At 39.4% G+C, this 72,089-nt stretch overlaps 3 protein-coding genes across 3 annotated transcripts; 1 reads left to right on the forward strand and 2 right to left on the reverse strand.

Moving 5' to 3' along the window:
* The first annotated feature begins 16,703 nt into the window (after positions 1-16,703).
* Positions 16,704-17,671, forward strand: LOC109412067 (trypsin-2-like). Its single transcript, XM_019685714.3, has 4 exons — positions 16,704-16,755; positions 16,814-17,000; positions 17,065-17,311; positions 17,378-17,671. The coding sequence occupies exons 1-4, from the start codon at positions 16,704-16,706 to the stop codon at positions 17,669-17,671; spliced, it is 780 nt and encodes a 259-aa protein (XP_019541259.3).
* An 11,313-nt stretch (positions 17,672-28,984) lies between these two features.
* On the reverse strand, positions 28,985-30,051 carry LOC109412071 (zinc metalloproteinase nas-14-like). The gene is made up of 4 exons (XM_019685718.3): positions 29,976-30,051; positions 29,748-29,909; positions 29,251-29,684; positions 28,985-29,191 (listed from the first exon to the last, which is right to left on the reverse strand). The coding sequence occupies exons 1-4, from the start codon at positions 30,049-30,051 to the stop codon at positions 29,102-29,104; spliced, it is 762 nt and encodes a 253-aa protein (XP_019541263.3). The 3' UTR covers positions 28,985-29,101.
* A 14,393-nt stretch (positions 30,052-44,444) lies between these two features.
* LOC109424633 (zinc metalloproteinase nas-14) lies at positions 44,445-45,629 on the reverse strand. The gene is made up of 4 exons (XM_019699797.3): positions 45,406-45,629; positions 45,180-45,341; positions 44,687-45,120; positions 44,445-44,630 (listed from the first exon to the last, which is right to left on the reverse strand). Exons 1-4 carry the CDS (start codon positions 45,470-45,472, stop codon positions 44,541-44,543), a joined length of 753 nt encoding a protein of 250 aa, XP_019555342.3. The 5' UTR covers positions 45,473-45,629; the 3' UTR covers positions 44,445-44,540.
* Positions 45,630-72,089: the final 26,460 nt, after the last annotated feature.

The raw sequence follows: 72,089 nt of genomic DNA on the forward strand, positions 1-72,089 counted from the left end.
CACAGTATTGCTCCGTTTTTTCTTCCGGAAATTTCTACAGGAACTCTACCGGGATTTTTTCCAGGAATTTCTCCTGGAATTTCTCTAGGAACTCCTCTGGAAATGTCTCCGGGAATTCTACCGGATTTTTTTTCAGGATTTCCTCTAGAACCCACATCAGGAACTACTGCGGAGATTCCTTCAGGGATTTTTCGGTGATTTCCCTAGGAATTCTTCTGGGAGTTTCTCCAGGAGTTCTCCAGGAATTCCTCCGGATTCCCTCAGAGAATTTTCCCAGGAATACTTCCATGAGCTTCTCCGGGAATCAGTCCATGAATTGATCCGGGATTTTGCTCAGGAATACTTTCAAGAATTTCTCCGGGATGGTCTCCGCGAATTCCTTCGGAAATTAATTCAGAAATTGTCCGGGAAATCCTCCAGAAATTCTTCCAGGAATTCCTCCGGGAATCCTCTCAGAAATTCCTCCCGGAATTTCTTTAGGAGAACTTCCGGTTTAAAAAAATCCACTTGGAATTTCTCCAGGAAGTCTTCCTTTAGGAAATCTCCGTGACTTTTTTTAAGCAAATCCTCTGAGAATTTCTCCAGGAATCCCTCTGGGAATTTCTTTAGGAAATCCAATTTTCTTCCTGGAATTCCACTAGGATTTTCTCTACGATTCCCTCCAGGAATTTCTCCGGGAATTCTTCTAACTCTAAGACTCCCTTCAGCAATTCCTCCGATGATTCGTTCAGTAATTTCTCCAGGACTTTTTCCGGGGTTATTTCCAGGAATTCGTTCGGGTATTTCTCCAGGAATTCTCCCGGGGATTCCCCAGGAATTCCCTTAGGGGATTCCCCTAGAGATACTTTCTGAAATTTCCTTCGGGAAAGGAGGATTCCATGAAGAATTTTCCGGAGGAATTGCTGGAGAATTTACCGGAGGAATTCCTGGAGGAAATCCTAGAGGGATTCTCTGAGGAATACTTGGTGGAATTCCCAGAGGATTTCCTAAGAAAATCCCCAAGATTTCATTTTAAAATTCCCGGAGGAATTTCAGGAGAGTCTCCAGAGGAATTCCTGAAAGAATTCCTGGAGGATTTTCTGGAAGATTTCCAGAAGAGATTCCCATAACAATACCTGGAGGATTTCCTGTAGAAATTCCCGGAGACATTCTCGGAGGAATTCCTGGAGAAATTCCCGGAGGAATTCGTAAAGGAAGTCCTAAAGGAATTTCGGGTAAAATTCTCGAGGGTTTTGTGAAAAAAAAAATCATGGAAGACTTCCTGAAGAGATTCCTGGAGAAATACCCAGAGGATTTTCTTGAAAAAAAAACCGACAGTTTTCCTTAGAAAATTACCAGTTATATTCCTGGAGAAACTCCTGGAAAAAATCCCGGAGAAATTCCTAGAGAAGTTCTTGGAGGAATTCCTATAGAGTTCATGGAGGAATTCCCGGAGGCACTCATGGACGCATTTCTGGGAAAAATCTCAGGGAATTTTCCGGAGAAAATCTTGGAAAAAAGTCCGGGGGAATACCTGGAAAAATTCCTAGAATTCATGCAGAAATTGCCGAAGGCATTCCTGAAGGAAATTCTGATGGGAATCCTACATGAAATCCTGGGGAAATTTCCGGAGGAATCCCCGGAGGAATTCCTGGAGGATTTTCTAAAGGATTTCCCGGAGAAACTTCTGGAGGATGTCCTAGTAGAATTCCCGGAAGATATTCCTGGAGAAATTCCTGGAGACAGTTCTTGAGGAATTCCCAGAGAAATTCTTGGATAAATTCCCGGTGGAATTCCCGTTAGAGTTCCTGCAGAAATTCCCGGAGACATTCCCGGAAGAAAAAAAAAACGGAACAAATAAAGTAATATTGTAGTGCAACAAAATTTGTCTGCAGGTTGTCCTGGAAGGTGTTAAAGTATTGCCGGATAGATCTCAACCTGCCGAACAAATTTACAAAAACGCCATGCTTTTAGCTTATTACAGTAAAGAGATACACGTGTTTAAATATTATACACAAGGTGCCATCTAGCGAATAAATCACTAATCAAAGACTCAACTATCAGACAGTTTTTAGCTTGCTGAAGAACTTTGTTGAAGACGGCATCATTCTATCTTAGCAGGGTTCTGAGATATGAAAGTTTGAAGATTTTTTACCCTGGCGCCACCTAGCGGACGATTCTCGAACCAAAGATGCCATTGCCAGATAGTTCTTAGCCTGCTGAACAATATTGCTGAAAACCGCATGATTGTACCTCATTTGGGTATCGAGATAAACGTGTTTAGATTTTTCAGACATAATGCGCCACCTAGCGGATAAATCCCAAACCAAAGACTTTACTATCAGCTAGTTCTGACCTTGCTGAAGAATTTTGCCGAAGAAAGCATCATTCTATCTTATCAGGTTTCTGAGATATGAGGGTTTGAACATTTTTGACACTGGCGCCGCCTAGCGGCCGAATCACGAACCAATGTCGCCGTTGCCAGTTAGTTCTTAACTTGCTGAACAAATTCGCCGAAGACACTATACTTCTATCTCATCGGGATCTTGAGATATACGTTGCGCAAAGTATGTGGCCAATTTTGGTACCCCAAGACAATCCGGAATAACTCCGGAACCATGTGGACCAGGCACCCATGTCCCGGGCATCATAAACTAGAAGAGTTTTTCGGGAAGTTGTGAAAATTTCATCAAAATTCATCGAAAAACAAAAAAGTTATGACCATTTTTATGCTTTTCCGAAGGTGGAAAAAGTACGTTGGCTGGATGAAGGTTAAGTCAGAGTGGACTACGCGATTTTTTGGGCAGGTTAAGATAAGCGCAGGAATTCGATAACTCTGAACTTCTCGACGTTTCTTTGATGCATATGGGTCATTACATAAAAGAACTACAGTTTTTCAGAAAATAATGCGCTCTAGTGCTTGCAGGACATTTCCCCAAAATCATTGAAAAACAGATGGTCTGATTTGACTGAACGCCGACCAGTTGTGGTGGAAAGAGTGAATGAAGTGAGTGAAAAGTCGATACAGGACCCGGCGCTATTGGTATGGAAATCATCAAATTTTAATCACCAGCCCCATGCAGTCCTAAAGCCCAAATCCGGCAGTATTTTGGTGACGTTGTTGGCCGAAGACCGATCAGCCAATACTGGTAGCTTAATAGTCCACATCTCACTTCTCTCTTCTTACTCCTCGCTTCTCTCTATATATACTCATCTCATCTTACTTTTCGCTGCACACTCCTTACTCAGTGAGAAATGATTTACACGCCTTATTGCTCATTCTTGACTAATGAGCCGTCACTGGGACATGGGTTATATGACAAAATAAAATAAAATATCTCGCTCTTGTTTACTTTTAGAGTTTGAGCCCCATATCAACTGTTCAAAATTTCAGATCTATCGGAAAAATAATATTTTAGCTCCCGTCATTCCAAATTTTCCTACGATTTACTATGGGAAAACTTGTTAAAAGAACGGCGAGGGTCACCCCTTGATTCCCAAAACTTAATCAATGAATTATTTCAGTAGGAAACTTTGTGAGGAATCAGATCTCCGAGAACCGCAAGTCGATGAGATATTGCTGGAAAAAAATATCAACCCATACCCGATCGATACAATAAAGGTTTTGTTTATCGTAAAATGTTCAACTGAAATCATTCATTGAATTATCTTTATGATTAAGGGGTAATCTGTCACGATTTTTCTTAGCAAAAGTAATTTTACCCATGGTAAATCGATAAAAAACTAAGAACAGATGGCACCAAAATAAAAATTTTATGATCGATTTGAAATTTCGCACATTTGATATGGGCGCAAAATGGAACCCAGAAAGTGTACAGCAATAACAAATTTTCTGTCCCAGGCTTCTATTCACTTTTTATTCCTCTCTCTACGATGCTTACTTCTCAATCCTCCCTTCCACTGCCTATTCCTCACTACTCATTTCTCATTTAACTGCCCCCTTTCCTGTTCGCCATGCTCAGTTTTTCACTTCTTTATCGCCTTGCTTCACTGCCGACTTCTCACTCCACACACCTTAATATTCACTTCTCAATACTCAGTAATCACTCCTCACTGCTTCTCACTCTTTACTCATTTACTTCTAAACTCTATACTTCTCACTCCTCACTTTCTCACTTTTTTCACTGTTAGTCTCCATAGCTTACTTGAACTTCTCACGCTACACTGCTTTCTTCACATTGAGTGTAGTGAGCAGTATAGGCTTCTTATTTTCCATTACTCACTCCTTACTCTGAACTGATCACTTCACACTTCCCACTCTTCATCATTTGCTAGGCACATTTTTATGCACTCCCATGTTAGTAATTGAGCATGGGACAGCTTTTGAGAGAAGAAAAATGATCAAGGGACAGCTTTTGCTGAAAAATCGAACATTGGACAAATTGACCTGATGCTATTTACATAGATTTCTGAAACAAAGTATACATAGGGTCTTGTACCTTTTGAGCAGGTGTACCTATTTTGGGCACTTGCCGCTATAACTAAGTCAACTTCAAACCGATTGATTTGAATTTTTGTATAGAGTTAGATACTGTACGTGCCTAACTCTATACAAAAATTCAAATTAATCGGTTTGAAATTGACTTGGCCACAGAGAACAGACATCCAAGTCCGGTTCCGAAACTGTGTAAGGAATTTAACGGTCATTTGAAATCAGCAACACAAGTGGCAATAGCGTGGCGCTGCAATCGGTTATTTTCCCATACTAATTGAATTCACCACTTGAAATGTTTCAATTCACCACTGACTGTGGCAATATGGTGTTTGGCGGCGTTGGTGATGTCATCTTGTATTGGTTTGCAACCTTGCTCAAGTGAAGATGCATATCCTTACACAACTTTCTGAATGAAATTTGTTCTAGCCTGGATGTCTGTTCTCTGTGACTTGGCTATAGCGGCAATCTTGAAAATCTTGAGTTGTATATCGGTACAGTCAATCGTAATAAGATCATACATAATCGTATATTTGGACGAAGAAAATCGGCACAATCGTAGAAATTTTGCGAGAAATCGTAAATCATGTTGGATGCGATCGCAATAATCGGATATATGTTTCGGAATGGCCTCCACTTTAGTATGTACAGGGTGCGGCAGGAAAAAATGCGAAAAGTTCAAGGCACTAATTGGATGAGAGTTCGACTGTTCTATTATAGCTGTTTTGATTATCGGCAACGCAGTTTTTTTTAATTTGTAAAACGAGTTTTATTTTTTAACCTGACGTTTCGGCGCAGGTATGGCGCCTTCTTCAGGGGAAAAATAGAGTATTCGTTTTTGGTTTGGGGTTATGGTAAACTGTAACTGTCGGGGTTTTATAATGTGGGTACATGACAAACTGCGGTGAAAACTAAAATTTAAAATTGGTTCCTATACTATTTTTGCGCGCTTTTAGTCTTCTGTTGGTTGGACCTATTGCACTATTACACGCTAAATATGGGATATATATGACTATTTTTTCATGACAGTGTATTAGTCAATGTCTATATTCTAGCACTGAAAAATAAAAATAAACATATTTGATGTTAAACATGTGATAATGTAGGCCTAATAAGCGGATATCAATAAACTGCGCGCCCAATGGTCATTAAACAAAATGACTATAACAGTAACAAAATTAGCTTAAATTCGATGAACAACCAGACCACACTGATCCAGAGCCAAGTAGTTTCACATACTAGATGAAATAAGTACATATATTTGATGATATTGTAGAGAAAATAAAAAGTTTTGTTTTATCAGATACGAAATTTAGCGACCTGTGTACTTTTCTGCGGTTTAAAAATTCTGATTGTCTTCAGCTTCAACCGCCGCCCTGTAAAGGTTAGTGGTCAAAATGGGAAAATTTTTAATCAACTTTTCAGAAAACTAGCCTATTATAGATCATGGAACGTTGAAACATAGATTGGTTAACGTCAAATGGACGAAAACGAGGTTTGAAGTTGGAAAACACTTTCGCATTTTTTCCTGCCGCATACTGTATATGCAAATATACTATATTAACAATATAGGTCACTTCGTGTTTTCACATACAACGTCATGGAGACGCCGTTTACGAATGATTACAGCACCACCTGCTGTCAGAAAAAGTCAATAATTGTATTTTGATCAATTTTTGTTTACCGTGCAAGGTGACATTTCTGAAAAAAGATGTTAGGGGTGTCAAAGTTTTTTGTTTCAAAATAATCGAATAATAAATAATCGATTTACAATATACACAAGCAAAATAATATTGCGCATTTAGTTCACCACTGGACTGCGCACTCGGTCTTTATAAGTGCGAAAACGTCAATAAAAGTGGGCGATTGCATCAAATCCAGTTGATGTCTGCAGCGCACTATTTCTTTGATTTATGCTGAATAAGTGCTCTGAACTAGAGATGGGAAAACTGATTCAATTTTGAGAGCGAGTCGCTCCCGATTCACTCTCAAAAAAGAATCGACTCTTTTGATCGATTCAATAACTCATTTCCGGAATTTGATCGAAAATTTCGTTTTTCGAAACGAGTCCTTTCTTATATGTTCAGTTTTTGAGAAAATTCGTCCTCTTGGTACGGACGTCGACGTCGAATTAACAATCTTAGAATGACGTGATAAAATGCAAGATAAAACCTATTTTCGTTCCTGCCGCTAAAGAATCGAATCACTGGTGCGAGTTAGCCACCCAATAAACTAACAAAAAAAAATATCTAATGGCAAAGATTGCGGTGTTCTGCGTCTAATTATTATGAAAGTGCGTAATCAGCCAACTCTTTTCGGCAGATTGTTGGACTCGTTATGAATTTCACTGAATCGTAACTCTTTTGAAAAGAATCATGGTTCACTCACTCGGTTTCGCGAGTCGATTCTTTGAGTCGATTCGCGAGTGAGTTGCCCATGTCTACTCTGAACACACCAAGTTGATTTGTTGCAATCGTGCACTTTATTTACGTTTTCGCACTCATGAAAACTCGTGCGATAGTCCAGTGGTGAACTAAATGCGCTATATTTCATTAGATGACATCTACGAATACATCGGTAAAAGAATTTGAATGCTCCCTCATTGTAACGTCACCGAAATCGTTTCACTTCGAAATTTAAAATTTTCACCCTCAAAATTAACTTATATTTTGCCCTGGTGGTTGCTATTTTCCTTTGACAATGGCTTTTAATATCATCTTTCTAAATGTCCACGCTGACATACATACATCGGATTGGATAGCTTACAAAAATCCGAAAGATCACCAAGCAAATGCACGTCAAATTTCTCGTAGCAGAGTGCAAGACATTGAATCCAAGGGTGCACAAGCTAATGGACAGATGCACGAAATTTTAACGTTTGAGCGTTCCTTGCTTACAAAAAATGAGCTCCGGGACCGGACCTGAGAATAGAACCCGTCAAATTTAATTTCGATTAATTTCGTTGTTTTTCCGAAGTGAACTGTGAGTTTATTCGAATACTGGTTGTTTAATTTCGGACTAATCGGTTTCCTTTGTTGTTGGATGTGTGCAAGGTTGTTAATCGATAAATTATCGCCGATAATTTATCGCCAACTTTGACCTTGTTGACAGTTTTTCGATAATCCGTCGATAACGATAAACAGTGCGTTACATTATCGTTATCGTTATCGTAACTTCGATAATTTATCGAAAATTATCGAGTTAACTGTTTAATGTAAAAAAAAACACGTTAGCTTGGAATTTTTCTACTCCAGTCAGTAAATATTCCCGTCCTTGGCTGTACAGTTGCAGCATGTTGAGTCATATATTCGTCAAACCATAAATTCGAGAAAGATATTTTCAATTTAATTGAAAACCGTAGTTTTCGACTGGCGAAGTTGGATTTTTCTCCACATCCATACGTCGGACCTAACGTTGGAAGTGATGCGCTGTATAGTAAAACTGGTCCGCTATACAGCGCACCACTTCCGAAGTTAGATCCGACGCACGGATTTGGAGAAAAATCCTACTTCGCTAGTCGAAAATTCCGGGTTTCAACTGCTCGGAGAACATTACCCATCGCAATCTGCTACGTATCAAAATGTTACCGTCCGGAAGAAACAGTTTATGCTCAATACTGTGATGAACAGGAGTCGGTGGAATCGTCAAATGAATGAAAAGAATGGTTAGGGGAATTCCAGATGAAACCTCTGGTGAAACTTCCAATGGAATCGTTGGAGAAATCTTTAGATTCCCTGGTGGAACTTCCGATGAAAGTCGATGAATTAATGAAGGATTCCGTTGCAAACTGCGAGATGGTATCTCTCACGAAACTCGAAAGAAGCCCTGGTGGGGTTTGCGTATGATTGCCTTGTGCAATTTCTGTTGGAATGATGGCACATTGTCGAATAAACCCCTGGCATGATCTCCTTTGAAATTGCAAGGAATTGCTGGTGCTGGTACTTCAGAGATTCCCGAAAGAACTACACGAACTGCCCAAAAGATTGCCTGGTAGAATGTCTGATTGAATTCCTTAAACGTCCTAGCTTTGAACCCATGAAGGTGTCAAACATTTTCAACCAAGATTGCTATGATTGAAACTTCTAAAGTTAACTACAGTTAACTTGCGTTGAATTATCGAACGCCGATAAATCTTGCGATAATTTATCATCATCGCAGTGAGCGATAACGTTGAATACAATTATCGTTATCGGCGATAACGATAATTTATCGATTAACAACCTTGGATGTGTGAACATTGTGCTGTCAAAGATTGAACATTTACACGATCATCGCGAAATCCTTGCAAAGCTCATTATTTTTAAATATACAGTCATGGGCTAGGTCATGGGCTTCTGGGTGAACTTCAGTTAGTAAAAATAGCCTTCATATTCTTGAACTTCAGTTAGTAAAATTATTCTGATTTTCCAACGGAAGTTCCTTCTCAGTTTTCTCTTTTCCTTTGCTAACCGGAAAAATCCGTTGTTTGGTTATCCGTTGCTAACCATCGTTAATCGCGTCTAACAACACCTGCGGCTCGGTTAGCAACGGTTGGGAACGGATATATGCGGATTTTCCGATTAGAAAAGGATATGTCATTCCCCTTGGTTTCCTTCTAGTTTTTTTCTGAGATTCATTCAGGAGCTCTTTTTGAAATTCCTCCAGGAGTGCCTTGAGAGATTGATTTAAAGTTTTTGATTCTTAAATTTCTCCAGAGGTTCCTTCGAGGAACCCCTAGGAGTTCCTACTGAAATTACTCCAGCAATTTCTTCTGATGTTCCTTCAAGAATTAATTCTAGGAATCCTCAAGAATTCTCTTCAAGTGTTCGTCAAGAAGTTCCTTATAGGATTCCCTTATAGGAGTTTCTTGGAGTTTTTCTTGGATTCCTGCAGAAGCTCAGCTCCTTCAACAATTCTCTCAGGATTTTTTTTTTACGAATACCTCCCGGAGTTCCTTCTGGAATTCCTCCAAAATTTTCCAAGAACGACCAGGAGTTGTTTCATGGATTTATCCAAGAGTTCCTTCAAAAATTCCTCCTTCTGGGAATTTTAACCGGGATTTCTACCAGTATTTTCCTCCAAAAGTTCCTTCTGGAATTCACTCCGCCCTTTAAGGATTTCCACAGAGTTTTCTGGGAATTTACAAGGAATTTCTTTTGAAATTTCGGAGAAATTCCAAAGTGACTATGTAAATCACCAACGCGATTTTATATGAACAATTTAATTAATATTTTTCGAGGGATCTTTCCAGGATTCCTTCAGAAGTTCCCTCTTTGAAGTATCAGAAATCCTCCAGGAATTATTTTTGTAATTCCTTCCGAGATTTCTATAAATTTGGAATGTCTTCAGAAGTACTTTTTTCCGGGATTCCCAGAAGGAATAAGTGAATACTAGATTTGTAGTAATGAGTTGGTTTTTTGTATGGTGAGATGCTAAACTCTCCGTTTCTGCATTGAAACGGCGCAAACTCATGGGTATTATGATTCTTAGCCTAGTTTTATGCTACTTGAGCAAAACTTTGGGGAAATATGTTGTTGAAGTTGCATTAAATGAGAATACAACAACACAGTTACCCAAAGTTTTGCTCAAACAGCATTAAATTACACAAGCAGTCATAAACCCTTGCTTTTTTGTTACCATTATTGCAGTTACCATTTTATTGCAGTAACGGAGAATTTAATTTCTCATTATACAAATCATTATACTACAAATCTAGTACTTCACTGATTGCGTTTTATTCATGGAGAAATGTAATCCCAGATAAAAAAAAAATGTTGAAGGATGGAGGAGGAACGCTGGAACGCTTTCCCTGAGCAATCCCGAAAGGAGTTCCTAAAATAATTCCAGAATAATTTCTAGGAGGAATCCCCCAAGAGATTCAGGAGGAATCTTGGAGAAAAAAAATCCAAGGTGCAATTCTTAAAGGGATTCCACAATGAAATTCTTGTTTAATTTCCGGAGAAAATACCGTTCATCACTCGCTAACGGAAAGTTCGATTTGGGTCGTCTGTGCACTGAAAATATATTTTGTTTCATTGTACGAAATCGCTCGTCATGTTTACAAATGCCATTCGTTGTTTTCTGCAACGAAAAGCTTCGTAATGTGCATGAGTTCGTTTTGTACAAAATTGCTCCGACAAGTTTTTTTGTCTCTTTTTTTTGTCGGAATGACATAAAACATGCTTTAAAAAATACCACACGTTCGTCCACTTAGATATCACACGCTTCGTTTCACGTATCTTCTGATTGATACCTACCAGTGCTAGCCACCCATCTGTGGGCGCTTGTTGAAGCCGTCCGAAAACAACCAGAACGCTTTCCACTTTGGTTCTGTTTATAAATAACTTTTACTTTGAACCGAGAGCATGTTTCCTTTCCTCTTCTCGCACACGCACCGTCATATGCTCATGAAAACATGTTGCCTTATTTTCTCTGCGATCCAATCAATCGCCAGTGATGACCGCAAAGCTTAGTTGCATTCTACGAAGCGAAATTTTCTTTTTACGCATGGTTAGTAAAAAACGTTTGACATTTGTTTATTTTGTTTCATTTTACAAAGTAGGAGCTAAAATCTACGAATGAACAAGTTTAGCGCCTGTCGGATTCGTGATTTCGTATATGATACAACTCCATTTGTACTGTTTCAGCATGGTGGTACGAATGGACCGTACATTATACGCAAATTGCTTTCAATTTACGAAAACTGGTTTTACGAAGCATATTCGTTGAGGTTTAACGAAAGAATATTCTGAGTGTGTTTTAGTCTGTTATGAACGTTTATCGGTTCAAATTGACTTCTCATCTGCAACTTCGCATTGCGCACGAGTCGCAACTTCGATTTGGTGCTGCGACAATAATATACGCCAGAAATTGTTCAAGAAGAGATTTATTCTAATTTGAGTGGTTGAAAAAATCGATCTATGTTTAATCGATTATTTCAGAAGAAATGGGCATCCCCACCATGCAATGACAGTTCGACAGAATAAATGTCATTCGGATAGCACATGCATTTAGTGTGTAGTAGTACCTCTTCTGACGCTTGGTGGCGCCACATTCACTAAAAAGGTGCCGCCAAAAAATCGTAAGAGTGACCTATATTGTTAATATAGTATATTTGGTATATGCCTGTTTCGTGCATTGAATACGATTTCCTTAGTGTTATATATGTGTGACTATTTCAGTTGCAATTTCGATATAGCAACCAAATTACTGGCTGGGAAGTCAACATCGATAAAAAGTTAACATCGTCCAAGCGTGACGTGAGAGCTTCCAAAAGATTCAGGAAGTTCAAGAAAAATTCTGATACCAAAACGGTCTTCTAACACCAAGATGAGGAGCAGGCACAGTTCCAATGGCACGGTGCTCCCCAGACCGTTATTATAAAATAAAAATCTCCATCAAATCGGTGCCCACCATTCGTTTTCTATGGCTATCCTGCATATCTGGACAAAATTTGAAAAAAATCGTAGGGCCCATTTTTGAGTTACGCCCCTTTAAAGGGCGTAAAGTCGAATATTCAAAGAAAAAATCGAAATATTTAGTACTCAACCATTTTTTAACGATTTTGATGAAATATTTTCTTGAAAAATTGTATTGCATTGGGTATTAGATTTGTTTAGCATAGTTTTTGTTGAAAAAACTGAAGAAAATATGACGTTTTGTGAGTTGCGAATAATAAAAGTGTATTTATATGAAAATATTTCAATTATATTTGTAACTTCTCAGGTTCAAATACGGTAAAAAAAACGTGAATGTATATATACAAAAAAATAAAGTAAATGAAAGAAAAGCTCTTAAACAGAGAAATTTAGCATAACATGTGAAAAGGGCCTCAGTGCTTTTTGTCAACAAACACGTCGTTGTAGGGCCCAATCTGCACCCTTTACCGATAGCCCTAAGATTGCACTTTCTGAAACATGTTTGTTTACAAAAATCACTTAGGCCCTTTTCACATGTTATGCTAGAAACGATATTATGTATGTTTGAATAAATCAAGAGCTGTTGTTTGAGGCCCTTTACATACTAGTTTTATTCGCACAAGACAAAAAAACGTAACAATTCTGTATAAAATCATGAACACCTATATGTGATGATTTATAAATTTCCAATGACAATACATCTAATCAGATAGGTATTGCATTGTATTTGAAAACGTAATATTTTAAATAAGAATGAAGTGTATTATAAATAATAATACCTACTCTGAATGCCGCTTTACGGTGATAAAGACCACAAAAATGTGTTTAAATTTACTATCGGTGCCGAACCCAATCGCGCGCTATTCGTACGGGCGGTTACACAGGTGCTGCGGTGAAGAGAGACTTTTCGCTCACTGTTGAAAACGACTCAAGGCTACTCGCCTATGTTTTCACAAAATAGCAAGGTTGGTTTTAAGTACTATGAAAAAGGTAGCATTTATGCATTTTAAGGGAACTAATACCTTACGTAGATTATGGACAGCGCCTAAGTTGAAATGAGCCGCGCAAATATATAGATATTTCTTTAAAAAAGAATGAGATATAAACAGACTTGCTTCGGCATTATCGTTTTTCTAAATCTCTTCAATTGTATCTCATGTCCACATAGCTTTTAAAAGATAAGACAACACGCCGCCAGGAGGCGTTTGTGGTTTGATAATCATGTGTTTCAATAGTAAATTTAAACACATTTTTGTAGTCTTTATCACCGTAAAGCGGCATCCAGTGTAGGTATTATTATTTATAATACACTACATTCTTATTCAAAATATTACGTTTCCAAATACAATACATATCTGATTAGATGTAATTATCACTAAAAATTTAGAAATCATCACATATTGGTGTTCATAATTTCATACAGAATTGATTCGTTTTTTTTTTGTCTTGTGCGAATAAAACTAGTATGTAAAGGGCATAAAACAACAGCTCTTCTTCCATTTATTCAAACACACATAATATCGTTTCTAGCATAACATGTGAAAAGGGCCTAAGTGCTTTTTGTAAACAAACATGTTTCAGAAAGTGCAATCTTCGGGCTATCGGTAAAGGGTGCAGAATGAGCCCTACAGCGATCGCAACGTGTTTGTTTACTAAAAGCACTGAGGCCCTTTTCACATGTTATACTATTTTTCTTTTTTTTTAAGAGCTTTTTTTTATTTGCATTATTTTTTTATTATATACATTCACGTTTTTCTTACCGTATTTGAACCTGAGAAATTACAAATATTATAGAAATATTTTCATATAAATACACTTCAGGGTTGTTAACGTTAATCAACGATTAACGCCGTTAACGTTAATTTTCGTCCGAATCAACGTCAACGGCGTTGCGTTAATTTTCTAGCCAGTTAACGTTAACGTCAACGGAATGCGTTAAATTAACGTCAACGAATGCCGTTAATTTTGGCGTTAATTGATGTGATATGCTTTGTGATCTGTGTGACACTTGTGGTTTTTTTTTTAAATTTTTGGGTAGATTATTATTTGTGTTTGACAAGATTTTTTTTTTCATTACTCACTAGCATGAAATTTTATTTTGAGGAACTTGTGCGCCGGCATTTGACCAACAGTGTCAAAATTGAATCTATATCGTCCACGTCAAGATCCTGCAAAATGCTTTGCCGACTTACTCAGGAAGCGTGAGTTTATGCTTCGGAAGTAATGGTGTTGGTGCATTATGCACCTTCAGCTGTGAAACTGAGCCCGCTTGTTATGCAATACACCCAGCGCGCTCGTCTTTGGGACTGGAAGTGCCCAAAGCGCTCTAATTTCGTTCATGACTATCCCCCGGTGTTTTTAGGCTATCCACATGTTGTTTGTGGACAATTATAAAACGTGACTCATCTTAAGTAGCTATTGAGTTGATCACAGTAGCCATCCATGCAAATGTCAAAAATTTCCCCAGCAAAATATAATTGTCAGTATTTCATCTGCTTGTCCAAGATATCACATAAATCACACATTTCAATCTCATATATCTCATGATCCTGATTACTTAGAGAGTTGGTGTCTTCGGCAAAGTTGTATGGCTGGTCAAGGACTAACCGATAATAAGACTTACGTTTCCAAATTGCACCGCTAGGCGGTGCTAGTGAGCTAACAAATTTAGTTTTTCATATATATCAGGAAAATTTGCAAAAAATTGCAACTAGCGCCGCCTAGCTGCAGAAACTCGAACCAAACGATAATTATTCTGAAAGCCCTTGATCTACCAAACAATATTGCCGAAGACACCATCTTTCTATAAAATCAGGATGCTGAGATATGCAAATTTTAATTTTTTTTTGCTCTCTAGCGCCGCCTAGCGGTGGAATTTTGAATCTTAAGTCTTATTATCGGTTAGTCCTTGACCAGCCCAACAACTTTGCCGAAGACACCAACTCTCTAAGTAATCAGGATCATAAGATAGATGAGATTGAGATTTCGTTTGTGTCACATCTATTTGTCTGTGATTTATGTGATATCTTAGACAAGCAGATGCAACACTGACAAAATTTCCATCTCATATATCTCAGGATCCTGATTACTTAGAGAGTTGGTTTCTTCGGCAAAGTTGTTCAGTTGGTCAAGGGCTTTCAGAATATGGGCCGAATGATTCGTGATTTCACTGCTAGGCGGCGCTAGAGAGCGTACAAATTTTACATTTCACATATCTCAGCATTCTGATTTTTTAGAAAGATGGTGTCTTCGGCAAAATTGTTTGGTAGAACAAGGGCTTTCAGAATAATTATCGTTTGGTTCGAGTTTCTGCAGCTAGGCGGCGCTAGTTGCAATTTTTTGCAAATTTTCCTGATATATATGAAAAATTAAACTTGTTAGCTCACTAGCACCGCCTAACAGTGGAATTTGGAAACATAAGTCTTATTATCGGTTAGTCCTTGACCAGCCATACAACTTTGCCGAAGACACCAACTCTCTAAGTAATCTGGATCATGAGATATATGAGATTGAAATTTCGATAGTGTCACATCTATTGGTCTGTGATTTATGTGATATCTTAGACAAGTAGATGAAACACTGACAAAATTTCCATCCCATATATCTCAGGATCCTGATTACTTAGAGAATTGAATTGAGAACAACCTGAATTATTCGATTTTGCACACCTTTCCGACAAATTTACCGAAATATTTGGTTGGACCCAAGTAGATTCACTTAAATGTACGGTCTAGTATCAATTAAATATCAATTAAATATGTATGTATGTACTACAATTAACGTAAAATTAACGGAGTCGTTAACATTAAATCAACGCTCCGCGTTAACGTTAACGTTGATCAACGCTTCCAAAAAATCAACGGAAGAATCGTTGATCGTTACAATTAACGTTAACGAATTAACGAAACGGCGTTAATCGTTGATTAACGTTAACAACCCTGATACACTTTTATTTATGTCAACTCACAAAAACGTCATATTTTCTTCAATTTTTTCAACAAAAACTATGCTTAACAAATCTAAAACTGAATGCAATACAATTCTTCAAGAAAATATTTCATCAAAATCATTAAAAAATGGTTGAGTACTAAATATTTCGATTTTTCCTTGAATATTGGGCTTTACGCCCTTTAAAAGGGCGTAACTCAAAAATGGGCCCTGCGATTTTTTTCAAATTTTGCCCAGACATGCAGGATAGCCATAGAAAACGAACGGTGGGCACCGATTTGATGGAGATTTTTATTTTATAATAACGGTCTGGGGAGCACCGTGAATGGCGATGTTACCCCTACAAAAAAGCATAAATGATAGTGATGACAAGGCAATTCTCAAGACCATCATCAGTCTACCTACGCAATTGGGAAACCCCAACCTTGAGAGGTAAACAACACTCTCGTTTTAGCTAGATCTTCGGTAGAAGATTAGATATCAATTCGCCACAAAAGCATTCCGGACATACCTTCCTGTCAAAGGTGTATGGAAAATTAAAAGATGGCTCTCCGGTTCCAGACGGTTTGTCTCTACTTATTGCATTTCGCGTTATCATTCTCCGGTTTCTCGCCGGTAGGTCGGACGGTCGGACGTTTGACATATGTGCATATGATCTTATCGTCCGTTAGCGCATCCGTGTCTCACACAACTAGGTCAGTGACAAGGGCGAATGGGGCATAAAGCTTGATAATGGATAAGGTCAGAGCATTGAAACATACATGAGCATAATTAATTGCATGTGCTTTATCATCAAAATTTTTGGATTGGATACAACTGAAGGATGCTGGAAATAGTATATAAGCTTGGAAACTTGCGGATATTTGGTACTTCAAAGTCTAGTGCTTACTAGTTCCCCAAAGGCTAGAGGATTCAGAATAATCAAGATGAAGATCGGTACAGTGTTGGTTGTAGTTTTTGGCCTTGCGTTCACCGAAGGTAGTATTTTGATGAAACCTAACAAAATAAGGCAAATCTAAACAAAACATCGTTCTAGGTTTCGCACTAAGTCCCAAAAGTGATGAAGACAGTATTAAAATTGTTGGAGGTCACCCGATTGGGATTGAGCAAGCCCCCTACCAGGTATCGGTACAGGTCAAAACCAGAACGTCCCATCGACACATTTGCGGCGGAGCCATTCTAAGCGCCGACAAAGTTCTAACCGCAGCTCACTGCATCGAAGAGTTAGTATTCTATGAAGGTTTTACTTATTCCCAAGCTATCCAAAGAACACCTTTCCTACTCCAGTGGCACAAAGTACGCCGTTCGCGCCGGGTCCAACAACCACGGTCACGGAGGTCAGCTGGTGAACGTTCTGGATGTTCGAGTCCACCCGGAGTTCAGCGATTACTATCTGACCAATGACGTTGCCATGTTGCGGCTCGAGAGGCATCTCTTCTTCAGCAGGTCGGTCGCACTGATCGGGATGGCCTTTTCGGAGTTCTTCTACAAGGAACCGAAAGAGGTGTTCGTTTCCGGTTGGGGATCCATTCTGGTAAATAGCGATTTCATATGCCGTTCTGTAACTACTGAGTGAAAATAAACATCTCCTAATCCACAGTATGATTCATCGCTATCCGATCGGCTTCAAGGAGTTTCCATCCCGTTGGTGAACCATGATCAATGTTCGGAGCTGTACGCGGAGTTCAACAACGTTACGGATTCGATGTTCTGCGCAGGCCAAGTGGAGAAGGGTGGCAAGGACTCCTGCCAGGGTGATTCCGGTGGTCCTGTGGTTATGAACGGGTACCTTATTGGGGTTGTATCTTGGGGCTATGGGTGCGCAGAACCAAAGTATCCAGGAGTGTACTCGAAGGTGTACTCATTCCGGGAATGGATTCAGTCATTGCTGTGAGATGTGACTCATGTGTAATATTACTATCAATAAATCGATTATCAACAAACCAAATCTTGTTTTTTTATTAATGCTCATGTAAGGCTAAAGGGTTTCAGATTCTCGTGAAACTTTTTCCAGAATCAGATTTTATAGTTTAGCTTTGTTTTTTCACTCTTCTAAACCATAATCAACTCAACAGACACCTGCACAGGATGCCCGGGGCGTGTGGGGTTAAGGACCGTCTTCTACAACAGAAGTAAAAGCCAAGACTACTCTGTCCTCGGCCTGTTTAGTGTTAACATTCCCATGGCTGCCAAACCCTTCGTCTCTCCGGAACCACTAAGAAGGCATTGCTTCAGAGAGGGGCTAGTGCACATCGCATCCTCAAGATTAGCTGCGCAGCATGCAGCAACGAACATCTAGGTCACGCATTGTGCGAAAACGCGGGTACACGAACAAAACTTGTTCTGCCGTTTCCTCTAAACCGGTACAAAAAGGGCATTCGGGAGTACCCGCATGTCCGAAACGGTGTAGATACTGTCGGAAGCAACCATGGCCTGAAAGGACCTGTGTCAGGTGGAATGTTGCTTCCACATGGCGCCTATTGATCAAATTAAATATCTACCCTCGGTATCAACCTATGGGTCAACCTTTCTTTGGTGGAACTGTCCCACGCGAGGTGATATTTGACCATGGAGGCCATCCCGGCAGTCCTGCGTATGCCTCTTCTGCCGCGCATTTCGAAGCACTCTATGTCCTCACTGATAGGATGCCGATAGGCACCATACCAGTCAGTGATGACGCAGAGAGCGTCGTGTGACACGGTACGGTATGCACTCGCAACCCTCAGGCACATAAGCCTGTAAGTACTTGTCCGCTTACGACAGTAGGACTCAGTACGCAGCGCAGTGGACGTAGCGACACTAGCCAGAAGCTTGCTTGTACTAGCGTACACCGCATAGCTATTGGACATCATCCGGGACAGTGCCACTATAGCTGTGGAGGCTCTTTCACAGGCGTAATCGACGCAAAAGTAAGCTACCGAAGGTGAGCTTATCGTCGATCATCACGCCCAAGTGTTTGACGGAGCACTTCAAAGTGATGATGCAATCGCCTCCATTGATCACTGCTCCGACTTCCGATTGTTCACAACCACTACCTTAGTTCTGTGGAGAGGCAACTCCAGTTCCTTGGACCCCATCCACGCCTCCACAATCTTGATCGAGTGGGCAGTAGTCAACTCCACTGCTTCGATCGACACACCGTAGCCTTCTAGCGTAGTGTCGCCAGTGAAGCCGACGATCTCCATACCCACCGGGAACTCTAACCTCAACACCTCGTCGTACATGATATTCCATAACACCGGACCCAGAAAGGAACCTTGTGGGTACCGCGAATCTTGTACAGGTACCCGGGTATCCCCAGACGCAGGAGCGCATCGGCAACAGCCGCCCAACTGACGCAATTGAACGCGATCCCTACATCCAGAGTCCTACTGTACAGTAGCGAGTCCCCCTTCTCTTAAGCTGAAGCGCTATCTCGGCGGTCTTTGTAACCGACAGCTTACTTACTTACCGATCAGGCTAAGGCCGGGGTGGCCTCTGCTGTACATAGTAGCCTCCTCCATTCCACTCGGTCCATGGCTGTTTGCCTCCAGTTCCGCACTCTGCGTAGGGTCCGCAGATCGTCCTCCACTTGGTCGACCCACCTAGCTCACGTCTTCTTGTACCGGTCGGATGACTCTCGAGAACCATTTTAGTCGGGTTGCTATCCGACATCCTGATGACGTGACCCACCCACCGTAGCCTCCCGATTTTCGCGGTATGGACGATGGTTGGTTCTCTCAGCAGCTGCTGCAGCTCGTGGTTCATTCGCCTTCTCCAAGTCCCGTCTTCCATCTGCACTCCGCCGTAGATGGTACGCAACACCTTCCGTTCGAAAACTCGTTACGTCTTGGCCATCACGATCCTGTAGGCATCACCCCACGGATTTGCATTGGCAAAGACAGAGACCTTCAGAGCAGGACTTTTTGCTTGCCCTTATCGCGGTCTTTAGCGCGGCTTTTGCAGCGGCGAACACCACCCGCTGTTCGTTTCGCTCATCCTCAGTTCGTGTTCGCTGCACCCGCCACCTAGCTCGTAGGCAGGCACGGCGCAGGTCCGCAATCGCTTAAGTCCACCAGTAAGCCGGTGGTCTGCCATTTCTAGGGTGCACTTGCCTAGGCCTATGGTCGCATCGCACGCATGTCTCCGCTTAAACCGAATAGGTTTCACTCGTAGCGAACCACCAGGTGATCGCTGTGAGTGTAGCCAACGTCTACTCTCCAGTTTGAACTACTTGTTAGGCCAGAACTACAAAAGGTAACGTCGATAATCGACTACGTTCTGTTCCGACTAAAAGTACTTTTGGTACCGACATTAGCCATGTCAACATCTAACATGGCCATTGTCTATAACAGGAACTGGCCCGCTGATTCGTAAACCGGCATCTCCATTTCACGGCCTAGGCATTGAAATCACTCGTTATTTATATCGGTCTTTGCCCTGTCAGCACGGTTGTCATATAGTCCAACATCTGCGTAAACTACACGATCGATCACCGTGGAGGCGCATAAAGGCTCCCCCAAACCGACGCAACTGTCGCCGGCGACAACAATTTTTCAGGAGAGTGTACATTGAGGCCGTGCATCGCATTTTCAGAAGCACATGTTGGAAAAACCGAACAACGCTTTGCGCTGAAATTTTTAACAATTGATTACTCACTAGTGATAATTTATCGATAGAATTTTCAGAAAGCTTCGATGTTTGATTTTTCCCACTTGTGCTTTTAAAAATGCGAGGTTCGGCTTCAGTGAACCTTTGCCTGAAAAATCGCTGTCGCGGGCGAAAATCGCGTTGGTTTGGGGGAGCATTAACAGCTACAAAGGTAGACTCCGTTTACCTAGACGACCACGAAGCCCTCGTAAGTCGTAGACTCCATTTCCTGAACTAGCCATCCATATTGCCGCCATTTTTCCGGTTCCATCCGCAACCCTGTTGCCATTACACTAGTTTACAAAATAAAACGAAAGTCATGAACTTGGGTCAACGATCAAAATTTTTGAAGTACAATTTAGCACTGATTTCGAAACCGTGCTTCAAAAAATTTTAAGTAGAGCAGTTTTTAAGTTTTAGCTCAATATCGAGTTTTACAACTTTTAAAAATTTGGAATTTACTAAAATTCAAATATCTTGCATTTTGTGCAACCAATTTCAAATCTTTTTCCATAAATTGAAAGCTGAATACAATACCATTCGATCATCTGAATGCAGGTTTTGCGTCAGATTGATGAAATTCAAGATATTGACGAGTTTTATGGACGATCTCCTTAAATTTTAGCTAAATTTCCAAAAATATATGAAGAAATGTATTTTTTTCAATGAGAAAATAACAATTTAAAAAATCTTTCTAAACATTTATTTGACATATCATATGTAGGCGAGTTACAGTAAAAAATTCAGCTCAATCGGAGCATTGATTACGGAGAATTAAATGTGTGAAGTGAACGACGTTGCTTAAAAATAGAACAAAAATCGATTTTAAATCATCAACCTTGTATGGAAAGTCGAAAAAATTTCCGCTCTACTGTAATTTTTTTCCTTCGCGTTTTTGAATTCAGGGCATGATTCTACACCAAAAATGATTATCAGCTTACCGAGTTCAAAAATGCTGTAAACTAGTGTTATCGGTGGGTACTCAGTATGGGTCCGCCATGATGGCGATATCCGTTCTCCGTTCCACAACTTCGGGGTCATCCATAAAGTACGTCACGCTTAGAGGGGGGAGGGGGGGTTCTGAGAAGTGTGACAAGCAATGTATTAAGTATAGGAAAAACCCGTACGAAGGGGGGAGGGGGGTTGAAAATTCTCATTTTTAGCGTGACGTACTAAATGGCTGCCCCCTTCCTGACACAGCACTGGCTGAGCTACGCCACAGTGGTTCAGGTTCAGCTGCGTTACCTGCACTGTGGCTTGTCAGCTGTAACGCTTCTGAAGGCCGGGCACCTTGGACCTCCTGTTGGGTGCTTGCTGTTCGTGGATTTCCCGGAACAAATCCAACACTTGGGAGGATTAGTGCAGCCTTGTGCAGCTTGCTCCTGTCAGGGCCACTGTGAGAACACACGTGACAAACTATGTTCGCTCTGCGCGCGGACAGATATCTAGGGGGTTTTTGAAAGGTATAATAGAGCCAAACTTTGTTTGCATACCTTTTGTTTCCGGGGGTCTAAGGGATTTTTAGAGGATTTTCGACGAGTTTTGAAGGCGTTACAGGCTTTACTACGTTTCCGGAAGATCTCAGGTGCGTTACAAGGAGTCCGAGGTCTTGAAGGTTTCCGAGGCATTCAGGGAGGCTCAGAGCATTTTCGGCGAGTTTCTGAGGCGTTATGGAGCCTTTTCCGGGGGTTTTGGAGGGTCTATAATGCATTACATGGGGTCAGTTTCAGAACAGTTTCGGCTGGATTCAGAGGCTTTACCGAGGCATGTTCGGCGGTTTCGGAGGATCTCAGGTGAGTTACATGGGGTCCGAGGGGGTTTTAGGAGGATTTTGCAGGCATTTCAGGAAGTTGCAGAACATTTTCGGCGGGATTAAGAGGCGTTAGAGAGACATTATCGAGGCATTTTTGGGGGTTTCGGAGGGTCTCATGTACGTCATGGCATGGGGTCTGAGACTTAGGAGGAATTTTTGGAGGTTTTGGAGCATTTTCGGTGGGATTCAGAGGCGTTACGGAGGCGTTTTCGGAAGTTTCTGAGTATCTCAGGTGCGTTACACGGAGTTTGTGTATGCTTTAGGGGGATTTCGGAGGCATTTCAGGAAGTTTCAGAGACCCCATGGGGCCTCACTTTTGAAACACATCAGAAAATCTCTTTGGTTTTTGATACATAAATTATTATAAACAATTAAAAATAGCATGAATAGGCTCCAGAAACCCCCTGAAACGCCCCTGAAATGCCATCAAATGCTCCTAAAACCCCTATGAACGCACTTAAAATGTTCCTGAAACTCCTTCAAATGATTCTGAAATGCCTTGATACGCCCCTGAAACCCCGTTTTATTGGACTCTCTGGGAACTTTCTGGAAACCCCGTAAGCCACACCTCCAATGCTCTAACCTAATTTATGCATAAATTCTCTCATTTTATACCTTTTTTTTATTTTCTGCACATTTTTAATATGCAACAAGAAAAGAGTTTCCAGTGTATAAAATGGAAGCTTCCTCTGCCAATGACTATTTTGCTCAAGTATATCGTGTGGCTGCAAAACGGTGAGTCGATAAGGAGAGCGTCCAATATAGCTCTGGTCCTCACAAGTTCCTACCTCATGCTTCCACGGGTCAAGCGATGACAAAGACCGCCAGCTAAGAGTTGTGTGCTTAGCTGGTAGTGCAGCCTGGGCACTGTTGTCCTTCTGACTTCAGCTAGATTGAGGAGGTACGATTCGAGCGTTTGTTCACCAAGGAGGTGCGGCTCAAACAGCGTCTGTTCTGGCATCCAGCGGCTGAGAATGAAATGCTGTATCGCGTCAGCTATACCTAAGAAGGCAGAAGGCAGCCCCTTCAACGCAATGTAGGCAGCGCGGCCCCGGTAAGGTAGCCAGAAAAGCAAGAGAACTTTAAGAACTTTGAATGAACCCTTACGTGTTGGGCTCCTGGCTCGTGAACTGCAAACTGTTGGCGTTGACATGCATTATGAGTTCTATGAGAGCCTTGATAAGGCCTACTGGGAGTGCCCAAAACAAGATGTCAAAATAAATAGTCATCGGAGATGCAAATGCGCAGATTGGCCTATCATTGGAACGGAAAGCCTTCATTCTGTTACCAACGATGATGGTCTGCGCCTTGTGACATTCGCTGCTGCTAGAGGGATGACAATCAGCAGTTCTAACTTCGCACGTAAGAATATCCAAAAACAAACCTGGCAACACCCAGATAGACCACGTGATGGTCGACGGGCGACATTTTTCGGATGTCATAGGTGTGAGGTCCTACAGAGGCCCGAACATTGACTCGGATCATTATCTTGTAGCCGTAAAAATTCAGGTGCGATTACACAGCGCAACATTTTTTTGTCTCAAGAGCAAACTTATGTGTCTCCGAAGGATTTTGGGTCGCTGAATCCGAATCCGGGCTCAGATTTGCTCTAACACGTCACAATTTTGAGTTATACCTCAATTTATAGGGCAAAATATGCGATTTTGGGCTTTTCTGACTGCAAGCCATTAAGCTTGGAAATATTTTTTTTTTTTTTCAGCAATCAAAAGGTTAATTGGTCAATTAACATCTAAATTAACGACTCATGCAAAATATTTCGTTTTACCTAATCAAATTTAATAGATTTAAGCATTTTATGTTAGTATGAAAACTTGCATGCAACTTTTGGAGGGTGACTTGTATGGGAAATATCCTACCTAACATAAATCGCTTAAAACTATCAAATTCGATTTGGTAAAACGCAATATTTTGCATGAGTTGTTGATTAGATGTTAATTGACCAATTAACCTTTTGATTGCTTAAAAAAATATTTCCTTGCTTAATGGCTTACAGTTAAAAAACCCAAAATCGCATATTTTGCCCTATAAATTGAGGTATAGCTCAAAATTGTGACGTGTTAGAGCAAATCTGAGCCCGGATTCGGATTTAGCGGCCCAAAATCCTTCGGAGACACATAAGTTTGCTCTTGAGACAAACAAAAAGTTATTTTTCGTTACGCTGTGTTATCCAGCGTCACGAGTTCAAGAAACAACAGGACGATGCGTGTTCGGTATCATCGTAAATGAACTATTGCTACCTGAATTAGTTTTGTACATAATGTAAATAATGCTTATTTAAGTCTATAGAATTAACGTAATTGAACTAACTTTACAAGAATATGAATTAGCCTAATGTATAAGTACTCTCTCAACAAAACTCTCTTGAGAGACAACATCATCCACAATGACTCAGCTGACCACTGTGCACAGCACAAGAATTTGTAGTAAGCAGTATGAAATAAATCCCCATAGAGACAACAGTGCGGTCGGTCGTCTATTGTATGGTCATTCCAATCACTCGGTGTGTTGCAATAAAGTGGTGGCAAAGCAGAACAAGATCAGATTTCGATAACATCCGAAAACGTGTGGGATACCCGGTAGGGAGCAATCGGTTATAAGCAATAAAACCACATCCGTCGGTCGGTCAGTAGTGCGTGCGTGAAACTCACAGCTGTGTATGAATTGATCACAGTGAAAGGCGTGTTAAGTGATCAGCAGCGAGATCGTTCTGCCTTCGGTGAAGAAGGAGAAGATTAAGTGACCGTGATTTGTGCCAATCTGTGCTCAGTAGTGGTTCCTGTGCGCCGTTCGTTGCACGAACGGGAAGAAATCCCTTCAGTCCCGGCAAATTACGAGTCCCGGCTCGTTCATTGGTCCTTCGAGCCGGATTGGAGGACAACCCGAGCCAGGAATCAGCGACGGAGGCAAGTTGGCGCCATAGCGGTGGTAAGTGGTCATAGCGGAGACCACACAAAAGGTAGGCCATTCAATCTATCTAAACCTTTGTGTAGAAGTTTGGGCCTTTTACACACGGCCGTGCCAATATTTCGCGCCGATCACGGAGGCAAGGAATAGCGATATAATTGCATGCGAATTTGGGAGATCACACATAGGGTAGGTAATCAAAATTTGAACCAAATTGCGGCTTTCTGAAGCAGTGCAAATTTTAAGTGATTTTTTCTCCCACATGGAAATAATTTACTACGGCAAAATCGTATGTACATGAAAGCCACGGGTATAAGCTTTCTGTTAAATGATAAAAAGTTCGTATTTGCACCGAATTTCATTGAAATATTCGATTTTTCATCAACAATGATTTTAATCTTAATTTGAACCATCGTAATCATAATTTGAACCAATTTTAATCTTAATTTGAACTACTGGCGGCAGCAGCTCGAGCAACTCACAAAACAGCCAATTCCATGCTAAACAATTAAAAATCACATGAATCTGCTAATTCTCATACCTATTTTTCATTATTCAGTGGATTCTCAACTCAGAATGTTTGAAATTCTTCAGGAAATTGGAAACTAAATTTGGAATTTTTCATCCCCCAAGAGTAAACAAAGAAACCACTAGCGCAATCTACAGGCCAACACTAGAAGCTCACCCCCGTTTACTAGTTCAAATTTAGATTACAAATGGTTCAACTTAAGATAACATTCTCCAAGTAAGAATCACTTAAATTTGATAATTTTATGACAAATAATGCGGAATATTATTCGATTGGTCGATTCTACGATAAATAAGCTTTCATTTGACGTATTCACTTATTGCGTGTGATGCAATGCATGAGCTGTATGGGTGCACTGAAAATGGGCTTTCTCTGGGGGACAATAGGTGAAATCACAGTGATTTTTCAATTGCTTATTTTCGATGGCAAAAACACTTTTTTCAATGCTTTTAAAGCTTATGTTATCAAATTTTATTACGGAAAACTGTTTAACATTTTTTTCGGGACAATATTTGCCCAAAAAGTACGTCATTTCAATGAAATTCAGAATAGTTCAAATTAAGATTACATTTTGACTAGTTCAAATTTTGATTTCTTACCCTATAGTACGGTGGAACTGCCGAGAAGCGACGGCACAATCAAAGCATTTTTGCATTTTTTGTTGACTGGTGGCAAGTCAGGCAAATTAATTGCTCTTTTTCATCATTTACTTCTGCGCCTGTGAAGTCGCAAATTGAAATTAGTACACCGTGCTGGGGGTGGAAGGCAATAAATTAGGGCTCAGTCAATCCAAGGCAATCGTGATAGTGGTGGCGTTTAAGCGGACACGCGTTGCGCAAAAGGGTACTACGCGTCGGGAAGGAGTAATCGTATCGTAATTTTAGTGCTCTTTTCGGTCGATCGCGTTCGCGTAGTGGTATCACGACGTGACGGGAAGGAGCATATCGTTCGATTGCGTGGTACTGCCGTCGTTTGTATCGCGTTTGAGTGGTGCATCGCGACGGGAAGGAGCAAAACGTTCGATCATCACTCACGTCCGTGCGCGTAGAAACGGCACACCGCGTCGGGAAGGAGCATTTCGTATCGATTTGTGTCGTTTTCCGTTTTTCGCGCGTGGTTTGAGTGGTGTGAAAGATGTCGAGTAAACAGCGTAAGAAGCTAGAAGAGGATCTTCTAAAGCTAAAGCGAGTGATAGCGGTCCGAGGCGTGGTGGAAAAGTTCGTGGAGGAGTACGATCACCAGACGGATGCGAATCAAGTGTCGGTCCGGCTGGAAACTTTGGACAAGATCTACAAGGAGTTCCAGCATGTGCAAAGTGAAGTGGAGATGTTGGATAGCAATAGTTCATTTACGATGATACCGAACAATGCGCTTGTCAGAGGTTGCTGCACAGTACCATCAGAAGCTAGACGAGAGGATCTGGAGATGTCAACAGCTAATGGGGAGTTATCCACAAAGCAGTGACATCAACAGAGCAAGAGGTGATAGGTACCGCTCAGCGACGCCAACGTAACGGTTGGTTTGACGAGGACTGCCAAAGAGTGACGAACAAAAAAAAGAATGCCTGATAACTGACACTGAAAAAGAATGCCGCCAGAAGTCGAATGCTAGTGGCCGGTACCCGGGAGAACTGGGAGCGGTACAGGGTGGCAAGAGTAGAAAAGAAACGAATCCACTGCAGAAAAAAAACGGCAACACGAGGAGAGTGTTATTGCTGAAGCGTAGGAAAGTATGAACAAGAACGATATGCGGAGGTTTTATGCAACTGTCAATGGCGCGCGGCACAAGACTGAGCTTGTGCCCGCCATGTGCGATGACCGGGAAGGAAATTTGCTAACAGACAAAAAAAGGAGCACTTCGAAGATTTGTTGGATGGTGGCAGCGAAGGAGCACCCAGGAACAGGACTAACATAATGGATGACGGTCAAGCAGTAGAACCACCAACACTGGATAAGGTTTAAAAGGCCCAGGAGGTGAAAAACAGCAAGGCTGCTGGGAAGGACGAGATCCCGGTCGAACTTCTTAAGCACGGAAGCGGGCAGCTACATCAATCAACCCACCAGATCCTTCGTCGGCGAATACCAGGCTGGTTTTCATGAGGGCCGATCAACGACGGATCAAATGTTTATCCTGTGGATGATCCTAGATAAATTTCGGGAATATAACGTGCACACTCACCATCTGTTCATTGATTTTAAAGCAGCGTACGATTCAGTGAAAAGAAATGAGCTTCTGCAGATAATGTCAGAACATGGTTTTCCAGCGAAACTAATTAGGCTGATACGCGCAACGCAGGATAGATCAAAATCAAGTATTCGGATCGCGGACGAAGTGTCTACGTCGTTTGTGACCTTGGATGGATTGAAACAAGGGGATGCTCTTTCAAATTTATTGTTCAACATTTCACTCAAAGGAGGAGGTCAGGCGTGCAGAGGAATGGCTCTATCATCACACGGTCGCACATGCTCCTCGGTGTTGCGGACGATATTGATCTCTTCGGCATCGATCGTAGGGCAGTGAAGGAAGCTTATGCTCCTCTGAAAAGAGAGACAGCGAGGATAGGCTTGACGATTAACTCTAACAAGACGAATTTTTTATGATTGATGAAGAATTTGTTTATCTTGGTACACTTGTGACATGTGACAATGACGTTTCCCGTGAAGTGAAAAGGCGTATTGCGGCTGCGAATAGGGCCTTTTACGGATTGCGTAGCCAGCTTAGGTCCCGTAACTTGCAAACGCAAACGAAATTCGCTCTGTATAAGACGCTGATTCTTCCGGTTGCCCTCTACGGTCACGAAGCGTGAACGTTAAAGGAGGTAGACTAAAAAGCTTTTGGAGTTTTTGAGAGCAAAGTGCTGCGGACAATTCTTGGTGGGAAACAAGAAACTGGAGTGTGGCGCAGACGCATGAATCACGAGTTGTACCAAATGTATGAAGATGCGAATATTGTGATCCGTATAAAATACAGCAGACTTCAGTGGGCTGGACACGTAGTGCGAATGTCGGAACGTTCGGGGAAACTGGAGGAACATCGCCCAAGACCGTCGAAGATGGTGCTCTACTATACGCTCGGCGTTGGAGTAAAGTTACTTTGCAGCCAACGAGGTATCAAGGTAAGGTAAGGTATATCGTGTGGCAGACACGAAGATATTCTATGCCAAAGAAAGTCAAGGAAATTTCCTTTAGGCGAAATTCCCGGACTGACTAGCCAGAAATCGAACCCGTAACCCTTAGTATTGTCATGCTGAATACCCACACCTTAACAGCTGTGGCTATAGGGATCAATCACAGCTAAAACTATTATTTTCATTTTAATTTATTTGTTCTAAACCTGTTTATTTATATTATGTACTAACATTGTCAACGTCTATACTTACAACTTTAAAAAGTCATTATTGCTCATAGCGATACTACAGCTTAACTATCCTAGCAGTACCCACAAGGGTACATTATATTCAGCTTCCTGATGTCCTTCAGACTCATCGCTTCCCTCTGTCCGATAGTGTGTTCCTTATTCTGCAGAAATGAAATAACATGAATTGAAAATGTTACCCTGAAAAGCGCAGAAATCATACCTTCAGAACGATCGTGTCCGATCCATCTCGGCTGAAGTGCTTCGATCCAAAGTGCATAATGCTTTCCTCGTCGAACGGAATGCCATGGTTCGGCAGAACACGCCCTCCGTGAATCTGCAAACTCCGGGCATGCTCCGGTCGAACGTGATCCCAATTGATGTCCAGATAATGGTCTCGGTCCTGTTGATTAGTCACGTGTCCCAAACCGAGTACATGGAACAACTGGTGAACGATGGCTCCCTCGAACATGCACTCGCTTGGGGAAATGTTCATGCGATTCAGACCCCTGTTGCGCCCAAGCGTTGACCAACATCCGGTTGATTCGCCGGAAATTACAAGATAGTCGCGCTCTTGCTTCTTCGGGACAAATCTGATCGTGCTGACATCTTCGATTTTAGCCATGGCTTCTCGAATTAGTTTGGCATACTCAAGAGCTGAAATTATATAAACAGGTATTATTCGTATTGGACTGATGCCCATTGAATGATGGATCTTACTCAAACTGTCGGCTTCAATCACAAACGGCACTAGATTGTTGGTCCACTTATCCACTTCCGTCACCACGGGATCACGTCCAGAAATGACCGTTTCCTGTTGCCGCTCCGTTAGCATTATATCGCCCTCAAAGTTACCGCTTCTAGTTTCACAGTCATAATTATCTATCGGAGACGGGAGTAAAATCTATTGATTGCGACAAAATGAGTCATCTCACAGCCCAAACTTACATTGTTGTCTGTCGACTGAAAATGCTACGGCAGTAGTCACCGCCGACAACAAGGCAATCAAACCGATTAGCTCCATTCTGTTCTGATTCTGTTGCACGTTTCAAGGTTTTTGATGATCTGTTTGAGAATCTTCAGGTTGTTTTATACTTTATAGCTGTCACAGGCCAAGCTATATTTTCCTAGAAGCCGGATCGTTGGATTCGTCGGAAATTTGATCTTGAGAGCGATCGTGTGACTAGTGATGGTGGCTCGTGTCTAGCTGTTCGGGTTACCAGACACTTTTTTATGCGTTTAATGATATAACAGACCCGTGGAATTGGTTATTTATGAAAATGTTTGACAAACTTTTTTGAATTCTCATGCAACTCCTACGAACACAAAGAATCTTGCATTTTGGTCACTCTAATTCACCAAGACAAGATCTTCTTTATCTGCCCATCAGAAACAGAGGAGATTATCGGATGTGCTTATCTTAAGTGAAATATTTGGCCGCGTACATAATTGCTTGCAACTGTTTCATTTCCTTTGAAAGATAAATAAAAACAATTTTGCATCAACTGGTTCCATGAACAAAGATATCCAGAACAATCTGCTTTGCGGTGTTGCTGGGGAAACATTCGATAGAACTCAATATCCTGAATTTTTGGAAATATATGCAATTGGCTATTCAACATGCATGTATACGGAATTCATCTACATCGGATCCTTACTGATGGCTGATAACAATGCTGACCGTGAAATACGTAGGAACATCATCAGTTGAAGTCGTAACTATTAAGGGCTCCAGAAGAAGCTGCGGTCTAAAACGATTCATCCGGTGTTCCTGTACGGACACGAGACATGGACTATGCTCGAGGAGGACCTACGAACATTCGGAGTTTTCAAGCGATGCGTGCTAAGGACTATCTTTGGCAGTGTGCAGGAGAATGATGGAGACGGAGAAAGATGAACCACCCCAAGTAACAATGGTAGCTGAACAGTGAGAATCATAGCTTAAGAATCGTTGGTTAATGGTACCAATAGCGGAATAAGCTGGAAGCTGAATATCAAGTTGAATAGAAGCTTGTTTAGTGTATAACATATCTCTTGTACGCGGATTTCGCGTAAGTGTCTCTACTTACGGGTCCGCCACACCCTTTTTTGGCCCTTCACACAGCGGCATGTTGAATTCAGAGAGGTAATGTAATTCAATCTTTACTGTTCAGTAGAACTGCATGCTGAGCAAGACTCAAGCTAGGATGGTGGCTACCTACGTACATACATACATACATACATACATACAACATATCTCTTGTACAGCCTATCATATGCTGATTATGTTTAACAATATGTTTAGCATCTATATTTCTCATGGTTCGCTTGGCATCATACAGCGTAGCACAAATGATGTACTAATTCACACAAAACAGCAAACTTTGAACGCTATTTAAAAAAAATCATCAAAAATCGTGTCTGTGAAAAAAATAACATGAAAGCTTATGTATTTTTTGGGTGATCGCCGATGATAAAAATTGCCCGAACTTGCCCGACTGCAAGAACGTCCTACATACATTTTCAAGAACTTTCTATAAAAAAAACAATGCATATTTTGTTTTTTTTTTCAAATAATTTCTTTAATACCGTAATCCAGGGTCAAATTGATCACTTTGAAACAACTTTTGCGGATAACATCAAATATTGCCAAAAGAATTTCGGTAAAATCAGTACCCAGTGGATCTCCATGAAACCATGTGATAGAATTTTGTTCAACAAATTTTAACTTTTGGTTAAATTACTTCAAAAATAAAAAAATTGAAGATGCCACTTTGGGGCGAAATTGATCAGTGTACAATTAATTCTCTAATACCCAAATGTTTGATTTTGATCTAAATATCATTTTTCGTCATCTAAAGTCGATTTAAACATGTCTTGGAAGATGATTCTTTTTAATTCTCGATTTCGTGAATTTCAGTTTTTGATTTTTCTAATTTTTATTTTTGATCATCCCCACACTTTTATATTTTTCCTGGGAGCCTATTTGGGATACGATTTTTTTGAGATGAAAACTTTTTGAGATTTTATGATTATTGTTGAAATATTTTTATTTTTATTTTTTTTCATTGGAAATTTTATTTTCCGTGTAATTTGAGGGAAAATAATTTTAGAGTGTATTCGATTCCCTTAAACTATTAAACTTGGATAGTATGAATTGGGAAAAATTTAAAATATGTTAATTGTGGCGATTCAATACAAATTAAACGTTGATTTCTAAAAGGTGACATCAATTTTTCAATGATTATTAAAAAAATGTAAATACGCTTAAAAATACACCAAAAATCATTTTGAGATAGACAAAACAGTCCTAAATATCAGCCAAAAATATAAAAAAAAAATGTTTTTCCACGAAGCAAAAATTACAAAAAATCTCAAACTATACCCAGTCTAAAGGCGGGGTTGGGTATTAGAGGGTTTAAGCATCGGTTAAAAAGAAAAATTTCCGTATCCACTTAATTTTGCTCTTCTAAACCCGAACAACGCGTCAAAACTCTTACAACTAGTGGATTTGGCACTTAAAATTTCAAATTAAATTTTGATATTTTATTCTTAACGCCTAAAGGTAGGCAATTTCCTTTGAAATTATGTGAATTATGTTAGAATAAATGACTGTTTCGTCAAATAAGATTTTTTTTAAACTTATTCATATTCAGAAACATTTTAACCAAGGCTCCACAAAAATGTTAGAACAAACAAATTTCGGGAAGTCCTAGTGGCAATCGATTGTTACGAAGCAATGATTTCAGCTAAGTGAGAAATACATTGCAAATTCTTAAAAAAAATAACGCAAAACTAACTTTTTTCTGAAAAAAATAATAGATTAAACTCATCCCTAGACATCTATGAACTAGGTAAAGTAAGAAGTTTGAAATCATTGCGACGCTTAGAAGTTCCTGGTATGTAATTGCAATGTAGTACCCAAGTGATCAATTTCACCCCGCTGATCAATTTGACCCCGGTTTACGGTATATGTTTTATTTTAGTATTTTTCATTATTTTGACTCGAAAACTGACACTAAATTTGTTCACAAACGTAATTTTATGAAAAATCTCTATATTAAGTAGGTACAGGGGATAGACAAAATGATCGGGACAGGCAAAATTTTCACTTTTCTCAAAATGTTCAACTGGCTGTAACTTTTCGAAAAGTGCATCAAATATTCTAAAATTTTTACTGTAAGTTATCAACTAGTTGTGTATCAGTGGTTTAAATATGGGAAAGATTCCACAAAGTTATAAATATTCTTGGAAAGAATAAAGTCAAATGTTTCTAAGAGTTCATTATTATAAGAGTTCATTATATGAATATGAATATGAATATGAAGTCATGAATAGTCAAAATTTCATTGCAATCGGTTCATTAAATCCGGAGATATAATAGCTCAAAGTTGGCTATCGGATAATTTTACCCTTTTCAAGAATCTTTATAACTTCGTGGAAAATGGCCCAATCATTCCCAATTTGGACCACTGATACACAACTAATTGATCAACTTACAGTAAAAATTTGAGAATGTTCGATACACTTTTGGAAAAGTTACAGCTAGTTGAACATTTTTTGAAATAGCATAAATAGCCGAACAACTTTGCCGAATACACCATATCGCTAAAATGAAAGATGGCAAAAATGACTTATAGGACTTTTAAGCGAATAACGTAAGAAAAATATACTACCTTTCAGAATATCGACCTTGTTCATAGAAATATTTTCTCTGAAGGCACCAAGTGTGGATCTCGACATCTCGACGAGCTATAGGTTTTTTCCGTGTATTTTCAGTCCTGCTCCAGTGTGGAACGGCTGCCATGAATCATGTTTTATGGAGAAATATTGTTGATTCAGTTTTATCTTGAATTTTATGTAATACTAAATAAATGGAACGAATAGAGTGTACCAATTACAGAGGGATTACCCTTTTAAACTCGGCTAATTAGATACTGTTGCGTGTCCTGTTCATCAGACTGAGACATCCTGAGGAGTCCATCGTCGGTGAATACCAGGCTGGTTTCCGAGAGGGCCGATCAGAGACGAACCATATATTAAACTTAGGGATGATCCGAGATAAATTTCAGCAATATAACTTGCAGACTCATTATCTGTTCATTGTTTTCAAAGTAGTGTACGATCCCTTGAAAAGAAATAAGCTTCGGCAGATAAGGCCAGTATATGGTTTTCCGGTGAAACTGATTAGGCTGATACGCACTACGTTTGATGGATCGAAAGCAAGTATTCCGATCGTACCGGCAGTGTCTACCTCGTGGGGATTTATTTTAATCGTACATATTGGTACACTCAAACCTCCATTTAGGTCGAATCCATTTAGGTAAAATCTATTTAGGTCCTTTCATTTAGGTAACGTTACCTGAATGGAATCTGATTGTGTTCAGAGCAGTTGGAGTGTTGTAGATTAGGGATAAGGTTGCTTTATGGAAATTAGGCTGCAAGTGGAGTTATGGGGAGTTCAGGGCATGCTCAGGGGGAGCAATGAGGGGGATGGGGTTGGTTTGGGACTGTTTAAGGTTTCCTGAGAATTTTCTTGAGCATAAGTCATCAAATCTACATGCATAACTTGTGTGCTTAATGATTGAATAAAAATCATGCTTACACACCCTCATGCAACTTTGTGCTGACAAGTGGTAAGTTCAATATTTGTTTAAGAATATCTAAGAGTTCCCTTGAGTATAGGTCATCGGATCTACAATTGTAAACAGTCTGGAACGTCTTGAATCTCTTCTGTAACCACCAGAATCGTTTAAGGACAGACTTGTTAGAATCCCAAAATGGCCGCCACATTGGCCGACTTTGGCACCTACTTACGATTTCGAGGGCACAAATCTCTTCGTAAACAAAACCAGCGCACCTGATCTCCTTATTTTAAGCTTATTATAAGTGAGCAAGAACAGAATAATAAAATACACTGTTGTTTAAAGCTTGCTTCTTGAGATTTGTGCGTCTGAAGTTCTGAAGCGTTTTTGAAGCGGGATTTCAAGACGTTTGTCCTTAAGAAACGATTTAAAGCGCCGCTGAAATCTCCCTGAAGCTTACCTAAGAACTGTGATCCAAAATGTATTTTCAGAAACTGCAGGCCCCCTTAACCCCCCCTCAAAATTTCCTGTAACACCCCTAAGACCCTCAAAAACCCCGAAAACGCCTGTAAAAAGCCTCTGAAACCCGTCAAAAATCCTCTGAAGCTTCCTAAATCGCCCTCGTAATCCCCCTAAAATACCCTCGGACCCCATGTAACGCACCTGGGACCCTCAGAAATCCCCAAAAACGCGTACGTAACGCATGAGGAACGCCTCTGAAAATCGCCAAAAATCATCTTTAGCTGTCTGAAATGCATTCGAAATCCCCCTAAAGCCCCCTCGGACCTCATGTAACGCATCTGAGACCCTTCGAAACTCCTCGAAAATACCCCTGAAAGCCCCCCACCCCCGGTACAACTCCTCTGACAACCACCTCCCCTCCTCATGAAACTCCTATGGAATCTGTCTGAAACACTGCATGGCCCCCTTTAAATCTCCAGGTCACTCCTCCTCCTTAAACTTTTTTGCAATCTTCAAATCCATTTAGGTAACAAACTGAATATTTAGGTAATGAATTCATTTAGGTAAAAATTCTATTTAGGCAGTCCCGACTCGTTATCTAAATGGAGGTTTTGGTGTACGAAGGTTCTCAGAAATCGATGATTTTTTTCATAGGTTGGGTTCATACGTAGATATAAGTTTTATTTGCAAGAATAACCATATACATTCTTTGGGATAGTTTTAGATCCATCAATTTTGTGCAAGTTTGCTGAAGACACTTTTTATGTAGCTTTAAAGTTGACCGATCTAGAGGTAGTTTTCTGAATAAGCTTAGGGTGGTTCAAGGCAAACCGGTTTTCTGGCGTTAACTTTTTGATATTCGATTTTTCATCAAAGTCGCCCAAGAAACACTTGTAGAGCATTTGAAGACGCGTCGTTTCGTGCGCTGAGATGGTCGTTATCTCTTTTGGTTCAAAAATTACAGGCATTTTTCTTAAAAATCATAGTTTTTAAAAAGGTGTTATGACGGGTTGGGGCAAACATAAAAAATATCTTTTGCCCGCATTCAAAAGAAGAAATGTTGTTATAAAACATATAAAAAATTAGAGGGGTGTTATTTTTGTAACTCAAGTGGAAAATAAACAAAAAAGATAAAGCGATTAAACTGGTTTGACCAAATTTGGAGCATTTTCCCATAGTTTTCATAGGGTGACGCTAGAACAAATCGTTTTATTGCTTTATCTTTTTTGTTTTAAATTTCTCGTCAAAGTCACCTAAGAACCACTTTTAAAGCTTCCAAAAACGCGCATTTTCGTGCGCTGAGAATGTTGCTACGTCATTCCGTTCAAAAGATATTGATGATTTTCAAGAAAAAATAGGCACTTTCCAAGTATTTTTCACTTGAGTTACAAAAATAACACCCCTCTTATTTTTTGATATGTTTTATAGCAGCATTTCTTCTTTTGAATGCGGGCAAAAGATATTTTTATGTTTACCCCAACCCATCATAAACCCATTTGAAAAAACTATGATTTTTAAAGAAAAACGCCTGTAAATTCTGAACTAAAAGAGATAACGACCATCTCAGCGCACGAAACGACGCGTCTTTAAATGCTCTACAAGTGTTTCTTGGGGGACTTTGATGAAAAATCGATCCTGAAAAAGTTAACGTCAGAAAACCGTTTTTTTTTTCAGAAGAATACCTCTAGATCGGTAAATTTTAAGACTACAAAAAAGGGTCTTCAGCAAAGTTGCTCAAAATTAACAGATCTACAACTTTCCCGAAGAATGTATACATTTATTCTTGCAAATAAAAAAGTTTGGTTACCAATTTCTTTGAAAATATGAACCACTCTCATTTTCATGCACATTTTAAAAAGGGCCTAATTATTAGGGACAACTTTGTTGAAGACCATATTTGCCTAAAAACTCATTTGAAGGCGTTGAATGCATCTTTCCTCGTAAATCTGGTTCGTGGACCACTGTGCATTGGTCACACAATATGGTCGCGCATGCCCCTCGGCTGTCGCTGTATGGATGCGCTCAAAACTTTCGACAGTTATCACCACGCGTCGAAGTCGAACGCCGCGGCTCAACATCGAGCAACTTCGTAACGTGGCTCAAGACTACGCGCAACAGCTAGCAGTGGCCCTACCAACGGAAGAGCAGCTTGGCGCAGCTACACTAGAAGATGGCTGGAGGGACATCCGATCCGCCATAGGTAGTACTTCGGCTACAGCTCTAGGCTTCACGACTCCGAATCACAGAAACGACTGGTACGACGGCGAATGTGAACAGTTAAAAAACGGGAAGAATGCAGCATGGGCGAGAATGCTGCAATTCCGTACGAGAGCGAACGAGGCGCGTTACAGATAGGCGCGGGACAGGCAGAACTCAGTCTTCCGGATGAAGAAGCGCTAGCAGGAAGAACGAGACCGCGAAGCGATGGAAGAGCTGTACCGCGCTAAGGACACACGAAAGTTCTACGAGAAGTTGCACCGCTCGCGCAGAGGCTTTGTGCCACAAGCCGACATGTGCCGAGGGAATATTCTCACGAGCGAGCGTGTGGTGGTCGAGAGGTGACGGCAGCATTACGATGAGCACCTCAATGGCGACGTTGCAAGTACCGAAGGTGGCGTGGTATCAGATCTAGGAGTATGTGCACAGGACGAAAGACTTCCGGCCTCTGACCTCCAAGAGATTGAGGAGGAGGTTGGCCGGTTGAAAAACAACAAAGCCGCTGCAGCAGACCAACTACCAAGCGAGATTCTAAAATACGGTGAAGAAGCACTAAACTGGGTCATTACCGAGATTTGGGAGGAGGAAGTATTACCGGAGGGGTGGATGGAAGTGGATCTACAAAAAGGGCGACAAGTTGGATTGCGGGAACTATCGTGCGATCACACTACTGAGCACTGCCTACAAGGTACTCTCAAATTTTATGCCGGCCGCGTCTATCACCGATTGCAAGAGAGTTCGTGGGGCAATATCAGGCTGGATTCATGGGTGAACGCGCTACAATGGATCAGATGTTCGCCATCTGCCAGGTGTTGCAGAAATGCCGCGAATACAACGTGCCCACACATCACTTGTTCATCGATTTCAAATCGGCGTATGATACAATCGATCGAGAACAGCTATGGCAGATTATGCACGAATACGGATTCCCGGATAAACTGACACGGTTGATCAAGGCGACGATGGATCGAGTGATGTGCGTAGTTCGAGTATCAGGGACACTCTCGAGTCCCTTCGAATCTCGCAGAGGGTTACGGCAAGGTGATGGTCCTTCGTGCTTGCTGTTCAACATTGCTTTAAAGAGTGTAATTAGGATAGCGGGGATAAACACGAGTGGAACGATTTTCACGAAGTCCGTTCAGCTGCTTGGTTTCGCTGATGTTATTGATATTATTGCTCGTAAATTTGAGACGATGGCGGAAACATACATCCGACTAATACAAACGTAACATCATTAATGTGTCGAAGACAAAGTACATGATGGAAAAGGGCTCCAGGGAATCACCGCGCCCGCCACCCCGAATTTATATCGACGGTGATGAAATCGAAGCGGTTGAAGAATTCGTGTACTTGGGCTCACTGGTGACCGCCGACAACGACACCAGCAGAGAAATTCAGAGGCGCATTGTGGCAGGAAATCGTTCTTACTTTGGACTCCGCAGAACTCTACGATCGAATAGAGTTCGCCGTAACACGAAGTTACCTAGCTACAAAACGCTGATTAGACCGGTCGTCCTCTATGGGCACGAAACATGGACCCTACGTGCAGGGGACCAACGCGCTCTTGGAGTTTTCGAACAGAAGGTGTTGCGTACCGTAAACCGGGGTTAAATTGATCTCTGGGTCGAAATTGATCAGACGTTTTTCGGTTAGATCAAGCACTTTTTACATAGTTTACTTCCAAGTATCGTAATGTAGGAATCCTATGCTTAATGATATATGTTAGGAAACTATTTAAAAGATACTTTATCTACCGGAAAAACGACTGATCAATTTCAACCCGGAGATCAATTTGACCCCGGTTTACGGTACCATCTACGGCGAAGTGCAGATGGAAGACGGGACTTGGAGAAGGCGAATGAACCACGAGCTGCATCAGCTGCTGAGAGAACCAACCATCGTCCATACTGCGAAAATCGGGAGGCTGCGGTGGGCGGGTCAAGTCATCAGGATGTCGGATAGCAACCCGACTAGAATGGTTCTCGAGAGTCATCCGACCGGTACAAGAAGACGTGGAGCGCAGCGAGCTAGGTGGGTCGACCAAGTGGAGGACGATCTGCGGACCCTACGCAGAGTGCAGAACTGGAGACAAACAGCCATGGACCGAGTGGAATGGAGACGGCTACTATGTACAGCAGAGGCCACCCCGGCCTTAGCCTGATCGGTAAGGTAAGCACATGAAAAAGACATGATATAGACATGAAATGACACTTTAAGCTAATTCAGGATTACATCCCGACCAGAAGCTCCTAACAAGATTATAACAAAATTATTACAACCGTTGTTAGAAATAACACAATTTGATGTTATTTTATTGTAAGGATTCGTATATGTGAATAGCCATAACAAAATTGTAACAAGATTTGTTATTATTTTTAAAACAAAATTATAACAGAACTTGTATTTTTTATTCAAACAGATGTATAACAGTATTTGTTACATTATGCTGATTAAAATAATTGCCCATAACAACATTTCGTAACACATTTTAGTAACAAATTAATTTCAAAATGTGTTTGGCTTTTTGTATTGACGCAAAATAGTTTGATCATTTCTGTAATATTGACCACTCGAGTCAAAAACCATAAAACAAAACTTATAGCATTCATTTAGAACACAACGCTAAAATCGTCATATTTCAACAACCCCTCCCCTTCCGTTACGCTTGTTTGTATGAGCGACGCGTATTTTGGGGTTGGCATCATATTTGTTTAAAAAATGCATCAGAGTTATCATTTAGTTATAATCTGCCAAAATCTTCCCAAACTAGCAGTGCTTTGAAGCTACTATCGTTATGTGAATTCATTGCCGTTGGGATATCACCATGGCTTTTCGAATGTAAATATTATTATCAATACAAACTGTAAGCTGGAATATAGCTGGAAATCAAATATTTCACAGCTATTCTTTTTCTTTATTTTAGTTTCTTTTATTGTACTCTTATCCAAAACCGGAATAGTTCCCGGATGATGTGCCAATTGAATAAGAATCCTCACCAACATAACAGCTACTTTCGTTGCAGTGTTTTGTAGCGTTTCAAAGAACATTCTTTCTTCTGGAAGCTGTGGCGAAGAACCTGTTGACGCAACAGCACAGTATTTTCTAGAATCTAGATAATGTAATGTCTTGTCTGGTGTGAAACAATACAAGTAAACATTGATAAACTTCCCTTTCGTCAGACCATTAGCTTTTATTCCTTCTCTGTTATCCTTAGTTTTGTATTCTTACGCGATAGATAGTCGGGTAAACAACGTGAAAAAAGGTTTGGAACATTTTATCAGACAGTTTTCAACTTTTTGTAGGATGTCAAAGATACAGTAGACGTTCGATAACTGCAACATGTTAACGTTTCACTTAGCGAACAAAAATCCGATAACTGGAACGCCTGACAGTATCAACAAACCATAAACTGACGTGAACTTCATCCGTCTGTTCATTTGGGCAAACATGGCGCACCATTTTGACATTTGGCGGTGCGATAACTGTAAATTTGTTGCACTTACCGGACTTCCAGTTAAAAAGCATTGTAGTTAAACCGCTTGCATTGACCGAACGTCTACTGTAATAACCTGTCTGAAAGTAACCGTTTCCGATATATTCGGAATTTAACTTCATGAGTCTTCGATGCTCGATGCTCCATCAACAACATTATGTTATTTTCAACACATTTGTATATCGCAAAAACAATCACTCAATTCATTGCGCGAACAGTTTGAAAGTTATAGAAAGATTGTGAACTTCTTCCTCGATTTTGTAGAAACAAATGAAGTTTCTAACGTGAAATGATGATAATGGGTTGATTTTATCGATAAACTCTTGAGTAAGAAAAAAGAAATACAACTTTGGAAAAAGTTTGTTTATTGTTTTAAACAAGCGTCATATCTGCGTGAGCATCCGTATCAACCAGATTCGGATTTCCTTTATAATGCTTTATCTGACGATAGCGATCGCCATTGATTCAATACAAATCGATATCGAAAATCTCTCACTGGTTGACCGGGATATCCAGGAAATTTGGCCGATAAAACCCTCAAGACGAAGAGAACAAACCTGACGATAATACCCAAAGTCTAGCACAACATGTGAAAAGGGCCTAAAGGCTCTTTGTAAACAAACATGTTTCGGTCGCTGTAGGGCTCATCTTGATCCACCCACGCGCATCCACACACGCAAAAATGGCTACGCTCAAAAATGTGTTCGGCCTGCACATTTTTAGTAAACATCCATGCCACGCAAGGACTGTGTTGAAAACACACATTTTTTAAAACTGCTCGTACGCTCACATGAGCATGTATTTTGCAATAATTTGGATATGGCAACCTCACTGGGTTTATAAACCACCTTCAAATACCAAAAAATATTGATATTTTGCAAAAATGTGAGCGTACGAGCAATTTTTGAAAATGTGTCTTTCCAACACAGTCCCTGTGCGGCATGGATGTTTACTAAAAAATGAGAGTTTTTATTTTAGAGAGTATGCTTATCAGAAAGAGTAATCTTCGGGCTATCTGTTAAGTGTGTTGTTGTCCGTGGGAGGATGAAGATGAGTCCTACAGCGACCGAAACATGTTTGTTTACAAAAAGCCTTTAGGCCCTTTTCACATGTTACGCTAGAAGTCATCTTAAACGATGGATGACCCCTTATGTGATAGATGCCATTTCATTGAATAAAATTTAAAAAAAATGTGGATTATAACTAAATTATATCTACAGCTGTTATCATATCTGCATATGATATAATTGTGATAGATTAAAACAAAATCACTAATGACAAATCAAGTCTATTATACGTCAACGAGTTCAATGTGACGTCATACTACCACCCTCGTGTGCGTTTGACAAACAAGCATTTGAATGAGGAAAATGGCAATACCGTATGAACCCCGCTAATACGACACCGACTGTTGTCGTATAACCGGGGTAAACTTTTAATTCGACAAACTGGTCACCCTACACCACCATGCTCATTGAAATTTGGCAACTCTATTTTTGTTTTTGTTTTGATTTCCGGATTTGTTATGAAAGATAATTTCATCAAATATTGTGGTGTCGCGAATGAAAAGCTCGTTCTTTCTACGATTGTTGCCACCCTCAGTTCATTCCGGTTGGTCTGCAGGCGGTTTGGGTGTTGAATAGCACCAACTCAGAACTTCCGAAATTTGCGGCTACAAGAGGAGTTGCTGCGGGTGCGAGTATAAGCGCAATATCAAACTGGTTTGAATTTACAGTGTAGATCGGTGTGACACTTGAACACTTTTTAATTCGACATGTGTCGTATAAGCGGGGTACGAATTAAAAAGTGTCGTATTAAAACGTGTCGAACCAGAGGGGTAAGACGGTACGTAGAACCAGTAATGCTTCCATCACCGCCTTCTTCAAGTGTTGTGATGGCCTAATTGGCAGAGGCGTCAGATTGCTACCGATGGTAGGTGTCTTGGTTCAAATCCCGTTCGGATCCGAAACTTTTAAAACATACTGGAAACTTTTTTTTATGTCACCTACTTTTCTAAAAATAGAATAACACACTTAAAAATATTTACCCAAAAAATGAGTATAAAAATTTAGTTTTTACCCTAAAAGGTTGCCAAGGAATTATAACACAATTTGTTATAATTTTGTTTAATTCTACCATATTTCATGGAACAAGTTTTGTAATATTTTTGTTATGATCATAACAAAAGTTATTACATTTTTGTTCTTATCATATGGCAACTTTGTTAGAATTTCTGTTATTTTTACTACTAACGGTACATGTTTTATAACAACCCTTGTTATAAAAAATTATTGTTACAAAATAACACAGCTTGTTATAATTTTGTAATGTCCATCTAGTCGGGATTACTTCACAATCAAGGTTTCACTTTCACAGAAATTTAAACACAAAAAAATATAGGCAATCAGTTATGGCATTCGATTGGAATAGGTCGTAAGTTTGCTGTGACTCCTAAGCAGATTCGACCTATTCAAATCGTTCTAATGGCTCAGTAGAGAATTTGCGTTTGACGAAAAGTTATCCCTGACTGGAGTGGGAATCATGATTTACCACTCTCCAAGACTTACGGAAAGCTTCTAGACGATTGACGCCGCTAGCATCACGGCCACAAACTCCACATGCTAGATGAGGTATGAATTTTACAATCGCAACTACGCTTGTAACTACGCGTACGCTCATTGACACTGTGGCAGAGCGCTGGCCCTGTTTTGGACAGCCGAAACCTAAATTGTTCTGGATATTCATCGTAGAGGTTTAGTGTCTTTAGAGAAGTGGTTTATTTTTACTAAAATCCTGCTACGTAATATTTGATCTAGATCAGTTTTATCTTTTTACAGAAGCGTCCTGGAAGAAAATTTTCTTCTGCAAAGTTGTTCATTCTACCATTTTTAACATTTCTTTCGAAAACCCCGTACTCTAAAATGTACACAAATGACACAGTGGATCACTTTACCAAATTGTCGATAAAATCGATTTTGATAATTTTTCAAGTAATAAAAAAAAAAGTATGCTAACGTTAGGTTATCAAAAATATATAAGAGAAAGTTTATTCCATAACAAAATCCTACATAATCTCGAAAATTAGAGGTATTAGAGGTGTTTTGTCATGAAGCTGCCGGTGGCAGCAGCTATTTTTTAGCCAAAACATTTCAATACTACTTAGCATCGAAATAGTGGGAACAGAAAAGTAGCGTAACACGGGGCTTTTGTTATACACTATAGTATGAAATCATCACGAAAATGGCGGCACGTATAAAAAGGCAAAGGCTGCCTTTGCGAGTTAAAGAAATGTATGGAATAACAATCAGATTAGTCGACGCACCAAAGCCCGAATGTTCAATTCAAACGTGGAATCTGTGCTGCTATTATCATGTTTTAGCCAGTGAAACCTGGTGTGTATCAGTGGAGAACACTCATCGGCTGAATGTCTTCATGCCGGCAGTATATAAAGCGGAGGTAGCTTGGCCAAACTCTACGCAGAAGTAGGAACGAAATCTGCAAGCAAGCGTTAGATTGGAACTCAGCAGAACATCGTAGCAGAAGTAGGCACTGAGGCTCCTGGCGGCCAGCCTCAACAAGGAATTGAAGGATGTCATCAGATATTTGATCTGGTTAAGGCGTTGATGGGCAAATGCCTATATAAACGGATTTTCAATCGCTAAAAACAGATGGAGAACCAGCAGTGCAAATGCTTGCATTGATATTACATATATATTGAAATAATCCAAACTTCAAACAGAATTCATTACTGAAAAGTCAGTTTCGTCAGCAACTCTTTCAACAGTATCCACAAGGATACATTATGTTCAGCTTACGAATATCCTTCAAGCTCATCTCATTGCGCTGTCCTAAGGTGTGGTTTTTGTTCTAAAATATGACGAGTTTTAAATGTATTACCAGTATTCAGAAAAACACATCCATACCTTCGGAATAATAGTGTCCAATCCATTGTGACTAAAATGCTTCGGTCCAAAGTGCATGATGCTTTCCTCGTCGAACGGAATACCATGGTTCGGCAAAACACGTCCCTCGTGTATCTGGAAGCACCGAACATGTTCCGGTCGAACGTTCTCCCAGTTCACGTCCAAATAGTAGTCACGATCTTGTTGGTTGGTCACGTGTCCTAAGCCAAGTACGTGCAACAGCTGATGAATGATGGCTCCTTCGAACATGCACTCGCTTGGGGAAATGTTCATGCGGTTTAGACCCCTGTTACGCCCGAGCGTTGACCAACATCCGGACGATTCCCCGGAAATAAACAGATAGTCGCGCTCTTGCTTCTTCGGGACAAAGCGTATTGTGCTGACAACTTCGATTTTGGTCATAGCCTCTCGAATTAGTTTGGCGTTATCGTGGGCTGAAATTGAGCAAATTTTAATGGTATTTCAACACATTTCATTGATTGTCGATCATTACTCAAAGTGTCGGCTTCAATTACATACGGCACCTGATTGTTGGCCCACTTATCCACTTCCGTTACCACTGGATTCCGCCCGGAAATGATCGTTTCCTGTTGCCGCTCCGTAAGAATCATATCACCTTCAAAGTTACCGGTTCTAATTTCACAATCGTAGTCATCTGTTGAGAAACAAAGATACTTTTACACCTGCATACGTAATTATTCTTGCTAAAACAAACTTACATTCTTGCGAATGATCTGGCATGACCAGAAGCACCAACAACAACGAAGCCAAACGGTGCAGCTCCATTTCGGTTGTCCTTAGGTTGCTTTATTGTACCGAACTGATCATCCCATAAGTAGATTTTATATCTCCGGCTTGAAATTCGGAAGTAACGTAAATGAACGTAAGAAATACCCGGAATCGCTACGGCTGTCACACTGAATTTATTGTCGGTGAGATTGCGACGTCGTCGCTAGCCAAAGTGGAACAAACCAAAATTTGATTTTAAATGTGGTTTTAATTTTGGTCTAGGGGTGGAGGGGGTAAAGTGAACAGGTGGGGTAAAATGGACATGGTACAGTTTCATGGCTTTTATTATTTTTTAAAAATGTTTTAACGATTGAAGCTTATGCCTAAGCATGAATTATTATACTTTTGCTGATCTTGAACATTAAAATCAAATAAACCACTTCATAATGACAAAAACTTTAAAAATCACGTGAAAAATCAAAAATGATGTAAAATCTGCTTATCATTGCTAAGGTTTTTTTCGTAAGTTATTTTATAATTATTACAAGTTTATATTTAAACGAAAAAAAAATTAAGTTTTGGAAATAATTGCAACATAATCAGACGGTGGGGGTAAAATGGATAATCGATTCAAATTGCACCAAAATTTCATCTTTTTTTTGCAAACTCCAGAATCATCAGCCGTCATACATATCGTGATATAGTTGAAGTAAAAAATCATAAAAAATATTTTTTTTTATCTGTATTAACGAGATTTTTAGCCCTGGGCTAGTTCATCTCGGGACCCACGCTTTACTTCCCTTCCGAAGGAAGAACACGCTTTTTGCGAGTTTGTCGGGAGTGGGATTCGATCCCAGGTCCTCGGCGTGATAGTCACGTGCTTTAACCATCACACCAGGTCCGCTCCCCCATAAAAAATATTTTATATCTACAAAATATCATTTTCATACAAAACAGTGCTTGTTTTTTACACTATTTTTACAATAACTATTTAAGTGTGTTTCAAAGTTTGCATTAAAAGTTTAAAAACATCAAAATAAAGGTATCGTATGAAATTTGATAGTTTGCATTTAAAACTATAGAAATAATATGCTGTTATTTAACTTTTTACGACTTGTTCATTTTACCCCATCGATTGTCCGTTTTACCCCCGCCGATTTTTTTCACGCTTGTTTTATGCACGATTTGTTGAAGAAAATAATCAAAGAAAACAATATTTTTTAAATGTACCGTCTAGGCGCCATTCACCGTGTGTCTTCGAATATTTTTTCATTATTTCTATATTATGATTGAATGATATGACAATTTCCCTTCTATTTCACCAATACAACACTAATTTATTGTTACCATGTCAAAACGCTCATTAGAAACATTTAAAAGTATCATTTTGACACTAAAGTGTGTTTACATGAAGCGGGTTTCTGCTCGTTCACTGCATTCATAGTGAAAAAACGAAAACTGCGCTAAGGTGATTTAAGGCGAAACTGGATCCATTTCCTCACTTTTTGGTTTTTGATTTTTCATAAAATAACGAAGCAATATATTCAAAATCGGTTTTCGTGCACATGTAGTGTATGGATCAGGGTATCTCCTGATGTTTTTTCGTGGTGGAAAATGTTTTTCGTTTTTGCAGAAACCATTTTTGAATAAAATTTCACAAAAAAATGGTTTCTGCAAAAATTGAAAACTTTTTCCACCACAAAAAAATTCAGAAGATACATTGATCCATGCTCTACATGTGCACGAAAACCGATTTTGAAAATATTGCTTCGTTATTTAATGAAAAATCAAAAACCAAAAAAAATGAGAAAATGCTTCCAGTTTCGCCTTAAGCGATAAACTAAATGTAGTAACGTTTTTATTTCACCAAGAAGCAATTAAATTCACATATCAGATATGTATTTTGCATTACCGAAGTAAGTTTAACAAGAAAGTACGATTACTCGTATTTTTAATTGAAACAAAAAGGCACGGTAAATGGGTACCCTAAAAATCAATGGTCTCCATTCACCGTGCCCCATATTGTCCCATATATCTAGAAAAAATCGAAAATTTGAACATTCGTTTTTCTAATAAAATCTTGCAAGTTATTACTTGAAATGAATTTATACGAAGAAAATTTCCTTGGCTGGGGTGTTTTGATCATTTTTAAACAAAGTAGAATAAAATTTCTCATACACGGTGAATGGTGACCTACCACGGAATTAGGCGACCCTACTACCCTTTACTAATTGTACTATATCACCAAATTTTGTGAAAAATTTTCTACTTCTGTGGGTATTGCTTTAATTTTAACCTATAATGAAGGCAATTAAAAGCGGCACCAACAATGATTATGAGACTGGTGTCAAATGACAGCCCTTATTTGCCCCGAATCCTCTTAGATCCACGGTGAATGGTGCCTTGACGGTAATCTATTACAAGATTTCTAGAGTATATCATTACCTTCCATGTTACTTGGAAAAGCAGATGGATTTTGCCGCATTTCCACTGGAAACAATCACAATGCTTAGGTTGTCCACTTTACCCCCACCACCACTACTATATTAAGTGAGTTTGCAAATCAATATTTCTAAACCTCCATTACGCTGAAGTTTTATTTCGTAAAAAAACAAGGACTCAACAAACTTGACATCGCTGACCGTTTGACAACTGAATGTTAGTTCGACATATTATAAATTGATTTTTTTTTAACATATGAGCGATTCCAAGCAACAGCATCAAAATTAAGGAAATTTTTTAATTCATGATTTTCTATTGAACTGAAACTTTGCACAGTTTTTCAGTTCCATCTAAATCGCCATTTTTCGATATTAAATTTTTATTTTGAATCACGACTAACTTTTCAAAAGGGTGTATGTGAAAATGGTTCGAAAATATTCAAAAATCTGCACAGCCAAAATGGTTCGTTCGATTGCTATGAATTTTTCAGCAAAGTTAGATAACTAAATGGTGATTCTCAAGAAAATATACACCGTGAAAAAAAAATCTTTTTTTAACATGAAAAAATATATATTTTGCCACAAAAACTCAAATAACTCAAAACCCAATCTTTTTACCAACGTATTTTTTTTTAGGAAAGACGGTCCATTGTATTAGCAATCTACCATAAAAATTTGGTGATGGTAAACTAATAAACAAAAAAGTTATAACATTTCAAACATTTCACAATTTTTACATTTGGTGAATATTTTTTTCTGTGTATATTATTACGGTCAGAAATCGCAGTTTGATGCTGATTTTATTGTTCAGCAAAGTTAGATAACTAAATAATGATTCCTAAGAAAATATACACTGTGAAAAAAATCTTTTTTAACATTAAAAAATATCATTTTTGTCACAAAAACTCAAATATCTCCAAAACCCTATCTTTTTACCAACGAAATTTTTAGGGAAACGGTCCATTAGCAATCTACCATAAAAATTTGGTCGTGAGTAAAACAAACTGTTTTTATTATGTATTAAGTATATTATATGTACAGTAATGTTCCGATTTTATCACGCCCTCCGCGCATTAGTCGTTTATTCATTAATTTGCTGTTACATTTGAGGACAAGTGTTTTCCCTCTTCTTCAAGATGAATGTTGAAAGCGTGTTTTGCAACGTTAAAAATATTGAAATGGGTATAGATGTTGAAGAATATTTCAAAACATTTTTGAAAAGAGGCGTGATTAAATTGTTTAAACAGATGTCGCTGATGGTACGGCATGACTCTCTGCACTTAGCACTTCTGGCAATTTCTCAGTTGTTGTCGTTTTCGAACTTCCTGCGCCCTGATTTTCCAATGATATACAGATGGCTCGTTTGTCAAAGTCTAGACGGCAGGACGTGCAAATGCGTAAATTTGTATTCAATGTGGACATTTGGGCGTAACCAGTCTCTTTCAGTTTATCTATGGTGCTTTCGGTGAGATTTCGTAACTCTTTTGAACATTTTTTTTTTCATCAAACGGTCTACAAGAGAGCGTTGAGTTGAAGACCTTTGAGAAAGCGACTGTTCATGTTGTTCATTAGATTATAATAAACAAAATCATCTATTAGTTTTAACAGACTAGTTTGGTGTTGTTTGCTTGGCTGAAGAAAAAAATTACTATAAAATTTTTAATATCCATAGCGGTAGTATTTTTTTTTTTGCTTTTTCGTGAGCATTGTCATGGTATGTACACAGACAAACAAACGTAACACAGACGAAATTTTCATTGACCACGCCTTTAACGATCATTGTGAATCTTGGTTGTGGCTTTCATAACCAGAAGAGCGCCCATCGTTTTCCTTTGCGTTTGACGTTTCACACTAGCGCCTTCTGATGACGATATTGCAAAACGCAGTGTTTCGTGAAACATTTCCACCAGGTGGTGGTAGTGTGAACTGGGCGATGGATTTTCACGAAAATTCACGAAAACAGACGTTTCGTCTGTTTGCCTGTGGTATGTACCTCTCATGCATTTGTTGTTGTTCAAGTTACTCGCATTCTTCCGATCATAAAGTCTGTTCTGACGGGCTTGGTGGTCTAGTGGCTACCGCTTCTGATTCGTATGCAGAAGGTCATGGGTTCAATCCCTGGCTCGTCCTTTTCTTCCTACTTTGTATCTTTCTATCCACTTTCTTTCACTCTCTCTTCTCTACATATACAACTCATGTATATTCATATGTTCATAGCCATCGCTAGAACCAGAAACGAATTGAAAAAAGTCGTTTCCCTCACTTCCAACTTCCACTCACAGCACAGTGTATACATTACGCCTATAAGTTATGCAACCAAAGCGTACTGTGCCGCTTGACCTTATTCACCACACAATCTATCACGAACACTATAAAAACCCCTATCCATGGATCGCATCACCGACCCAACGGTGACTCCCAGATCTCCCATCCTTTCCGTCTAACAAATACCCCAGTCCGTGCGGGTTGTGGGGACGCAGAGTGCTCTCGGTCTCTAGTAGCAACAACCAGCACACTCTAACATTCCTTTCCCTTCCCAGCTGACTATAAGGACTTGGCCGGCGCCGTTATTGATCAAATATGCATGTAGCAGCTCATTACACTTTGAGAATAAGTGGAATGTCCCAGCCCCTTATTCAGTTGGATCTCAGTGCAATTGGTACCAGTTCAGATCAATCACGGAGGAGCAAACATTGACATGTATAGTCAGAATTGATCGTGATCGTGATCGTTCTTCCGATCATAAAGTCTGTTCTCTAAGAGGTATTTCTTTTTGCAGATAAACTAGACGTATGCGCGTATATAAAACTTTTATTATACAGCTTTTGTCTTAAAAATAAGTTTAATTCCATTTTTCTTATAATCAACAGCTTTTCAACACTATCAAGGGATTTTTTCACCAGTCACGTACAATAAAAAGTATGACACTCTCAATATTTGTGATCACAACACTGGATCGCGTCTAAGTTTCAAATAGATACTATAGTAATTATGAATAATCAAACAAAAATATCATGAAAACAACTTGTTTAATTCAGGCGGTAGCCTTGGCAATAAAATCAGCATCAAAATATAATTCTCGAAATAATTTACACAGAAAAAAACTTGTTTGTTACTAAATGTAAAAATTGTGAAATGTTTGAAATGTCATAACTTTTTTGTTTATTAGTTTACCATCACCAAAATTTTATGGTAGATAGCAGATATAGGGGCTGTCCATAAACCACGTGGTCATTTTTTGGGACTTTTCAAACAAACCCCCCCCCCCCCCCGCGTGGTCATTAGTCCATACAAAATGGTCATTGGCCGCACACCCCCCCTATTGACCACGTGGTTTATGGACAGCCCCATAATGGGCCATTTCCCCTAAAAAATTGACGTTGGTAAAAAGATAGGGTTTTGAGTTATTCGAGTTTTTGTGACAAAGATCATATTTTTTTAAGTAAAAAAAGAAATTTTTTACAGTATATATTTTCTTAGGAATGACCATTTAGTTATCTAACTTTGCTGAAAAATTCATAGCAATCGAATGAACCATTTTGGCTGTGCAGATTTTTGAATATTTTTGAACCATTTTCACATACACCCTTTTGAAAAGTTAGTCGTGATTCAAAATAAAAATTTAATATCGAAAAACGGCGATTTAGATGAAACTGTGCAAAGTTTCAGATATTTTTGAAATGGTCGCTCAGGATCGACTGACATGACTCCGTGGAATTCCTCATTTGCTCATGATTGATCGCATCAGTTTAATTGTATTAGGGGGTTAGGGGCATAATGTACACCAGGGGCGAAATGGACACCCCTGTTTTTGCCAAAACCTTTGACTTTTATGTTAAACTTTTAATGCATAAGTGTAAAGGCACAATTCAATGCTCTATTTTTCAAAAGTACCATTCATATTCCTCCAAAATAACCAAAAATATCATTGAAATTGAAATATGTTTTTTATATGGAGGAATTCTTATAATTTCGAAGCAGTAGCAAATAAGGTATTACGAGTGTTTGGGTGTGTCCACCATAAAACAATTGAAACTTCATGTATACGCAGATTAAGCAATGGATAAAGTATTAAATTTTGGTCAGAATTTACTCAAAATTGAAATTTTGATGTTGTAGTCGATTCGGGGCGAAATGAACACTGGCAATTGCTAATGGATGTACGCGCATTGCATACTATTAGGCGTTTTAGAGAGTTTGGAAAGAATCAATCCGATTATTTTAACCTAAAGTTTATTTAACTAACTTTGATGTTATGCAAACTCGCCTTAGATAAACTATTGTATCTGTGGTATTGATCTGCGTAGGTAAGTTACTTAACTGGTCGATGTAATCAAAGAATTAGCATATAATATGCAGGGGTGTCCATTATGCCCCGATGGGTGTCCATTTGGCCACGCTCCTTTCCTGCCAGCCCTAAAAAACACACGATGAACAATTCATTATTTCTTCATAATAAAGACATTCTACCTGCTGTAAATGATTGAAATGCGTAGGAAACAAGCTAACGTTGTAAGCCAACTGACAATATAAGTTTTTCTCTGATATACAGGCCTAAGGTACTCATTATGTCCATTATGCTCCTAATCCCCCTACAATGTTTTTATTACTGTTTGTTCATAAACACGAAACACCCAAACGGGATAAATTTCAAATCCGGAAGTTTAAACACATGAATGTTATGTTTGATCACCATGCTGACATTTTCAACAATGTTATTTTCTCTTTACAAACAAGGCTGAGGGCCCCTATAGCCGAGGCGGTAAACGCACGGATATTCAGCATGACCATGCTGAGGGTGACGGGTTCGATTCCCGGTCGGTCCAGGTTCTTTTCGTAAAGGAAATTTCCTTGACTTCCTTGGGCATAGAGTATATTCGTGCCTGCCACACGATATACGCATGCAAAATGGTCATTGGCAGAGGAAGCTCTCAGTTAATAACTGTGGAAGTGCTCATAGAACACTAAGCTGAGAAGCAGGCTTTGTCCCAATGAGGACGTTACGCCAAGAAGAGAGAGAGAGACAAACAAGGCTGCGGTTGGTGGAATACAATCAGTCAGTATTAGTCCGGTTGATTGCAAATGGCGTTGCATTTTCAGAGAAATAAAATTCGTCGTCTATTTTGAAGGCCTCCTAGGAGCATCGTATGATAACGAGTACAGTGAGAGTCCATTTTTGTCATGTGTCCAGTCGGCTACTTTTAAAAAGACAATGATCAAATTAATTTGGTCTAACTTCTTTTTTTTTAGGTTCATGGCACTCCATTAGAACAGATGCCTTACCAGGAATTTGTTGTTTGGCACGATAAGTAACCACTGAGCGATAAAAAGTGAAGAAAATGAAGAAGTTTCGAATATTCGTGAGAAGTACCATCCTATCGTTTACCGGAAGCTGTTTCAGGACTATAACAGTTTTTATAAGTTTATCCTGTTACATGTAGCAAAATCAGCGATGGAAATGTACTCATCGTTTGTTAAATGAATCCACGACTTGTGCTTCATGCTATACAGAGCTATGCTAAGTTATGCTATGTACAGGGGATAGACAAAATGATCGAGACAGATAAAATTTTCACTTTTAGAAAAATGTTCAACTACCTGTAACTTTTCGAAAAGTGCATCAAATATTCTCAAATATTTACTGTAAGTTGTGTATCAGTGGCCCAAATTTGTAAAAGATCTGGCCGTTGTTCACGAAGTTATAAAGATTCTTAAAAAAAGGTAAGATTATCCGATAGCCAACTTTGAGCTGTTATATCTCCGGATTCAAAAACCGAATGCAATTAAATTTTGGCCATTTATGACTTTTATAATAAGCTATGATAAATAATTGACTTAACCCGTTAACAGCCGGGACGATCTACTTTTGGCAGAAATGCAATATCTTCTTTGTTTTTAAACATTTTACCCTGGATTTTTTTTATAGCCAAGCGGAATAGTTGTGCTAAGAAATGCATGGTACCTCCCCCCTTTGCACCCTCCCCCTTTTGCTGGTAGCCGAAAATACGTGGCTTTTTTGTATTTTTTTTTTTTTAATTCTTCATGTTTTTATACTCAAATTTCATCTTTTTGCTTATCATCAATAGTTTTCCCTGATCCTTGACATGCAATGTAGTCATAGTCTGTTGAAGTTTTGATCCAAAGTACTCCAAAGTTTGTGTCACAAATGCACCATCCTTTACCAAATTTTCCTCTCCTCTTCTTGGCGTAACGTCCTCACTGGGACAAAGCCTGCTTCTCAGCTTAGTGTTCTATGAGCACTTCCACAGTTATTAACTGAGAGCTTCCTCTGCCAATGACCATTTTGCATGCGTATATCGTGTGGCAGGCACGAAGATACTCTATGCCCAAGGAAGTCAAGGAAATTTCCTTTACGAAAAGATCCTGGACCGACCGGGAATCGAACCCGTCACCCTCAGCATGGTCATGCTGAATACCCGTGCGTTTACCGCCTCGGCTATATGGGCCCTTTTTATACACGATGAATCATCACAGAACATAGTCTACGGTACTCAGAAAGCCTCAAAGCACTACTAGAATGTTCATGGTACATGAATTGGGTGATCTAGGTCATCCAAACTACTCTGGAATTCATTTTCTTAAGATCTACAAATCTACCATCATTCGTGTTCACTCTGTTCATGAAATTTAGTCACGTTGATGTCCATTAGACCTCGCAATGCAATGCTACGAGCAACTCGATATTGTAGTTGTTGGACATGCCGTGAAATACAAATGGCCTCCAAAATACTGTGAAGTTTGTGTTACGATTTCTACATACTGTAGCATTCTTTAATTGTAAAAATAATCGTGGGATGTAGTCTATACTGCTGATGAAGCCTCAGTGCACAACTATAATGCTTTTAGTACATTCATGGGGTATTCCAGGCTTCCCAAACTATTTTGGAATTAGGACCTTCAAGCTCTGCAGGCATTACTCTTGTTTCTGTTCACTCTATCGGCATAATTCTTTCACGATTGTGTCTGTTGCACCTCATAATATTGCGAGTATCTCTATGTGTTGCTATTTGGGTGTCCACCAAGGTGTCCACTGTCATACAAATGGACCCAATGTATTTTGAAGTATGGGTCGCAATATCCGTAAATCTTATGATACATTTATTGAAGCGCATATAATCTGCGCTACTCTTAGAGCTTCGGAGTGCAATACTGATAACTTGACAACATTCACTTGGTGAATCCAAATTATTCTGGAATAAAGACCTTCAAGCTCCACAAGCTCTACTGAATATCTTTACTTTATCGGTGTAGCTTCTCCAAAAAATCCTTCAGGAATTCTTCCAAGACTTTCACCAATAATTCTTCAAATAATGTTTCCAGGTATTCCTCCAAGTATTCCTGGAAGAATTCTTCCAGGAATTTTTCAAGAAATTCCTTGAAAATTCTTTCAGGAGTTCCTCCAAGTATTCTATCAGAAACAAAAATCCCTTCAGGAATTTCTCCAGATATCACTCTTAAGAATTCCCCAAAGAATCCCTCTAGGTGTCTTGTATGGGAAAATTTGACCTTTTATTTTCAAAAAATCATATCTCAAAAACTAAAAAAAACATCTCTGATTTTTTTATATGTTACGCCAAATTTCCTGAATCTTCTGATAAAAATATGAACCAGAGTATTCTTTAGTCCCGAGACCATGAAAACGTGGAAAAACTGGCCAAGGGCTGAAAATCTCTTTAATAAAGACAAATCAATCAATGAAAAAACTAATATATTTACATATTTTATAGTACTCTTTACATTTTGATGTTTTGAAAATTTTTAGTTTTGAGCCCACCAAGTTTCACGACAATCGGAGATAGAGTAGATATACGACAGTGTTGTGGTTTCACCACATTTATCCTAAAACGTCAACAATTGAAATAACCCTTACATCACTCTGCAGAATAACGATAGTGCGGTTCTTTTGTGAAAATTTTTCATGTTCTAAAATACTACTAGCTGAATACAAAGTAAAGTCTTTCCAGAGTTATGTCGTGAAGTCCTTCAAAGATGAACCTTGTGGAAGTTCTCCAAGGATTCCTTTAGAGATTTTTCTAAGGAGGAATCTTGCAGAAGTTCCTCATGGAAAAATATCTTTGATGAATTTCTGACACCATGCATGTAGCCATGCCTGATTGAATCTTTGAGATTTTCTTAAGGAGTTTTTGGAGGAATCCTATACCTACTACTAACAGATACCGTAATATGTGGTAAGGTTGTTTGTAGATGCACGTAGGTAGCATCCAAAATCGACATTTTTAACCCCCCCTCCGAAACGCTTATTCTTATTGTATGAACATCCTGAAATTTGTGTATAAACCGTAACGCTCGGCCATACTTCCCCTATCCCCTTAGAGCGATACGTAATTTGTGGACGATGCCCTAGACTTTTTCCCACGTTCACGGTAGAACCCGAGCAGAAGGGAATAACAACAGCATAAGGAGCTGTGTTATTTCGGCAAAATAACTGAATAATAACATCGATTATTTTTAAGTTATTACCATAACATATTGTGTTATAAACTTGACTGTCATAAGCGGCAAAATAACAAATTCCATAACAAAAAAATGTTCCTAGAAAACCATTTCAATAACTTGTTTTGTTAGTTTCAATAACAACTTAATAACGATGAATTCGGAAAATATTTCAATAACAAATTTTGATATTAATATGTTATTGAAAATAATCGGAGAGCAGAATTTGCTATGATATCAAACTCGTTACTAAATAAGTTATAATAGGGTGGATGTACCAATTATGGCACTACCTAAGGAAAACTATTTCTACAAAAATGACAAGAAGGTCAACGAATATCATCAATATATTAAAAGATAGCTTAGTTTCCATACTTTACAGGAAAAATATAGAAACGGAACAAAACCACATTTAGTATTGATTACAGCGTGTGCTAATGATAGGAACCCTGTACCAGTTATGGATACATTTGTTAACTTCGGTTCCTTTTCACACTATTTGCATTTCTAAAATTCCTCTATCAAGTGACTTTGTCATAACATTCTTCCAGAAATTTGTCGACAGATTTGGTCCATAGGGTATGTGTGTCATCAGTAATCTCACGCTCCCATATACATCCTATTCGAAAACAAGCGATTACGGCACCGAATGATTCCGTTCTTTTTGTTTTCATGGGTGCTCACTTCCAACAAAAAATACAAAAATAAGAAACAAAACAAACAGCGCTTCAATCCTTTGTCTTTCGTAGGATGAAAATGGGAGCCACATGCTTAATAAGAGAACTAATACCCTAAATGGCTCCAAAAATTTTCCAGAAATTTCTCCGAGAGTTCTTCGACGGAATTTTTCATGGATTTTCAAAGACTCCTCTAGAAATTCCTCCAGAATCCTGCATAGAATCCCTTCAAGGATTTCTTCAGAACTTCCTGTGATCATTAGTCCTGAAGTTCATCTTAAGATTTCTCTGAAATTTTTTTTGAGGATTTCACCAGGAGTTTTTCTGAAGGATTCTTCAGGAGTTTTTCAAAAGATTCTGCCAAGAATTCTGAAAATTGCTCAGAAGAATTACCTTCGGAATTTCTAAGAAAATTGCCCCAGGAGTTCTCTTGAAGACTTCTCCAGGGATTTATCGAAAGGTTCCTCCAGAACTTCCAAGTATTTATCCGAAAATTATTTAAGGAATACTTAAAAGGAGTCGTTCAGAAATTTCCTTCTTAACTGAATACAAAAATGGAACAACACAGAGGGACAGGTCATAATTGTCGAATTGTTGCTGTGATTTCAAAACTTGTTACTGTTGTGCTATTGCTGATAAGTTGATCAATAGTACAACAATAACTATACTTTTACTTCAACAAAACATGTTATTTAAATGTAATTTAGTTAAAGTATATCAATAGCTTGATTAAATGAGATTGTCCAACAAAATTTGTTATGGAAATGCTATGCCTTGATAATTTAATAATAACAAAACAAGATATAAAAACAGGTTATGTGATTTGGAAGTTATTAACTTGCTATTCTCCTATGCTCGGGTCGACAATTTTATTCTGCACATTTTAGGTTATATGTTATTGACCGTTGAAAACACCAACGTAGTGAAGAAGAAGTTATCAAAAAAGTTGTTACCGTAAACTGGGGTCAAATTGATCAGACGTTTTTCGATTAGAAAAAGCATATTTTCAATCATTTTCTTTATAGCATCGTGCTTGGAATCTGATACTTCATGCTATTTGTAAGGAAACTATTGAAAAAATGCTTTATCTTCTTGAAAGGCGACTGATCAATTTCAACCCGGAGATCAATTTGACCCCGGTTTACGGTATTTGATGTACTGTCAAACCCCGCGTATACATCACTCTTTAATACGACACTTTTTAATTCGTACCTCGCTCATTCGACATTTCGGCACCTACATTTCAAAAGGGCGTAACTGCATTTCAAAACAGTGCCTTTTTTTGAAGCTGTGGATCGTATTTCATATTTCCCATGAAATCCATCCCCACTATCAGAAAGAGGGGGATTTTAGCTTTCTTTTAGTGCTTATAGATTGTCCAAAAGATTGAACATACGATCCACAGCTTTGAGAGAAGGCACTATTTCAAAAAACAGTTACGCCCTTTTGAAATGTTGGTGCCGATTTGTCGAATTTAAAAATGATCAAATGTCACAGTGCAATACACTATAAATACGAATGATCCGCTTTGGCGTAGCTAGGATTTTTCCCTGGAGGGGGCCCAGGGGGGGCCTGACTTGAGATGAATTTTAAGCGGGATGGGCGCCCGATATGTGAATAAGCAAATTGGTACTGTAGTTTTGAGTAATCAAAAAGGCTGTTTTAGATTTGTTCATAGTTTCGTAAACTACATGAGTACGAACAATTCCTCCAAGATTTTTTCCATAGCTTGCTTCAGTGATTCCATCATGGCTCATTCCAGAAATTCAATCACGAATTCATCTAGGGATTCCACTAGACATTTTTTCGCGGATTTGTCCTGGGATATCTTTAGAGGTTCCTCCAGCTTTTCCAGTGCTTTTTTCGAGGTTTCCTCTAGGAATTTCTCCAGAGATCCTTTAAGGTATTTCTGCAGGTATTCAGAGATTTCTACAGGGATTTCTCCATATATGCCTTTCAGAATTCCACTAGAGATTGCTCCAATAATTACATCTGGAATGATTCGAAATCTTTCTGCAGGAATGTATTCCAGAAAATCTTTTAGAAAATTTTACTTAGAGGTTATTAAAAATACTCCAAGAATTGTTTGAAAAAAAATGTACAAAAAAAACTTTAGAGATCCTAGTATTTCTTCAACAATTACTGCAGACATTGATTTCTTCAATTTTTTTATCCAGGAATATTCCTACAAAAAATCTTCCAGGTATTCACTAAGTAAGCTCTCCTGAGATTCCATAGAGTTCCTCATGGGGTTGCTTTGGGGATTGCTCATCGGGTTTCTTCAGAAATTACTTCGAGTTCCTCCAGGGATTCACCGGAAATTTCTTCTGTTATTCTTTCAAAAACGAATTCCCGGATTATTTCAAAAATGCCACTAAGAACTCTTGTTGGGATTCCTTCAGAAACTCCCCCAGGAATTAATCCCGGATTTCAGGATTTCCTCAGGAATTTTAGCGGTTTCAGAAGCATAAGTACGAGAATCTGTGGGAAATGCAGTCAACAACTGTTGAACTATATAACATAGTGGATGAACTGGCGTAAAAACCATTCTTGGAAATTAATATCTTGTCGTCGAGTCATGACAATTAAAGTTAACCATATTGATGTTACCTAACATCACAATTTGAACAATTTCAAAGATATTCTAACGAACATTTTGGTGGAAAGACTGGTTGCGACACATTCAAATATTTATAGATTCATATATCACTTATGCATTTCAGGATGTACAATGTTCCAGAAAACATCAAGCGTCCTATAAAAGTTTTATAAAAAATAACAAAAATTATTGCTTTTTCTAAAAAAATATCCTTGTACAATCTCTAGGAGAATACTTGATATAGCATTTATCCTTTGAGCGAAAAGTCTCTGAGAAATTTGAATAGGATGTTGATAAATTTTTGATTAAATGAATGAATTGCCCCAAGAGTAAATTAAAATTAAAAATTATGAAAATCTGGATGAGTGATTCTGGTGAAAACAATCTTACAATTTAAATATTGTTATTGCAAAACAATTGAAAGAATATTTAAAGGGATTTTTAGTATCTGATGGAATTCCGCAAAGCACGCCTATTGTAGCTCATAAAAGTATGTCTAATATTTTGTTTGAAAGATTTCTGTTGTTCTTCATGTACTCAAATGTTCGGAGAAAACCGGAGTAAGTTATCGGCAAAATCCCTTTTTGGTGAAGCTTTAGCATAATTCCCTAGTAAAACTCCTAGTTCAGCAAATTCTCGAGAATTTTGAGTTTCTAGTTAAACTAGTTAAACTACCAATTAAAATTCTCGCGAGAGTTCCCGTGAGTATTCAAAAGCATCTGGAGCAATATAGTTGTATGATTTATTGAAAAAAATAATTCCCAAATAATGAATCTGCCTCTATATTTTTGGGGAAATACTTTCTCAAAAACTAATCTTTCAGGAATTCCTGGAGAAATTCCTGACATATCTGAAAATGTGATCAGAAAAAAAAATAAATCTCTGAGAACTTCATATTAAAATTGCTGATGAAATAACTGAATGCTAGACGATTATCAGAAAAAAATCTAAGATTTCTTTGATCTCTCAAATTTTTTCTAGAATTTACGATTTTAGCCTAAGTAACCTGCCTGACTTTCTGCAGTAGCCATTTACGCTACCATAAAGTTCGCACTGGTTTTCTATTGAAATATCTTGAAAATCATCATCAAAAATACTACACTGATGATTTCCCTACAAATCGTTTCCAAAATTCTTTCACGAGTAATCTATCCAGATATTCCACCAGGAGTTCATCCGGAATGTTTTTTTCTGGGCATTCTGTTATTGCCTATTAGTTTCCCAAACGAACTTACCAATAATTTTTTGGAAGAGGTTTTTGGAATATTACAAAGAAATCCACAAATAATAAGTTCGTAAATCATATAATCATAGTGTATTCTCTAAGAATTTCGACCTTCCAGGATTATCCTTTTTTTATTTGCTTAAACAACTGCATAATTTGTACTAGTCGGTCATCTATGAATTTAAGGAATTTTTAATGAAGATGTCATAACTTTTATGCCCATCATTGGATACGAGACAAACAAAACATAACTTATTTTCAAGTTCATATGAATACTATCATACTATGTTAAATCCAAGGATCTGAAAATATTCCATATTAATATCTTAATCTTAAATTTTTCTTAGTAAATTACGTTTTATTTTCACTATAAATCATTCTATTTTAGAATCGGGAAAATTTTCAAAAAGATATCGGGAAAACCGGGAAAAACTCGGGAATTTTATTTGCCGCTCTGAGTGGCCACCCTGGTAATCCGTTAATAACACCGTTCAGCACTAAATTTTGTTATGGGATGAGAAAAAAAATAACAGGGGTTTGGGACCCTAGAAGTGTCATAGTGAAATAATTTTTGAAAAATATTGGACCGGGCCTTCACAGTTCAATACCGAAGTTTGTATGAAGAACTTGGGGTGTTCAATTAATAAAGTGCATTAGAACGCGCTGTGCATATATTTAGGCGTTAGGCAATAACGAAACTAACCCAAATACCGAAAACGCCTAAACATATGCACAGCGCGTTCTAATGCACTTTATTAATTGAACACCCCAAGTTCTCCATACAAACTTCGGTATTGAACTGTGAAGGCCCGGTCCAATATTTTTCAAAAATTATTTCACTATGACGCTTCGAGGGTCCCAAACCCCTGTTATTTTTTTTTTCTCATCCCATAACACCAAATTTTGTAAAATTTTGTCGAGCAGTGTAATCTTTATCTCGGATTGACTCCAGGGTTTTTTTAGGATTACTTGTAGATTTTTTGAATAATTTGAAGGATTTCTAGAGGAATTCCTCCAGCGATTTGTATTGGAATTCTTTTTGATAATTTTAGAGGGACACAGAAGCCAAGAAATTCTCCAAGTAGTCTTCCAGGAGTTCTTTCACAATTATCTCCGGGAAATCTTTAAGGAATCCGATCATGAATACCTTCAAGATTACCCCTTGCAGCAAAAGCTTTCAAATATATAAAAAAAAATCATCAATGGCCTTTTGAATGTGTGCATTGTTTGATAGACGCACAAATACCCCTGGCCCACGAAATAAAAGATATTAGTGACCGACTAGAAATCACCTCCAGCATGGTTTTAAAGAATACACTCGCGTTTTTGCTTGAGCTACATGGATCATTTCTTATTATGTAACATCTATTCTCACTAGTAATTCAAAAACTTTTGCTGGATATTTTTGTCTGTTTTTAACGAGATTTTTAACCCTAGGCTAGTTCATCTCGGGACCCACGCTTTACTTCCCTTCCGAAGGAAGAACCCACATTTTGTGAGTATGTCGGGAGTGGGATTCGATCCCGGGTCCTTGGCGTGATAGTTTTGTGTTCTAACCACCACACCAGGTCCGCTCCACTATTTTGCTGGAATTCCATTGCAAATTCAACCAGATTTTTTCCCACATGATACTTGAATTCCACAAAGAAGCACTTAACCATATTTTGCAGTAATGCTGCTGGAAAATTCAAAGATTCTTAAAGATACTCATCAAAGAATTCCTGGAAATTATCATTTAGATTTAATTTCTCAGCAATTCAAAAAAGAAGACTAACAAAGCATTGCTATTTATATAATTCTGGTTATACAGGGTGTTAGGTTCCTGAGTGCAAACTTTTTAAAGGGTGATAGAGGACCATAAATGGTGAAAAAAATTGTTCTACGCATATGATCAAATCTCAATCGTTACGTACACCCAAAACAAAGCGCGCATATTTTAGGAGGAAAGCGCTCACGCTGCAAGCGCAAAAGTAGCTTGTCGACGGTAGAAGCACTTTTCCGTGCTTATTTGATCGTGCGCCTGCGCGCACAAAAATTCGAGTAGTATTTTTGACCACACATTGACAAGCTGCAATGTGTGGGTGTCATCGGTTGCTACGTTGCTGTGAATGTATTGGTGTTCACATACTTTCGCGTCACCAATACATGCAAAACGTGCATCTGTATTGGTTGGGAAAAATGTTGAGAATGTGTGGGTGTCCTACCGTGATCGGTGGTTTGTTTTCGTTCCGATCGAACGATGGACACGGGTGCGATTATCGGTTATCGTAGGCGAACGGCATTGCGGATTCTTTGCCGTTTATGAGACATTTGGGAAAGTTCGTCTCCCCATTTCGCTCCCATTATCCCATTCAGTTCAAACCTGTGACAGCAGGATGAGCGAACCAAACAATGATACGACAGAAGGGGTGGTGGGTGGGTGCCTGTAGCAGTCGGATGCGATCAATGAGAGTATAATGGAGGTGTGGAAGAGATGCTTTGTGTGCGTGAGATCCGTGTTTGGTGCAAAACATGTCACTACTACAAGCAAAGCGAGCTCCCATAAGAACGCGTGTCAAATAGTGACGTCACTATTTGTGTTTACATTTTTCTTTGCTTACTAATACATAGCCATCTCTTCTTCTTCCTCACCTGTAATATACTCTCATTGGGATGCGATGCAGAAAGGTACCGGCGTAACGGGCTCAGACGCACCGCGATGGCAGCAGCAAGAAACAGCGGTGTTGGCTTACCCAGGTTACCATCCCAGGGTGGTTAGGTTTTGTACTTTTCGTCGTCTGCAACTACTTATTAGTACTATAATAAATATGAATATGGCAGACGTTTAGAAACAAAATTTCTTCGGCAACTCGGACAATATTTTATTTAAAATTTATCGGCAAACTTATTTCTGGATTCTTTAAGAAGTTTATTAAAAAATTCTCGAAATTTTTTTTGGTTTTTACTTTATGTTAGGTATTTTAACTAAGTGCTCATTCTACGCTCAAATCTATTTTTGGGAAATTTCTTTTGCATTACTTTGAGCATTTCTTTGTCAATTTTTAAGGAAATGTCTGCGGTAGTGTTTTGAGGAATTATTCGTAGTTCCTTATATAAGTTTCTTTGCAAATAATTAAATTATTGCTACAGCAATATACTGGCAGTTTAGTCAGCGTTTCTCAAGGGTTCCTTCAGGAATTTCTCCAAGGATTTCTCCAGGAATTTCTCCAGGGCTACTTCCAGGGTTTCCTCCAGGAATTTCTCCAGGAATTTCTTTAGGGATTCCGCCAGGAATTTCTCCAGGGGTTCCTCCAGCAATTTCTCCAGAAATTCCTCCAGAAATTTCTACAGGGATTCCTCCAAGAATTTCTCCAGGGATTCGTCCAGTATTTCTCCAGGAATTTCCTCAGGGATTCCGCCAGAAATTTCTACAGGGATTCCTCCAGAAATTTCTACAGGGATTCCTCCAAAAATTTCTCCAGGGATGCCTCCAGTATTTCTCCAGTAATTTTTTCAGGGATTCCGCCAGGAATTTCTCCAGTGGTTCCTCCAGTAATTTCTCCAGGGGTTCCTCCAGTATTTCTCCAGGGATTACTCCAGGAATTTCTCCAGGAATTCCTCCAGAAATTTCTTCAAGGGATTCCTCCAGTATTTCTCCAGGAGTTCCTCCAGAAATTTCTTCAGGGATTCCGCCAGGAATTTATCCAGTGGTTCCTCCAGTAATTTCTCCAGGGATTCCTCCAGGAATTTGTCCAGGGATTCCTCCAGTATTTCTCCAGGAATTCCTCCAGGAATGTCCCTCAGGGATTCCGCCAGCAATTTTTCCAGGGATTCCTACAGAAATTTATCCAGGGATTCCTCCAGAAATATTTTCAGGGATTCCTCCAAGAATTTCTCCAGGGATTCGTCCAGTATTTCTCCAGGAATTTCCTCAGGGATTCCGCCAGAAATTTCTACAGGGATTCCTCCAGAAATTTCTACAGGGATTCCTCCAGAAATTTCTCCACGAATGCCTCCAGTATTTCTCCAGGAATTCCTCCAGGAATTTCTTCGGGGATTCCGCCAGGAATTTCTCCAGTGGTTTCTTCAGTAATTTCTCCAGGGGTTCCTCCAGTATTTCTCCAGGGATTACTCCAAGAATTTCTCCAGGAATTCCTCCAGGAATTTCTCCAGGGATTCCTCCAGTATTTCTCCAGGAGTTCCTCCAGAAATTTCTTCAGGGATTCCGCCAGGAATTTCTCCAGTGGTTCCTTCAGTAATTTCTCCAGGGATTCCTCCAGGAATTTGTCCAGGGATTCCACCGGTATTTCTCCAGGAATTCTTCCAGGAATGTGCCTTAGGGATTCCGCCAGGAATTTCTTCAGGGATTCCTACAGAAATTTCTCTAGGGATTCCTCCAGAAATTTCTACAGGGATTCCTGCAAGAATTTCTCCAGGGATTCGTCCAGTATTTCTCCAGGAATTTCCTCAGGGATTCCGCCAGAAATTTCTACAGGGATTTCTCCAGAAATTTCTACAGGGATTCCTCCAGAAATTTCTCCAGGGATGCCTCCAGTATTTCTCCAGTAATTTCTCCAGGGATTCCTCCAGGAATTTGTCAAGGGATTCCTCCGGTATTTCTCCAGGAATTCCTCCAGGAATGTCCCTCAGGGATTCCGCCAGGAATTTCTCCAGGGATTCCAACAGAAATTTCTCCAGGGATTCCTCCAGAAATTTCTACAGGGATTCCTCCAGGAATTTCTAAAGGGATTCGTCCAGTATTTCTCCAGGAATTTCCTCAGGGATTCCGCCAGAAATTTCTACAGGGATTCCTCCAGAAATTTCTACAGGGATTCCTCCAGAAATTTCTCCAGGGATGCCTCCAGTATTTCTCCAGGAATTTCTTCAGGGATTCCGCCAGGAATTTCTCCCAGAATTCCTCCAGTAATTTCTCCAGGGGTTCCTCCAGTATTTCTCCAGGGATTACTCCAGGAATTTCTCCAGGAATTCCTCCAGAAATTTCTTCAGGGATTCCTCCAGTATTTCTCCAGGAGTTCCTCCAGAAATTTCTTCAGGGATTTCGCCAGGAATTTATCCAGTGGTTCCTCCAGTAATTTCTCCAGGGATTCCTCCAGAAATTTCTCCAGGGATGCCTCCAGTATTTCTCCAGTAATTTCTCCAGGGATTCCTCCAAGAATTTCTCCAGGGATTCGTCCAGTATTTCTCCAGGAATTTCCTCAGGGATTCCGCCAGGAATTTCTCCAGTGGTTCCTCCAGTAATTTCTCCAGGGATTCCTCCAGGAATTTGTCCAGGGATTCCTCCGGTATTACTCCAGGAATTCCTCCAGGAATGTCCCTCAGGAATTTCTCCAGGGATTCCTACAGAAATTTCTCCAGAAGTTCCTCCAGTAATTCTCCAGGGATTCATCTAGTAATTTCTCCAGGGATTTCTCCAGGAATTTCTTCAGGAATTCCTCCAGGAATTTCTACAGGGATTCCTCCAGAAATTCTACAGGGTTTCCTCCAGTAATTTCTCCAGGGATTCCGCCAGTATTTCTCCAGGAATTCCTCAAGGAATTTCTTTAGGGATTCCGCTAGGAATTTCTCCAGGGGTTCCTCCAGTAAATTCTCCAGAAATTCCTCCAGAAATTTCTACAGGGATTCCTCCAAGAATTTCTCCAGGGATACCTCCAGTATTTCTCCAGGAATTTCCTCAGGGATTCCGCCAGAAATTTCTTCAGGGATTCCTCCAGAAATTTCTACAGGGATTCCTCCAGAAATTTCTCCAGGGATGCCTCCAGTATTTCTCCAGGAATTCCTCCAGTATAACTTCAGGAATTCCTCCAGGAATTTCTTCAGGGATACCGCCAGGAATTTCTCCAGTGGTTCCTCCAGTAATTTCTCCAGGGATTCCTCCAGTATATCTCCGGGAATTCCTCCAGGAATTTCTTCAGGGATTCCGCCAGGAATTTCTCCAGGGGTTCCTCCAGAAATTTCTCCAGGGATTCCTCCAGTATTTCTCCAGGAATTCCTCCAGTATAACTCCAGGAATTCCTCCAGGAATTTCTTCAGGGATACCGCCAGGAATTTCTCCAGTGGTTCCTCCAGTAATTTCTCCAGGGATTCCTCCAGTATTTCTCCGGGAATTCCTCCAGGAATTTCTTCAGGGATTCCTCCAGGAATTTCTCCAGGGATTCCTCCAGTATTTCTTCAAGAAATTCCTCCAGGAATTTCCTCAGGGATTCTGCCATGAATTTCTCCAGGGGTTCCTCCAGTAATTTCTCCAGGGATTCCTCCAGAAATTTCTGCAGGGATTCCTCCAGTATTTCTCTGGGAATTCCTCCATGAATTTCTCCAGGGGCTCCTCCAGTAATACCTCCAGGGGCTCCTCCAGTAATTTCTTCAGTGGTTGCTCCAGTAATTTCTCCCAGAATTCCTGCAGTGTTTCTCCAGGGATTCCTCCAGGAATTTCTCCAGGGATTCCTCCAGGAATTTTTCCAGGAATTTCTCCAGGAATTTCTCCAGGAATTTCTCCAGGGATTCCTCCAGTATTTCTCCAGGAATTTCTTCAGGGATTCTGCCAGGAATTTCTCCAGAGGTTCCTCTAGTAATTTCTCCAGGGATTCCTCCAGTTTTTCTCCAGGAATTCCTCCAGGAATTTCGTCAGGGATTCCAAAAGGAATTTCTCCAGTGGTTCCTTCAGTAATTTCTCCAGGGATTCCTCCAGACGATTGTGCGATATTTGCCAGAAAACCGTTCGCCAGAAAACCATTCGCCAGAATGACAAACGCCAGAAAACCATTTGCCAGAATGTACCATTTGCCAGAATACATGCCTAATTTCACCTTCTATAAAATTTTCACACTTGTTCGCTACCTAGCGAATTCTATCATATCTATCATTTCATTATCCACTTTGATCTCTACTCCCTTATACTTATGAGTAGAAAGAGACCGATATAGCCACAAAATCATCAAGTTAAATAGGTAGTTATTAAGCAAAGAGAAAATCGATGAAGAGATATCGATCATTACAGATACGCCTGTATGATACTAAGCTCGAGACTACGATGTAACTAGGCAATAAGTTCATAGGTCCACAAACATCTGGTATGGTGAAAATACTGCTGACCGAAGTACATTAGGCTAATTGGTCAATGGATAGAATGGTGATCACGAATCGCTATTCAGTGATTATGGAACAGGAATCGGAACGGTTTCTTAAATTTGTTCGGCTTTCCAATAATTAGCTGATACTTCGACAATGATTTTTCATAAGAGCCTAACTGACTTGATCGATTTCTCTTCGTCGACTCTCTCTTTCGCTAATAACTTGAACAAAACGAACAAAATCATTATTCTTTTTGTTTCTATAGCAACATGCAGTCGTCTTCTTCGCATTTCAGCCAAAAAATCTTTGGAAAACTCAATACACATTCTGTGATAACACAAAGAGAGGATCGATGAAGAGAACTCGAAAATGTCAGTTAGGCCCAAAAGAAAAATCAGTGTCGACTTCTACAATATTAATATTTCCGTATTGTTTTACCACAATCAACAATTAATGGTAAAATCTAGTCTTACTAACTAAGAAGAACAGCCTATGTTTAAAAGAAGGGAAAATTCACTAGTTGAACATCAACGGTTTCGATGCAAAACACTATTTTCATACAACTAAACTAATATCTTCCCAAGTAACCATGGTGCTGAAGCCTTTTTGCGTGCAGATATACGACGTATTTAGAGCAATCATTACTTTAAATGCAATTTTAAGGTTGATTTAAAGTGGAAATGGTCAATTATAAGATCAAATTAAGATTAGGATTATACTGGTATAATCTTAATTCAGTCGCATAATTGCCATTTTCACTTTAAATCAATCTTAAATGTTCATGTAAAGTAATAATTGTTCTAAATACACCGTGTATCTGCATGCAATAAGGCTTCAGCACCGTGGTTACTTGGCTAGTTCAAATAGTGAATTTTTCCTTCTTCTAAACACAGGCTGTTCTTTCTAGTTTCATTGTCAGACTAGTTTTTGACATACATTGTTGATTATGTTAGAACCATAAAGCAATATTGGTATTGCGGAACTAACAGTTTAATTATTGGAAAAAAAAATAACAGATCTTAGACCCGTTTATTGTTCCTATATTTAAAAGAAGGAAAGATTCATGGTTAAAATACAGTAGCTCCAACTTCAACAATTATTTTAACAGCATAAAAGGAGAAAACGACAAAAAATATGGCCATTCGGCAAAATAACCTTTTTGATCAAATGACATTCGACCCAACGGCCTTCAGTCGAATGCCCTAACACCATTGATATTAAGATTCTAAAACAGTAGCCGGAGCGCCATTAGCCATAATACGAAAGCCCAAATATGTTAAGCTCACATATTACAATTACCGTGATAAGAGAATATATTGGTATGAAATGGCGCAAATAAACTAAGAAGTTCATCCAGAAAGAACAGCATATGATTAAAAGAAGGAAAAAACTATGCTGGAATTATTAGAATTAATTTCCTCAAGAACAAGCTTTTTATAGCATTTGATCAAGTGATATTCGGCCTAATGGTAATGGCTTTCGGGCAGTGACAGTCAGGCTAATGGTATACATTAAACCGTCGCTTGAGTTATTAATTCTGTGTATTTTACTCGTTGCTTCCGAAAGGTTTTTGTTTATGATATTCGATTGACTTAAGTGTGTGATCAACAATTCCGGATAATTTTGCTGTTTGGCACAAAACTTATTATTTAAAGAGATCATGTTATTGTTATTGTCAAGAATAAGCTTAAAAAATTACTTTCAATTGAAAGCAGGGAATCTTTGAAAAATATAAGTAAAGCCAAAAATTCCATATCAGTAAAAGCTGGGAATGTGTTGAAGAAAGGAAAATCTTTGGTGAGTATGGATCAAATTCCGTCAAAATAATATTTGATCAATTGGATCCACATCATGATCAATTTCTCCACAAGACAAATTTGTGGAAATGTACTAATTGAAAAAATAAGCTGTTGTGCGCAATAAAATATTTGAATAACAACAGATTTAATGTATTGTGAAGTTTAAAAGGTTTGATTCCACATCATTTTTTTTTTTTGCTTCAGAGTGATTTACCCTTCTTCAAACTATAGGCTTTTCTTTAAAAGTTACTCTAAAATCATTTCTTGTTTGCTCTTACATCAGTTCCGATAATTTATTTAACTTTGGCATATAAATCTGAACAAAAATAAAATTTTACACTTTTACAATCGTTATTGTGGGCTAATCGATCCCAAACAAATAAAGAACACGATTAATTTTTCAATTAGATTTTTTTTAAATTATCATTAGATTGGGAACACTTCTGGATTGAGAACTTTGGAAAATTTCTGGGAAATGGTACTTTCTGGGGAATGGTACATTCTGGCAAATGGTTTTCTGGGAAATGGTATTTTCTGGCAAATGTCTTTCTGGCCAATGGTTTTCTGGCAAATATCGCACAATCCCTCCAGACATTTTGACAGGGATTCCTCCAGGAATTTCTCCAAGGATTCCTCCAGTTTTTCTCCAGGAATTCCTCCAGGAATTTCGTCAGGGATTCCAAAAGGAATTTCTCCAGTGGTTCATCCAGTAATTTCTCCAGGGATTCATCCAGTATTTCTCCAGGAATTTCCTCAGGGATTCCGCCAGAAATTTCTCCAGGGATTCCTCCAGAAATTTCTGCAGGGATTCCTCCAGAAATTTCTCCAGGGATTCCTCCAGTATTTCTCCAGGAATTCCTCCAGTATTTCTCCAGGAATTCCTCCAGGAATTTCTTCAGGGATTCCGCCAGGAATTTCTCCAGGGGTTCCTCCAGAAATTTCTCCAGGGGTTCCTCCATGGATTCCTCCAGGAATTTCTCCAGGGATTTCTCCAGTATTTCTCCAGAAATTCCTCCAGGAATTTCCTCAGGGATTCCGCCATGAATTTCTCCAGGGGTTCCTCCAGTAATTTCTCCAGGGATTTCTCCAGAAATTTCTGCAGGGATTCCTCCAGTATTTCTCCGAGAATTCCTCCATGAATTTCTCCAGGGGCTCCTCCAGTAATTTCTCCAGGGGTTCCTCCAGTAATTTCTTCAGTGGTTCCTCCAGTAATTTCTCCCAGAATTCCTCCAGTGTTTCTCCAGGGATTCCTCCAGGAATTTCTCCAGGGATTCCTCCAGGAATTTCTCCAGGAATTTCTCCAGGAATTTCTCCAGGAATTTCTCCAGGGATTCCTCCAGTATTTCTCCAGGAATTCCTCCAGCAATTTCTTCAGGGATTTCGCCAGTTTTTCTCCAAGAATTTCCTCAGGGATTCCGCCAGGAATTTTTCCAGGGGTTCCTCCAGTAATTTCTCCAGGGATTCCTCCAGAAATTTCTTCAGGGATTCCTCTAGGAATTTATCCAGGGATTCCTCCAGTATTACTCCAGTAATTTCTCCAGTGGTTCCTCCAGTGATTTCTCCAGAAATTCCTCCAGTATTTCTCCGGGAATTCCTCCACGAATATTTTCAGGGATGTAGCCAGGAATTTCTCCAGTATTTCTCCAGGGATTCCGCCAGGAATTTCTCCAGGGATTCCGCCAGGAATTTCTCCAGGGATTCCTCCAGGAATTTCTCCAGGGATTCCTCCAGTATTTCTCCAGGAATTCCTCCACGAATATTTTCAGGGATTCCGCCAGGAATTTCTTCAGTAATTTCTCCAGGGATTCCAACAGTATTTCTCCAGGAATTTCTCCAGAAATTTCTTCAGGGATTCCGCCAGAAATTTCTCCAGGGGTTCCTCCAGTAATTTCTCCAGGGATTCCTCCAGAAATTTCAACAGGGATTCCTCCAGAAATTTCTTCAGGGATTCCGCCAGAAATTTCTCCAGGGGTTCCTCCAGTAATTTCTCCAGGGATTCCTCCAGGAATTTCCTCAAGGATTTCGCCAGGAATTTCTCCAGGGGTTCCTCCAGCAATTTCTCCAGGGATTGTTCCAGAAATTTTACAGGAATTCCGCCAGAAATTTCTCCAGGGGTTCCTCCAGTAATTTCTCCAGGGATCCCTCCAGGAATTTCTCTAGGGATTTCTCCATGAATTTCTCCAGGGATTCCTCCAGTTTTTCTCCAGGAATTCCTCCAGGAATTTCGTCAGGGATTCCAAAAGGAATTTCGCCAGTGGTTCCTCCAGTAATTTCTCCAGGGATTCATCCAGTATTTCTCCAGGAATTTCCTCAGGGATTTCGCCAGGAATTTCTCCAGAGGTTCCTCCAGGAATTTCTCCAGGGATTCCTCCAGACATTTTGACAGGGAT

This window comes from Aedes albopictus, chromosome 3 (assembly GCF_035046485.1).
Source record: "Aedes albopictus strain Foshan chromosome 3, AalbF5, whole genome shotgun sequence".
Classification (NCBI taxonomy): Eukaryota; Metazoa; Arthropoda; class Insecta; order Diptera; family Culicidae; genus Aedes; species Aedes albopictus.

What these genes read in the sequence shown, in the direction of transcription:
- LOC109412071 (XM_019685718.3), bottom strand. Translation starts at nt 30,051, where the DNA reads ATGGAGCTAATCGGTTTGATTGCCTTGTTGTCGGCGGTGACTACTGCC. An exon ending in TTCAGTCGACAGACAACAAT is followed by an intron (nt 29,910 to 29,975) that starts GTAAGTTTGGGC and finishes CGTCTCCGATAG; the next exon opens with ATAATTATGACTGTGAAACT. An exon ending in GATTGAAGCCGACAGTTTGA is followed by an intron (nt 29,685 to 29,747) that starts GTAAGATCCATC and finishes ATATAATTTCAG; the next exon opens with CTCTTGAGTATGCCAAACTA.
- LOC109412067 (XM_019685714.3), top strand. Translation starts at nt 16,704, where the DNA reads ATGAAGATCGGTACAGTGTTGGTTGTAGTTTTTGGCCTTGCGTTCACC. An exon ending in GCAGCTCACTGCATCGAAGA is followed by an intron (nt 17,001 to 17,064) that starts GTTAGTATTCTA and finishes TTCCTACTCCAG; the next exon opens with TGGCACAAAGTACGCCGTTC. An exon ending in CCGGTTGGGGATCCATTCTG is followed by an intron (nt 17,312 to 17,377) that starts GTAAATAGCGAT and finishes CCTAATCCACAG; the next exon opens with TATGATTCATCGCTATCCGA.
- LOC109424633 (XM_019699797.3), bottom strand. Translation starts at nt 45,472, where the DNA reads ATGGAGCTGCACCGTTTGGCTTCGTTGTTGTTGGTGCTTCTGGTCATG. An exon ending in AATTGAAGCCGACACTTTGA is followed by an intron (nt 45,121 to 45,179) that starts GTAATGATCGAC and finishes GCTCAATTTCAG; the next exon opens with CCCACGATAACGCCAAACTA. An exon ending in TGGACACTATTATTCCGAAG is followed by an intron (nt 44,631 to 44,686) that starts GTATGGATGTGT and finishes GTCATATTTTAG; the next exon opens with AACAAAAACCACACCTTAGG.